General features: G+C 43.6%; 3 protein-coding genes across 3 annotated transcripts; 1 reads left to right on the top strand and 2 right to left on the bottom strand.

Annotated features, from left to right (window-relative positions):
* Positions 1-12172: 12172 nt before the first annotated feature.
* Positions 12173-27183, bottom strand: T265_14899 (hypothetical protein; the record flags this gene model as incomplete). Its single annotated transcript, XM_009175728.1, has 2 exons — positions 12173-12309; positions 27087-27183. Coding segments are annotated over 2 exons (234 nt in total), but the record flags the coding sequence as incomplete, so codon positions are not given.
* On the top strand, positions 19079-53944 carry T265_09607 (hypothetical protein; the record flags this gene model as incomplete). Its single annotated transcript, XM_009175722.1, has 10 exons — positions 19079-19231; positions 24536-24710; positions 36551-36683; positions 40792-40854; positions 43471-43573; positions 44478-44644; positions 48659-48748; positions 49412-49517; positions 53507-53575; positions 53810-53944. The coding sequence occupies 10 exons, from the start codon at positions 19154-19156 to the stop codon at positions 53942-53944; spliced, it is 1119 nt and encodes a 372-aa protein (XP_009173986.1).
* Positions 53945-57235: 3291 nt separating this feature from the next.
* Positions 57236-64257, bottom strand: T265_09606 (hypothetical protein; the record flags this gene model as incomplete). The annotated part of the gene is made up of 4 exons (XM_009175721.1): positions 57236-57904; positions 62718-62895; positions 63201-63277; positions 64118-64257. The coding sequence occupies 4 exons, from the start codon at positions 64255-64257 to the stop codon at positions 57727-57729; spliced, it is 573 nt and encodes a 190-aa protein (XP_009173985.1).
* Between the last annotated feature and the right edge of the window lie 7832 nt (positions 64258-72089).

Raw genomic sequence — 72089 nt, 5'->3', positions numbered from 1 at the left:
GGATTTTTCGGTGACTTACAACGTTACTTTTTGGTCTCGGACAGAGAAAAGCACGAAATTCCTGGTTGAAGAGTGGAAGAAGTTCTCCACCACGCAGGAAAAAGCGTCGCTGTAGTCGGTTCACGACAGATCGGTACAACATTGGTGTAACTAAAGATGGGTCTTTAGGTTTGTGTGCATTACTATTGGAAAACACCAGGATTTTTCGGTGACTTACAACGTTACTTTTTGGTCTCGGACAGAGAAAAGCACGAAATTCCTGGTTGAAGAGTGGAAGAAGTTACTCCACCACGTCCATGGACTATATAATCTTTGTACGGCGTCCCACCAAACATAGCGAACAGACATGTCTACGGCCTTGACGGGTGTAGCGATAGCTTTTGGAATATGGATAGCATCCGCACAAAAGCAACCGAAAAAATATCGTAAGCTCACGAATTTTGGTGTAGCTACTAAAATGTGTGAACTCTTAAGGGAATTCCCATTAATATCACTATTTGTAACTCGATATCATAAATTTTCGTCGTAGATTTTGTTGTTAGATTTGTTGAAACTGAATTTTCGTGTAGTCCAGTGTACAGCATGTAACAAGGTACAATGCACGACACGATTAATCCTCGTTTTATACACAAATTGTGCTAATAGCAGAATCAGAAACGACAAGAGAACGTTTGAGATAATGATACAAATCGTTACCCTCAAGGGAGCCCTCTCCAGATAGAGTCCACCCCTTTTGAAATCACATAACAACAGTTGCTGGGAGGCACGAGTAGGTGTGGGACCTCTCCGAAGAAGGATAATCTTCTCGAGAATTTCGTTACACTGTTACAAAATCATGACATCCGACCCACTTGTAATGATGCTGGCACACATTACTCCAATGATTCAGGAATATTGGTATTGGTATTTTGGACGTTTCCAAATGCAATGGCACACCTCAAAACATCTCCGTAGATCAGTATGAAATCACTATATTGCTCAGGAACTTACCAGTGTATGTGATTTGGACGGGGAAGTTTATTTCACAGCGCCATATCCAGCGAAGATTCACTTAATCTAATAGACAAAAACGAGAATTACGTGAAAGTTGTTCAGCAGCACACACAACGGACAAGATGGCTTCAACTCAACCCTCTTTCTGACTAGCTACCACCAACAATCAATAACAAAGACATTGCTCTCAGTGTCGTTGTGTGGCAAAATATCCTCTCAGTGAAGACAGATGCGTGCAGCTTACAAATACTTTTACACCACTCAGGTTCCCGAGAAATGCTGTCTCTAGTCCTAGGTCACTGGTCACCTCACATCATGATTTTCCTCTGCACGACAAGCAAGCGCTACAATTTTACTCTTCGGTGAAAACCAGAGAGAGTTGATCCTCTGTGAGTTCTTCAAATGGTTAAGGTCCCTCCTGGAGGAGTATAAGTAACGAAAACACACCTGGAGGCAATCTTAGGAGAAAAAACAAGCTTGCCCAGCTCCCTCCTCTGGAAAATCAATCTAAAAAGGATCCATCAGAAGTCACCTTTTTTAGAAGTGTACATTTAAAAATAAATAACTGAGATACCACTTCATAGGACTGAAAAAGGCAATTTATTTGGCGCCTTGGTCTCTTCTGAGGGGGGGGGTTTCTGCTACAACATGTTTCACAGGTCGATCAAAGTGTTCTTCTCTGAGAGCTTCGTCCCAGAATGGACAGCTCAAATCACAGATCTACACCTCGAGACTTTGGAGGTAGCCGTAACACGCAACCTTCAACTAGAGTATCGCCTGATGAACGGTGGGTCAGAGCAGTTTCAAGGCATTCAATTTCCTTGATTAGTGACAGGAATGGTATAAAGCAACCAAACTTTCATTAGTGGACTGCTCTACAACAACTTTGTGGCCCACAAATCCCTTTGAACTATACTACCGGATTCAACTGTTGTCTGGTGGCGATCCGGGTAAAGCCACTGCACTGGTCACACACAATCTAATTTGTGGCTGCGTCGTACTAAGAACAGAACATTGAAACCAGCGAAATGCACTCATCTGCGTACCAATTTGGCAATAACGGGAGACCTACCTGGAACCCAACTGAATCACTTGTTTATGTTGATGTTCTTGGGTTTTGTTCACTCGCACTCATCAGGTCTAAGCGGATGTTACGTGAACTAGCTGCCTTAAGTTTCAACTGTTATGATAGTTAAGAAGATTTTTCTCTAATTAAGCATGGAATTTAAGCACTTCCGATTGCTCCTTTGGTCAGTGAAATTGGTACCCTACCAGAAAGTTAAAGCAAGCGAGACGAAGCTCTGTACTTATCTGTGAGTACTGTTTATTCATGAGATTACTCTAATTTAGGGTGAAGACCTTTTCAGCGGCATTTTTGAGGTCTTTTTTCGGTCACCCCGCTGGCAAGTGTAGCGGAAAGTTTTGCCTCGTATTGCAAGTTTTCCGTCCGTAGAACCAACAGTTGCATAGACCCTTATTTTTGGACAAATATTTGCTTATTTTGAACAAGGGTTTCTCAAGATATCCAAGATACCATCTTGTATACATTCGGTTTGCTCGTGTTTACTTGCAGTTTAGATTTTCCAGAAGAATGATAATGCAACATTCATCCCCATAGTTCGTACGTTTTACTAAAAACCGCTTCATTTAGACAACATTTCGGAAACATACTCGCGCATGCTATAGTTTTATGGCAGCGACGTTTGCCTGATGGTATCCAAGCGTCTGTGCTTCAGAGGGACGGAATAAATGCAGAATTGTCTGTCATTCTTTTTGGATGAGATGAACTCAGGCTGATTCACGAAATGGTCCCTTTGATGACGCTTAGTATTCGCACAATGGCACTGAATTTTTGAAAGTTATGACGTGTCCCTGATGGACTGAAGCAATCGGGCAATTGAGTTCAGAATACCAGTCCAAAACTTTTGAGTCCCATTTAGGCATCCCAGGGATGCTGGGAAATTATCCCACCAGACTTTTTCGCCAGCGGTATGACTGCTTCATTGGGCACTGAAATTTGGTGAGCTGCAAAAATATGAACGTAGATTAGGGTGTTTTTTTGGTTTGAGCACATACACAACAAAATACAACATTTTGGTCCCAAAAGTTTCACTTCACTGGTGAAGGTTTTGCAGATTTTGCGTCTGATAGGATCCCTTCTTGACTGATCGAGAGTGGCAGCTCGGAAGCTAAAGGTAACACTGGAGCTAACTGGTTATTAACCATGGTACTCAAAACCTATTAGCTCATTTCAGTAGCGGGGTTCATTAGAGTTTAAAGCTAAAATGCCTTGTCCGCACAGTGATTTGGAGAGCAAATAATACCTTTTAGCTTTTGATAATTTCGTTGGATGCATCCTGTCATTTTACGTGAGACGGCCAATTAAAATCATGTCGAGGGTTAGGATAGCTCTTTGAAACATATGTTACGTCTTTAGCAAACAAATTTGGTTTTTGCGAGAGACTCACTTGAAACCCAACTGAATCCCTCGTTTATGATGATTCCTTGCAACTGAATGTGCTACACCAGGCCGCCTCATGTTTCAGTTGCCATGATATTGGAGATATCGCGATACATGTATATTCGCACTTCACAACTGATAAGGTTGCTGAAAATTCGTCGACAACCCACAACCGGTTTCGCCCTTTTTGGGGCTCATCAGGTAGGCACACTCCCCGAGTTTCCGCCAACCATATGTCTTAATTGAAACCAACTCGCGCGAAATACCCTCATTTGCAAACAAATTTGCTTTTTGCTGGAGACTCAGCTGGAACCCGGCTGAATCCCTCGTTTGTGCTGTCACGTATCAATGACATAATCTCTATGGTTTTATTTCGAGAAAGAGATCTTTTCTTGGGCGTTGAAAAGAGGGCTACTGTATAGTATTGTATGCCGTCGGAGAACCCCTGTTGATCTTGTTTCCTCCAATTATTTAAGGTTTAGCTCATTCTCCTCCGATCTGTAACTATTCCCTTGTCAACGGCCATACCTTCCCCCTACTGGAAGCCTGCTTGCCTCAGAGTTTCTCTGCCCTGTATGTCAGTCCGTGTTCACAGTTGTAACCCTGTTTGATACCGGAGGGGGTTTACAGGGTGATTTGTTGAAAAAAGGTTCAAAGGTTTGGTTTTTCACTTTGTAATCGATCACTGTTGAGGAGGTACAGGTGAAACGTTTTTCGCCAAAATTCTCACCATTATCTTGATTAATACAAGAGTTATGATCACATAGTTTTATGACAAATCACATTTGGACTTAGTAATCCGAAACTTCTATTCCAATCAGCGCTGCCTATTCCCCAAACGGCTCTGCGTTACATATTCGGTCCTCATGTGGTGCCGTTGAATGAGGCTGAGGAGTACTGTAAGAAATTCAAAGGTTTTGTCGTCCGGGAGTACAAATCGGTAAGATTTTCACAAATTTTCTGTGGTGCTCAAGTCTATAATCTTTGATAGTGCACGCCATCTAATCACTACCCTAATCCACCAGTGAAGTAATTAAGAAACAAACAAACATTGAGAAAGGCGTCTGAAATTAGTACACCTTATTGTGCAAACTGAAAGAACTGTCACAATTTGGCTACGGATGAAGTATGCCATCTGACCTGAAAAAGCAATGCCTTACTGATTCGGCAGGCGATATTGTGGAGCACGGAGATGAGGTAAATAAGATATTTTGACAAGAACTTTAATTTGCACAAGAATTTGCTGTTGACGCATTCAGTTGAAGCGGACCATCACAAGAGGTTCGGCATAGTTTTATGACAAATCACATTTGGACTTAGTAATCCGAAACTTCTATTCCAATCAGCGCTGCCTATTCCCCAAACGGCTCTGCGTTACATATTCGGTCCTCATGTGGTGCCGTTGAATGAGGCTGAGGAGTACTGTAAGAAATTCAAAGGTTTTGTCGTCCGGGAGTACAAATCGGTAAGATTTTCACAAATTTTCTGTGGTGCTCAAATCTATAATCTTTGATAGTGCACGCCATCTAATCACTACCCTAATCCACCAGTGAAGTAATTAAGAAACAAACAAACATTGAGAAAGGCGTCTGAAATTAGTACACCTTATTGTGCAAACTGAAAGAACTGTCACAATTTGGCTACGGATGAAGTATGCCATCTGACCTGAAAAAGCAATGCCTTACTGATTCGGCAGGCGATATTGTGGAGCACGGAGATGAGGTAAATAAGATATTTTGACAAGAACTTTAATTTGCACAAGAATTTGCTGTTGACGCATTCAGTTGAAGCGGACCATCACAAACGAGAGGTTCGGCTGGATTCGGCACAGTCACGTGCCAAAACCGAATTCGTGTCCAAATGAAAATCTCTGTCGAAATCTGTCCAATTTGGTCTCAAGTAGAACATAAGCTAAAGAGGAGCTTGGGAAGTGCGCCTACTGATGAGCCTCATGAAGGGCGAAACCGGCCGTGGGTTGTCGAAAATCAGCAACAAGTGGTGCTCAAATCTATAATCTTTGATAGTGCACGCCATCTAATCACTACCCTAATCCACCAGTGAAGTAATTAAGAAACAAACAAACATTGAGAAAGGCGTCTGAAATTAGTACACCTTATTGTGCAAACTGAAAGAACTGTCACAATTTGGCTACGGATGAAGTATGCCATCTGACCTGAAAAAGCAATGCCTTACTGATTCGGCAGGCGATATTGTGGAGCACGGAGATGAGGTAAATAAGATATTTTGACAAGAACTTTAATTTGCACAAGAATTTGCTGTTGACGCATTCAGTTGAAGCGGACCATCACAAACGAGAGGTTCGGCTGGATTCGGCACAGTCACGTGCCAAAACCGAATTCGTGTCCAAATGAAAATCTCTGTCGAAATCTGTCCAATTTGGTCTCAAGTAGAACATAAGCTAAAGAGGAGCTTGGGAAGTGCGCCTACTGATGAGCCTCATGAAGGGCGAAACCGGCCGTGGGTTGTCGAAAAGTTTTCAGCAACAAGGGCATTGTTGTATCGTGCTGCTTGCTCAAACCTTGCTGGCGGTCAAGTTTAAGGTTGCGTACAGTGCACAGCCCTTGTAGTGCAAGCGCCGTTTGTGTTGGACGACAACACAAGCACGCCTACAGGAGAGAAAGACATTGGTGCAGAAAGAAATTCACAAATAAGTAGAAAAACCAGCGATCTTGCCATAAGTGTTCAGAACGAAGCCAGATATTTGGATCCAACAGACGGTCCAAGAGAGGTGTACAACCTATAAGACGAGGCTGTTCGCAATGAGATCACGAGTTGTCGGTGCAATGCCTCGCAGCCCATGATAGGAAATTTTCGTGTTTACATGGTCTAGTCGGGAAAAGTTTACACAAGTATTTGGCTTTATCTGCCTTTGATTAATTGGATTCACAGTGCATTATAGCGAATGTACCGAAAATATCCTTGAGCCTACCCCACGTGATCAACAGCGAAATTCAGGTTTGAATGAAAATGCAAAAAGCCACACAGCTTACTATCCGATGAATGCGACGTCCGATTTTGTGGACCATATTGTCATCAGCAGGATTATAATATGGGTGTTTGTTCACTTCAAGTCTGCGGTTCAATGAGAACATTTCAACTGTTACATCTGTATGGACTATGAAGTGAACGCTATCGGGTTTAAGAGATAGGATCTCAGCACTGTACACCACCCTTGATATTCAAGCTGATGTCAAGTCGGCATCACAAACGTCAGAGTTTACCAGTAATTACCACCGACAAGCAAGTAATCTCAATCGCGTCGGAGGTTCTATCTTACTTTATGGACAAGAGACGTGACCGCTGCGTGTTCATTTGTCGGTGCCATCGAAGAATCGCTCGGGTCTGGTGGAAACATCAGGTCAATAACGCTGAAGCGTTTCAAATTGTTTTCGGAAAGATTCATTCTCCTTCCATGGTTTGACTAGTCACAATCCACTGGTTGAGTCATGCACTTCAAACGTCAGAGGACCGTTTTGCCTCGTACAGGCCTCTGTTATACCACGTCGAGTTACGCGCAAAACCCCAAAAGCCAAATCGTTCAAATGGAGGTTCATCTACAAATGCGGTACTATAAATACGATGGTAAAATGATAAAACTTGACAAACCTCAAATCGTGGGACTATGCCGGCTTCTATACACCGGTTTAGGAACTGCTAATTCCCAACGGATCTCAAAGCCCACACCAACTCAAAGCCATGTGTTTACAAGACAGCAAAACCACGTGTGAACTTAAAAAACAAGTCCAATGACAAGGTCAAAGAACGGTTTATGATCAGGTCCAAAACAAGGTGGTACAGGCGCAAAACCAAAATAACAAAAAAGGGGGAATCGCGTTGTGCAACATGAAAATAGAAGAAAGGAGTCAACACCCTGACCGATATGACTGTGCCATGCAGCTGATAGCCGTCTTACATCAGCGCTGTCCCCTTCAGAAAGTAGCTGTCACTACCACACCGGACAAACAAAATCATTCGATGTCAGTGACGTGATTAGGCCATCTTCTCCAACGCATGACTGTCACTCCCTCTCGTTTCTCTCGGTTAATGAAGCTATCGTGGCTAGAACCAATGCTTTTCGGTGCATGATTCGTGAGCTAAAGAAGAATTTATAAATACTAGTCAGAAAGCCTTTGCTCTTGCGACGATTCCCTTCACTTTCTGGTGATAATCATGAGAAGGTTTTACCGTTGATCACGAAGTTTAGAGTGCATTGTCCAGAAATTGCCCCCAAGCCAGAGATATATTCTTCATCCTGAGAGTGTAGTGCGCTCTTAAGTAGAGGTTCTTCATTGTCATTACAATAGAGATTTATGGTAAAATTCACAAAAAACCAAACAGCGCCGGAGGAGTATTTTATAAACGGACTTTCTAGTGTTGCAGTCACGGCTGTCTGATCCAACTGCTTCAATTTGTCTGCTGAGTATTCATCACTCTAATGACGTTTCCGCCGCCCCGTGATGGTTGCCTGAAGTTTCAGATGAAGCATTACAATCCCCAGCTGGTTTCAGTCAAATACTTCGGATGTCTCGGAAGACGAACAGGATGTACTTCACTCTGAGGATGGGGGTGGAGGAAGGAATCACTTTTGCTTATACATATGTTGCTGCATTCTGAGAGACTTACCTCAATAACCGTATGCAACAGTAGGCATTTTTCAGATCGAAAGAAGAGTAGTTTCCCAAAGGGGTCACTGAACGTTGTATGTGCTTACTGGATGCACTTCTATTGTTTGTAGGTTGTGCTTGCAAAGGCAGGATTGAAAACGACCAAAATACGTGGTGTGACTCGGAAGTATAATGTCTTGTTGACCCAAGAAGTATTTGGAAATAGGAGCAGATAAGACTGACTCAGATCAGTAGTAAAAGGAGCAAGATATACCAAACAGACGTCTCTCCAAAGGGAGGACCCAAAGCTGCCCCTTTTCAGTCATGATCCAGTGCTACATTTCTCCATGGAGAAGCTACTTTCATGGAAGGCTAATCGGTACTCCCCCTTGAGGTCTGCCCTAAGGGATGACTGTACGCTGAAACAACGACGTTTCACTTAGCCCACAGATGTATGGTCTTTCCAGAGCACGTTTATGAAGAAACCGGAATTTGGTTTCATAGTAGGTAAGCTTGTTCCTGGCAAGACTTGCGTTGTGGTAAGCCCAGAGAGGGGTACCTCCAAAGAGACCTAAGAGCCACCTTTCTCGTGGCGTCCTGTTATCCTACACTCCTCACAGGTGTTTCGGCTAGGTCACTTGGTTACGGTAGAATATCGCTTTCCGATAAAATCTCTCTCGATAAGAATTCTAGCAGGAGAGAGAAAAAATACCCGGTAATTATTCTTCATGCAGTTAAATACCCCTAGAATAATTCTTTCGAAGAAAAGAACATTCAACATATGATGTGTCACTGTTGCTTATTGTGGGTTTCTTTGCTCGTCCAGGTTGCTCAAGGCTAACACACGATTCGAATGACCACAAAAAGCTTGCTGTTCAGCCGGTAACAATAATTCAAGGGTTTGTGACTAGTTTAATCGAGCTTTGTACAGCAAATGAAAGCAGCATGCTTATCCTACCAAGTACAGATTCAGAACCGATCAGTAAAGTGCTTTATTGAAGACCTAACCACTCCTTAGATCACACTCCGTCTTGAAACGAAATCCTTAGAATCCTAATACGCTTCGGTTGCATGCCACTGGTAAGCCAGTTACGAGTTTGCTCTTGAGGATTCAAACTTGCTAAGTTTTGATGACTTTAGTTCACCTGCACAAGTAGGTTTAGCGGAGCAACTGGTAGTCAGCCCTGGTCAACAAACGAGAGCCTGGATTCCAAATAAATCTATCATTTGGGCGCCGGTATCACTTGCAATAGCATCAACAAAGAAATGTATCAAGAAGTTGACAGTGAAGATTCAATGACCCGACCTGACGGGCACTTATAGCAGCCGTCATTGTTATTTAATGAGTACACTCGCTCGCATTCACCTCATCCTGTACATAAGTCCTGTGCGAATCCATCGAAGAAATGATACACTTGGAAAATAAACAATTCTGGATAGACTGTCAAGTGTTCTAGAAAGAAATCGTTCACCTATACCACACTTACGGCACATAGCTGCCACATTAGCTGAAGGAAACGCGAGGATTGTGATAATGACAGATTGCCAAAGCCCAGACAGGAGCAGTCGAGGTGTCGAGGTTAGGTTCGAAACATGGACGCGTAGTGCTGATATTGATCACATCTCTTGGTTGTTTGTCTCATCTGACCTTTTTCATTCGCATCATTCGAACAGCTTGATTGTCGGTTTGATTACCAACGCTCTTCTTATTGAAAGGTTCTATTGGATATGATTGGGCTTCCCGGAAGACCATTTTGGTACAGAGGGTCGCGGGCTTTTACGTCCTCCAACGCATTGTAAGTTCACAAATTGGAAGATTATTCTTATACGCAATTTTACCCATAAATAAGACATTACAAGCATTCCGGAAGTTTTTGATTCTTCACAAGTTATCCTAGGGATGCAAACAAAAAAGAGAAGCATAAATTCTGGGGACATGGTGAACGAACTACCACTCACCTAACATACCACTAAGAAAGTTGGAACAGGTGGCGCTAATATGAATGTCAAACAATTGGAAATTTCTTGAAAGTTGGTAGAATAAACAAGGGTGGATGTCTTAGAATCGTGTGGTTCCGGAGAGGGCACATCTGCCTAAAAGGAATGGCCGGTACTCAAGAGTGGTCTGAATGCAAAGAGAAAAAAAGATGGATCGGAAAAGCACCTATTATGGTAGTATTATTAGTAAAAGTAGGATTAGTAGTAACTTGACTGAGTGAAGATTTACGGTCCCAACAAAAGTAGGAATCATTCTTTGACCTGGCTGACAGGCGATTATTGTCTTGTGCTAAGCAAACTGCGCTGTTCGCAGAACTAGAAAAATAGCTTTCTGGTCAGTCGAGTGTGATTACCGAAACTAGGTCGCGTGCATCTATACCTAGCCTGTAGATACAGTTCCACCTGTCTCCGACTACCTAGTTCCGCCAAACCTTGGATCCAGTACTAAAGGCTCAGTCACCGGTGTTGGCCTTTCTAACCCTTGCACAAGAGCCATAATCTGGCCCTTTGTCATAAAAGCATTTTCTGCCCCCCCCTGGATCACCACATATCCAGGATACTTCCACGCATTTTGAAACCCATCTCAGGACACATCATCAGTAGGCTCATCGTGTGCCGATCAACTAGAAGCAGATTCATCGGATCAACTAAGCCGCCATCCAGACCTTACCCACCAGAGGTGGAAAGGTGCCACATCTGCTTTGCTCGGTGAACCATACAAAAAGCTACCAAAGGACAACAGCGGCTTGCCTCAGGGCAGCGAGCAACAGTTGACATAAGTGTCCTCTGTTTCAGTATATTTCAACTCATTTTTACTGACTGAGAGTTGTCCAGTACAGTGCACCGTCGGAGTCAGTTTGGTTCCAAAGCTTCCAAATCCAACTTCATCGGACCAAGTGAGAACAATTTCCATGTTATCTAGACTTTCTTAAAGTGCCAGTCTACCTTCCAACACTGCACCGGCTTGGTATGGAGACCTTTAAAGTCAAAACACAGCGTGGTGGAGTAAGATGCTATCATCCGAAGTCTCGATTACCGTAGACAACGTTTTCCTACAATCAGTTGAATACGAGTCAAGTGCAGCGTCATTTGGACCCGCTGTCATGTCTGATTGGTGTGTTTCTGAGATCAGTTGGTAGTCAGATGATGTGTGTTAGCTCTGCGTGCGTGATTGTGTGTGCATTTGGATTAGGATGTGCTCCCGTTTGTTGTTGTGTTGGCTGCTATGCCTCTCATTGTTGAGATCTTCGCTTGACGTCTGGCTGCTGTGATACTACCAATAAGGTGTGCAGTAATTCCAAGCCAGATAGACAGGATGGTTGACACACTTCAGCATACGCTTGTTTCAAGTGTGACTTCAATCCTGACTGGACTATACGTGCAATTCCAAGCCAGATAGACAGGATGGTTGACACACTTCAGCATACGCTTGTTTCAAGTGTGACTTCAATCCTGACTGGACTATACGTGCACCATCAAAGTTGATTTGATGGCTTGACTCAAGCGAGTGGAGTGCAACGGCTGAGTAGCGTTCGAGTTTTTTGAACGATCACGACAGGGCGCTGGCAAAACGTGGGGACTTGGTTAGAAGGCCGTCAGTGTCTACTCACCTGCTTAGATTTTACCAGAGGAGCCAAGGACCGGTTATCACACCCGTAAAACGAGTCACTTGTAGGGCGGTGGCACCTAAAATGTTACACACATGAGTTGGTCGGCGAGGTTTGGCCCAGAAGTTTGTGCGACATGAGGCTAATAGAAATGCGGTGGTGTTTACGAAGGTCGAAAGCAATCCACGCTTGGGAATAGGGAGGAAGTATACATTTTTGCAGGCATAACGAAGGTCGCAGGGGCTACTGAGGAGCCTGGCGTCCGAGCAAAGAGGATGAACCAGTATTCGGACCAGGCAATTCCGGTGTGGTAAGGGAACGATGACTGCCCAACAGTTCTTGTCATGGGCTGATTGGAGTAATTTTGATGAGGGTTGGAATGTAACCGGGTGCAGAAGCTGAGAAGGAGATGGATGGATTGGGGACCCATACAATAGGTTCTGTTTACTCACCCAAAAGTGAAACCTTACTAGGAGGGAAGACTTACTTTGTCTCGATTTGTCCTCTGGAGTGAGGACTGTGGATGCAAATGGTTTGTCAAAACTCAGGATATTACCACCGGTATATGGTGGTGTGGGGGTGTGTTGAGAGGGGAGAGATTCTTCATCTACACAGTAGTGACCGCCTGAAATATTTGGTTATGGCTAGAGTAAGTGCTTACTAGTTGGGTGGTAGACAGAAATTGGCGTCTACCTACGTTGTCACCCAAAATCTTTTACTTTAAGAACACTAATCTGGAGTTAGTGTGTGTATGGTTGAAGCAAAACGCTGGTCTCGATGTAATTTGGCTGAGGGATGAACACTGTTAGTAATTAAACCACATCAAATTACAAACACATCAGTTTCCATTGAAATGATTGCTTTACAGCGAATTTTTCTTGATGGGCAGCTGGAGTGGACCAAAGGTGATGACGGTGTAGCAGAGACTTAGTTGGTGGATCAGTTAAACCGTACATTTCCAACAAGTGATTTTGCATAGCGTGGCTCTGAAGCTATGACAATGACGTGCAAATTGAGTCTGCACGCTCACGATTGTCCGGCTCCTGGTAGATTGGCATCCTAACACGGCAGTTTTCGGCTTTTCAGTATAGATTTATCATTTGTTTGACCACGGATAACTAAGGATAGTTCAGTCCGTAACCATATATTTTATATTTCATTTATATTTTATTTATATTGGTTCATTTGAAGAGTTCATGAGTGGACATAGATTGTGTACTCAAAACTTCCGGGTTCAAACAGCGTATAACAAGATACCTTACTTTCACCAGTAGTATGTTCATCCTCAAGGAAAAATATCATAGTGTTCTGTTTAACCCAATTCAGCTGATGCACTTGAAGTTGGGTTACTTTTCATTCGCATCATCTGTCCATACACAGTATTCACGGACCGTAGAGATGATATGGTTATCCAACCAGTTTAGGCATTCGCGGGGTGTCTGACGGCCAGATTCTGTTCCAAAACTTACAACAGACCATTGTGGATCAGGTTTTCCGGCAAGGATTGTCCCTGGATAATAGTGTCCTACGGAATCTGTGGAGGTCGCTTCGTAGCCTACCATCAATATGAAAGGGACTGTTGTGAAGGGACTTTGTGAATAGTGGTAGTCCTTACGGAGGAGCCACGAAACTTTGTGAAAACTCATAAGATTTATGAAAAACCAAAGAAGTGAGAGCTTCACAAGTGTAGAAGAGGTGGCGACGCAATCCACCTTGTAGGGTTAACTCTTCCGTGTACAGAGAAAATCTCTTCTAGTTGCACCGTGCCATGATGGGAGAAGGTGAGGTTTTTCACGGATTTCACAAAAATTCAAGCTGTGTCCTCAGTTAAACTGCTGGTGGTTCTGCTGGGTAAAGAGATAGACGGCACCATGATGAGTGACTTGTCTTGGGTTGTCCACTGGAAAGAGATCGAGAGAATATTCTTAACTCAGGTTGTACTGATGCCTGTTGGTTCGTTCGTTGAGCTGGACAGTTTAGTTGTAAACTTTTCATCACCAGTAGGGGGTATATCATCAGTGGGTTATAAATGGAAGTGCGTTGTGAGTAAAAGTACAAAGTTGCTGTGCTTGCGTAGGCTGATATAGGGACTTCTTGGTCGATCATTGGTCGCTGGAGTGAGTATTAATGTCACCTTGTTGGTTCACCTGTCACATAAATGACGAGTGCCAAGGTGGCGTTGAGAATTGACCTCTCCGGTCTATCGATCGTGAATTTTGTCCACTTGCCTCCTATCTCTTGATCCCTTGGTTTAATGGCCGGACCTGACCCAGTGTTACTATTGCGTTGACTTTCCCTGCTGGTAGCACTACTTAGACAAAATCGACTTCGACGCGACGATTGATTGAATCCTTTTGGAAGAACCATGCTTTCGGGAATTCCCTCCCGTGTCTTGTACTTCTACTTTCCATGATCTTCATTTTTCAGGATTAAACATATGCCATCCCAAGACTTCATGTATGCGAATAAGAGGAACTGGGTTGTCTTCGGAGAGTTGCGTTGTTCCTTTACCCATGTAGGAAGTTTTCTTCCAATCTGTCCAATGTAATATTTGTCGCAGTCCGCGAAGTTGATTCGGTGCGAGACCTTGTTTCTTGCGCCTTTGGTCATGAGATCAGTTTTCTTGATGTACCGGCTGAATTTAGGGCTATTATGATTCCTTCCAGTTGTAGTGATCATGCTGTGAATTAAGTTATGCCCTTGATATACGAAAGAAATATCCGTTTCCTCGGTTGGTCATGCTGTTGATTTTGCTGTCACGGATTCATGATAGCTATTGTTTTGAAACACGCGCTACAGGCATGTTTGAATTTTTATGTACTGCAGTGCTTCTCTGTTCTCCTGAACAAGATTTGAGTGGAACTGTTCTTGTGGTTCACCAGATGGTTGCTGTGGTGACCTGGTATTTGTATCTTCCACCGATGCACACATATTCGAAGATTTCCGTCCACTTTTCCGCCCACCAACAAATCCATAAATGGTATTCCGTTATTCGTTTCAGTATCAATTGTATATCTTCAAATACCGTGTTGAGCACTTCATGCGCACTTCCTACCACATCCCGTTGAATATTAACTACAGTATCATCCACAAAACCTATCTAGAGCTTCGGTCGAATGACCGGCAGCATAATATGTTCTGGTTTCCGTATTACTGTTCTGGCGATAGATCCATTGCAGTCTCTTGTTCACGGGATGTTTTTCTCGGTTAAAAAAGGGCTTTTAGGAAACGTCGGCCACATTCACATGATGCAGATAGTCAAAGAAACTATACTATTTACGTCACACTGCCGTCACACTTCAGGCGCTCTACGCCAAAATATATAGCTCTAGGAAACTAGTGTAAAACCGTCCCAGCTGTATCCTGTTCAGTGGTATTGATCACCAACCGGTGTGAGTTAGTGGTGAGAGCTCACTCAATTACCTTAAGTATTGAACCCAAAATATGCCCTGTGTCTGAGCTATCACACTAGCTTTTAATTAGCTAGTGTCCCGTCAAATCACACTGCTCGGGGTTGAGACCCGATATGCAGTGTCCAAACTACTATTGTAACAAAACCATCATGATTAGAACACGTGTTAATTTAGTACCAATTTAGTACGATACAGCTGAGATTACACTATCTCCACGAATACACTCGTTTGCATATCAGTTTGATTTTGGCGAACCTGGCTAAATCTCTCATTTGTGAGGTTCTCAAGAGATTACACTACATAAAGTCCTGACCCGTTGAATACACGTAAGTTTCCTCAAGTCAAAAGTGCTAAAATCATAGTGCATGGAATTGTCAACTGAAGGACAACTTACCCAGTACTAAATATTCCAGGACTACCAAACTATTTCGTTGTTGAATGAGACTCATCTTTTGCTTGAGAGGGCTCAGCAAATTCCGCCTGAAAACTATGTAGAGAATTAGGTGGAAACAGTGTATTCGCTGTGTGAGCCTAGACGTTTATCTGGACTTACCAATGATCAGCAGGGTTTATTTGACGGTAGCTGAGCCCTTAAATTTTCTATTCAGAGTGGCTATCAGAAACCGTTTGAAATGATATTTTTGTCAGGACCTAATTTCGCTATGTACATTTTTAGAGTTCCTACTCTCGGTGTGCCTTATACAAGTGCTCAGACTCGAACCTGCACAGTATTCACTGGCTACGACCTAATCGCTCCGGTGCCCTGCGATTACCGGGCACTTCCATGGTGCCAGATCAGCGTCTTTGGAGTGGGTGAGGCCCAGAGGAGGCACCCAAGTCAGTGGGTTCAGAAACCTATCATGGAATGGATGTACGACAAAGAAAACCAAACTGCAATCCAAGAACATGCAGAGAACCACTGAGGATGGTCACTGATTTATGACTGAAGATAGTGAAGACCAAATATTGACAGTGATATGGTACAGTTTTTCTGCTAGTTATCAATACACTTGAGCACTACATTGTTGGGCCTATCATTGGAAGGGATCTACAACTTGAGTCAGATCATAATGGAGACACAATTCTGGGGAAACTGTGTTTGTTGTTTTTATGTGATTCGTCTCAGTACCCATAATCATAGGAGTGTCCCAAGAGAGGGAACCTCACAGGTAACGGGACGTTTTCCTCATTCTTTACGTTATGGCTCATATTCTAGCGAACAACAGAAGCATTTTCGATCTCTCCAGGGAGTGATATTCGTCTGCGAGGTTTCTGTTTGTGACTTTCTGAATCGAGGTTTCATTGATTTATTTTTGACCCTTTATTGAGATCGAGGATAAGTGAGTTACCTTTATTAGTGAAACTAATTTCATAGAAAGGGTAAACGAGAAACTTCTACTATACTTCATACCATGCAGTAAGGAGAAAGGTACTTACGAAACCAGTGTGGATGTATGGGAAAAAGGACAAAACAATGTCAATAAATACAGCGAAAAGTGTTCTATACAATGATGCTTAAATTTTTAATGATATGGATATCGAGGTTGTATTATTTTTAGATCATGATAGTTCTGAGTTCCCCAACAGTACAAAACGTGTGGTTAATGACATACTCGGTTTTCTTGGGATGAATCTAAAGTGAGACTAAAATGTAACGTTCCCTGTAAGTATTCTTCAGCCGCTCCTGCTGCAAGAAAGCTACATTAAGAAAGGCGATTCAATCTGCTGAATGCCATTCCAAATGAAGCATAAGGTGGCTGTGTGCCACACACTCAGGACAGAAGGAGACTCAGGGGAATTTCAGAGTAATCTGTCGTCAACACCGACTTAGAGAACACTTACCGCACCGTATGCAAGAATTGATGTTCAAGTAAAAAAACATGCCCGGTAGAAGATCGGGGAGTAGACAAAGGCGTTAGTGAACTGCCCAGAGATTTCATCCAGCTTGTGAGTATTGTTGAGGCAGATAGTGATATCTTGGCTACCTTTCCAAATGAAAAGTGAGGCGGTTTTTGTAGAAAATGTGGTGAATAAAAAGTTTAGATGAAGTTTGGTTGAGCTTTCTGTTAACATCAACTTAATTTGCAAACTAATATTCCTCACTACGTATGCTCGGTTTGTTGTTCAGGGCTTGGTAGAAAAGCGGAGACTACGCGCACTTGATGAACCCCAAGAAGAACAAAACCGGTGATGGATTGTCTAAAGTCTTCATCGACATTATAATCAGTGTTACTTGTGGTATCCCGGATGCATTCGATGGGCTCCTTTAGGGTGCTCGAGCCTAGCCAATACAAAACTCGACTAGTCCTATAGTGAAACAACGATGTGTTCAGGTGGATGGTTGCATTCTCATTTTGCCATAATCTATTTAGAACGTCGATTCCGGGTGTGACTGTTACGATATGACAAGAATCATGCATAGATCGCTCCACATCTATACAGGGATTTGAGTTCAAATCTGGTCATGAACTCTAGCTGAATTAAAAACTGTTCTGTCTTGCTGCACCTATACGATCTGCCAACCTGCACGCATGATTTGTCGGTGCAGCACACGGGCTGGGCATGAAAGTTATAATTTCGCATTGATGGTTCATCTACCGGATGCCATTTATTATTTGCAAAGCAATATATACGTTGTATCCATACAGGGAGACCATACAAAGGGAATGACACGAAACGACGTCATATGAGGGCTGGATTCCTCTAATAGAGATACGTTTCAATACATCTCAATGAACCAGCTAAATAAGGTTTTTCCGCAGGAATCTTTAGTGGAAACAGGCTTTCCAAAAGGAAGTCTGCTGTAGCCGTCATCGTGAACGTCTGTATTCAAGGGCTAGCGAAGGAGCAATATTCAGCCAGCACGTGTTCGTCAATCCTTTTCGCACTACGTGAACAGATGCGCCTACACACTATCGAAAACAGCATTCTGCTGACAGGATAAGAAATTCTGCAGTTACCTAATTTCGAGTGACAAACGGCAGTTATTGAAGAATGATTCATCTTGATGTGTCCAATATGACGGTAGCTCACCGTTTTGTCTGGCTTGATAAGGTCACAGCAGTATTTCAGTGAAAAGATTTGGCAGACTGTCCGACCAGATATAGCCGATCTTCTTGTACATACATACATGTGTTTGAGTCAACTACATGAACTTTTGGTGACTAGTGCGGGATCTGACATCCGACCACCGTCGACGGCAATGCAGTGAAGCGGACTTCACATAATTCCGAAATTACCCAAGGGTTATTAAGCACGATGAAGCTATTTGAATGGAGACTGCTAAATGACGAAGCTAGGTTCGATGAATTAGGATCTAAGCATCATAGACATCAGCGACAGGTCCTGAACCTGAGCTTGGGTTTGGGTCACTGAACAGGCATGCATAACACAGAAGTCAAGTCAACTGCATTCGGCCTGTGAGTACATTAGCGCAAAGTTTACACAGAACTTTCAATATCACTTCCATTAATCATCCATACAAATTGACATTTTTATGGACTAACCGATGGCCTTTGGTGGTCATTGCAGATCACCCCTTCCATGTAGCCTTCGTTCTCACGTGAGAAGTAAAAAGCTGGATCGACCGTCTCTCTTGCATATAGATGGACCGCTGAAATATTAGATTTGTTTAGAAGCAAGGTTGTCATTCGGTTGCTTATCAGTTTCTCGCAATTCAAAACAACAGTTCTTAGAGGGTAGCCAACTGGATCTTCACTCTGACAAAATTTATTCCCCCAGTGGTTAAGAGGGCCATATTTAAGTATCTTTATTGTTTGGTGAGAGTGTTTGAAAGCGTCTGTCACCATAGCATCCGTGCAATTGTTTCCCTAACAATGACTGATGAAGATGAAAACATGTGTCCCTTCTTATGTTCGATACGCTAGACTGAACTGACCAATCACGTCGGATCTTCGATTAACATGGTCTGTAGAAGACATTGTTCGCAAGTTAGTACACATTAATTTATGCTCGCTTAAGCACAGGCCTGTTTCGTGCCGCCGTCACTGTCAGCACTGCTTCTTTCGTAACATATTCAACATTACCTAATCGCCCATGTCCACAAAAGCAGAGAAGCGCTACACAGACGCTCAGCTACAAGCACGGTTGTCAAAACTTGCACCTGATCAACAAGTGAGTTACTTCACTGGAAATATCATTGTAGCGTATTGACAAAAATGTGTGGTTTGCTCGTTCCCACCGAAGCACCAAGGCGACGTGAGAGAAATAAGTACACTATGTACTGAATCAGCTTCTTCTTAGGGCAGCAACAGAAGCTAGTTAGGTTAAGGCCTTGCGAAAGCCAGGAAATGGACAATTTTGATGAGCAGTGGCTTTCCGTTGGAGTAGATATCCACAGGACTGACCTAAATCACTCATTCGGCACATTTTCTACAAAATGAATGTAGTCTTTCTGACTAATAGATTACGAGTTATTATAATCGTTATTCAGTTATTTTCGGGGTTTTTCGACCCTGTTTTGATCCCTTTACACAGAGTTAACTCGCCAAACTGAACCGAGTGCAGTGCATATTGAGTGGAACTTGATGCCGATGCAGTGGGTTGGTTTAATAAGAGCGAAACTCGAGTCCAGTGGTTTCCTTTGGTGTGGACTCACCGGAATAATTACGCCAGAACAGGAACACGGCCGTTCAAACGAGAGTGGTGTGGCTATGAACAATTTCATTTGTATTGGTGGTTTCTTGGGACCCCTAACAATCATCTACATATTTCACTGGTAAATTTATACGGAATTACCGCACTTCAGAGATTTTCTAGTGGCTGTACTTTTTAAATCACTCTTGGAGCTACTATCATATTGTTTGGACGATTCGGCAACCACTGCAATGATTCTAACCTAGGAAGAGCTCCTCTAGGGATAAAATACCACACGATAGGAGAATTTCCTCTTGTTACAATTTTTGGAGAGAGCAGCCAGGATAAGAGTACGATTAGGGGAAAATCAATGGATAAAAGTGATGGATTTATGCAGTAAAATTGCCCGACTGTAGAAAATATGGCCTGAGTGACAACAGTAAACTTATTGGTAACATGAGAATAACTGGGATCTTTCAACTGAGAGTCCATGAGTAAATCCAATCAATGCCGAAGTCAATCTAGCCGAGAAACACTGTGCAGTTGTTGCTTTCCCAGTGGGAATCACTATCAGTAGTTCGAAAAGCTTCGAACCCACGACCAGCCGACTAGTGTTTGAACACTCAGCCGTTCGGCCGCGAGTGGCGGTTCGGTGGTTAGATTTCCATTTGGGATGAACGCGCTTCATGACTAGATTGACTTTGGTGTAGAGTGAGTTCAATTGTAGGGCGAACTTTTGATTGAAAATTTCGAAATTCCTCCATACTGCTAGAGGCCACATGTAGCTCAGAGGAAGACTAACTCAGACGACGAGCAAAACCCCATCTGAGAAATTGTCACTCTAGGAGCCAGCCAGCATGTGATCACGTGATGTGGTGTCACTGACTGAGTGGGGGTGCGCTATATCCTGTCTATGTTCGCGGTAGTCACATTACTGATCAGCAGCTAGAGAAAGAACAGTAAAATGTCCAACTACTAACCGAGGGGTGGTGGGTTCGAATCTCCCCGGAGTTTCACGAGATGCGCAATAGGGATGAAACAGCCATACAGTGCTAATAGGCTTTTCTGTATAGATTGCTGTCACTTAGAGAAAGGGCTTTTGATTGAAATGTACTTATTGTTCAGCTGGTTAGGTAAACCTGACAGAAACTCGAGGACCTGCGACCGGTTTCACGAATGAAGAGGGTAACCCTACCTGGTTTAGTTTTACTGGATCCTGATGGACGGAGGGTTTCACTCAAAAAGGAACAGCACTGTTGATTACGTCTCGTTTTGAAAAAAACTCTGTAGAGCTCCAATAAGTTTCGGCTTTATGTCATTTGGATGCCACGGAGCACCGGAAGTTCCACACTCGTTCCGTTTTGGTGACATGTGTTCTCTCGTGCAAGTGGAGTTGGTCGAATAACTTAGTGCTAGTTAACAGAGGAAAGCTGTAGTATCAACAACTGCATCTGTTCGGTGTTGTGTGCCAAATTTGATAACGACGAAAAGAAAATCTCCGTAGTAAAGGTTGGGTCTGAAAAAAGTTGGCCGTAAAGACAAGTGAACCGAAATTTTACCACCATATCAGCAGTCATGTCACCTTATTTTGGCGAAATCGGTCTGCGCGAAACGCTAGTAAATTTTGGAATGGCCCTATGTTGAAGTAGACAATCGTGAATCCAATGGTGAGCACTTTACTTATGCGTGTTCAGGAAGCTTTCAAGATGACGAGGGGACGATTTTAGTTAACCCCATGGAATTCGTTCCTCGGTGGCACTCACCACACTATTCGTATAAATCATGTACGAGATACTCTGTCTAAATAAAATTATTGTACAAAAACTTTAACGCACACTTTAACGCATGGAACAAAATTAAACTCATATTTATTGGGTACCATAACTAATTATCCTACCGTCTGTCCGCTTTGGCTACTGGGATAACAAACCTACCACCACTGCTATCGTAACCAGAACCTCGAACTTTGTCATGAATCATGAAAAATGATAAGAAACGGATAGCTATAGGTTTAGAAACGAGGTGATAGGTTGACAAATCGACCACTGGGCCCGGAAATCTCGAATAATCAGCCGGATTCTGAAGCTGATCCATCATTGAATTTGTATGCTACATGAACTGAACATGAAATATCCGTTTGTGTACTGACAACATTGCATGCTACTGTCCTATAGCAGGGGGTTTTAAGTAGACAAATTATACTACACAATATTATGCCTATTAAGGATACCACCCGAAGTGACAAAACAACATTCCCTGTTAGTTATGAATTAACGAGACACCCCCAAGGGAGGCCAAAAACTTCTCTGACTGATTCGTATAAATCATGTACGAGATACTCTGTCTAAATAAAATTATTGTACAAAAACTTTAACGCACACTTTAACGCATGGAACAAAATTAAACTCATATTTATTGGGTACCATAACTAATTATCCTACCGTCTGTCCGCTTTGGCTACTGGGATAACAAACCTACCACCACTGCTATCGTAACCAGAACCTCGAACTTTGTCATGAATCATGAAAAATGATAAGAAACGGATAGCTATAGGTTTAGAAACGAGGTGATAGGTTGACAAATCGACCACTGGGCCCGGAAATCTCGAATAATCAGCCGGATTCTGAAGCTGATCCATCATTGAATTTGTATGCTACATGAACTGAACATGAAATATCCGTTTGTGTACTGACAACATTGCATGCTACTGTCCTATAGCAGGGGGTTTTAAGTAGACAAATTATACTACACAATATTATGCCTATTAAGGATACCACCCGAAGTGACAAAACAACATTCCCTGTTAGTTATGAATTAACGAGACACCCCCAAGGGAGGCCAAAAACTTCTCTGACTGTTAGCGAATATACGTTCATTTGCAAACTAATTTGGTTCTTTCGAGAGACGCACCTGGAACCCAGCTGAATCTCTCGTTTATGATGTTCTCAGGCTGTCGATGGATTTTCAGCAACCTTATGAGTAGTACATTACAAAGATTCTCTGACTGTTATTTATCTCTTCAGAGGAGAACAGTGTCTAGAGAAAAAAAACCGGACAAGCATAAAACTCGCATTCATGCACACAACTTAGAGAAACTGTGTAGGGAGCATAAGTTGGACGCAGACATACAATGAAAAAAATAAAAATTAGGGTAAAAAATAAAATCATATAGACAAACTAAATCAATCCCGACTCACACAAATACATCGCTCACCTATTACATCAAAACTAAGGTGGGAAAACCCGACTATTAAATCTGATAATCATCCGATTTTTCTCGACTTGCATTCAAGCGTGAAAAATGTGCTTTGTTGTACGCAAAAGTCCGTACTATTCAATTTTTCAGACATTTTCATTTTTATCAAAATCCGCGAAATTTTGCGCTGCCAGAATGTTTTGATATTCGTTCATCAAACAAACATATTTTGGTGGACATACTGTGATCACAACCGTATTTTAGAAAATCCGGGCTCTGTTTACCAGACTTTTGGATCTATCCGGCAGCTCGGAATCAAACCCGTTGTGATTTTAGTCAAAAGTCCTAGGTGAGCTTTGACACACTATGGAATCGTACACATATTTTCAGTTCATCGAATATCCGAACTAGATAAGGCATTCACTTACACGTACTGGTTTGGTCATGCCTATCAGTGGCTAGGCTGCACCCTAGTACGGTCTTTTGACATTTTCGGGGTTGGAATGGGGAAAAGACCTGTACAAGTAAAGTGAACTCCGTGTTTCACCACTATCAATGCGACAGTTAATTGTTTGAGAAAGATAATGGTAACTGGGCGATGTAAATTTATCATGTGTCACAGCACGACCGATGAATCTGATGGACTGGTTCATAGAAACTCCGAATCAGTGAACCGCTGTTGAGTCTAACGTATTCTCATGGCAAAGTGGAAATCTGAAAATGATCTCAAATGTCATTGTAGTCTTTTAATTACTGCGACATACAGCAATTTTGACGATTATATTTATTGCTCCAGTGGGGTCCTGATCTCCACAATCTAGAAATCGCTTCGTATCAACAGTTTCATGGGTTACCCATGAACTGTGCGAAAAATCGCTCTTACTTCCTACACCTATATTCACCTCAGCCGGGACTTTGTTCTCGCCCTGAAGCTAATCTATGCTGGAAGGTCGAAGTGCACTTTGCAGCTGTTTTGTCTTTAAAGGAGATAGCCAGCAGTACAAATTGGCAATTTCGCGGCATACAGTTAGCTCAGATGCACTGCTTGTTTGTTGGTCTGTTCGCCGAGCTTGGCAGCTGGATTACAAACGCTTCATTACCAGTCGGGATGATGATCGTCAGTGCGGAGTCAAGTGATGAAGCGTTTGCAATCCAACTACCAAGCTTGGTGAAACAAAAGTACGAATGTCGGGATGATGATCGTCAGTGCGGAGTCAAGTGATGAAGCGTTTGCAATCCAACTACCAAGCTTGGTGAAACAAGAAGTACGAATCTTGCGGAGCTCCAGAGTGTCTTGAACCCGCGACCTACCTGTTAGTAGTGTGAATACTTTTGACCAGGAGCGCCTGTCATTAGGTGTCCTTAGTTTGTAGTTAGAAAACAGCAACACTCACCCTTCCTGATGATTTACAATAAGGGTCAAACAGCTGTACAATGCTTCTCGGCTTTTCGGCACACGTTGGCTTCACATACAGTACGAAATCATCATTAAAAATTCCCCATACTGATATTTAATACAGAAAAAACCAAGTGCTACATCACAGGCCAGTCCAACACTCACTTCTTAACGTTTCACCACATTCAGCGCAATCAGTTGTAGAGATAACCGAAGCAATTTTCACCTCTTCCATTGTTATTTTATCAAGCATTGTTTCTTCCGGTACGCGGATCCACTGCTCAACGAGGAGTCGGACATGTACTTGTCAGTTATTTCCAAATGTCGCATGTCGTTTGCTGACGCAATAGCCAAACTGAAACAAACTGAACCGACAGATGAGGACGAAGTGGACGAAGAAGAATCCACGGAAGTGGCGAATTCAGGTAAACATTAGACTACTAGGGTACTACTTAAACAGTTGTAGATGAATTCACTTGTTTTCTTTCATCAATCTGAAATGGTTGTCACGTTTGTGAGGCTACAATTTCAGATACTGGAGACCCATCTCAGTGGAGCTGAGAGTCCCACAAAATATTCCGGAATCCAAGAAGATGATCTCCCAACACGGGGAAGAGAACAGAGAAGTGACAGAAAGCTGGGTTGACTGATTTGAAGTTAATGCCATCTATCTACCTGTCAGTGATTAAGTAGGTTAGGACAAACGGTGTTATCAAATATCATGTGATCATGGGGGATAATGTGACATTGTGCATGGTGGAACTGTCTGTCGACATGCCTTATGTGTTCGCTTCTTGTTGGAATTCCAGATAACGTGAATATTTCCACCCCCTTATTGGGCTGAAAATTGGGATGATTTTGTTGCTCTAAACTGTTTCACAAAATGGGAAGTTTGAAGTAACAGCACATCGTATCGGGATAAGACGTCACCGCACTATGCTGTTGTGATTTGTGAAACTTCCGATATTATACGCTATAAAAATCCGAGCCGAGTTTAGCTCCAAACTTTTAAACAAAGTAGTGTATCTTGTTTACATTGGTGTTGGGTTTCAGTCAAGTTATTGTAAACTGCACGAAATAGCTCATGGTTAAGACGCGGCCTTACTAACCGAAGAGTCCATGGTTCGAACCCAGTCTCGGCATATCGACTGCTTCTGTCTAGATCTGGGCAACCTCGCAGTATCTCAGTCCTCTTGCTTCCTTTGGATGACGTGTAACTCTAGGTACAGAAAGTGCATCACAAATGAACGATAAATATATGATATTTTATTAACTGAAAATGTCTGCTTGTGTTTAGGCTGGTTGTTACATTCCATATTTCAGTCTGTGTGACCATTAGCAGCTAGATAGATCAGAATAGCATACAGGCAGTCAGAATGATTATCTTTGCTATTTCCTGTTTAGTCCCTTGGTAATGTCTGTATCCCTGTTGTATTTGCATAAAGGATAAGTTTTTAAATATCATACCTTAGAGTAAGTTTCTTAGCAGGTGAAGATACCTCGGTGTGTGCTATTTAATGGGACAGGGAAAGTAGTCGGGCCAATTTGTACCAAGCCATGCACAACAAAATCCCTAACGTCAATCTTATTGTTCAACAAGGTAAACTATTTCTCACTAGAAAAGTCGTTGTTACTAGAAGGTTAAACAGGTCGATAAAGCAAATCAATCCACTGCGAGCCAATCTGACCGGAAAAATATCACGAGCGGTTGCTTTCAGTAGAGATACCTACGAAGATTCAACCTTCTTTACTTTTCATTTTATGCATATTCCTACAAACTGTTAAGGACACCATGAATCTTTTCAAGTATATTTCACGCAAATGAAACCCTGGAAACGGATCCGAATAGCAAGTAAAGGCAAAAGCAAGCAAAAGACAAAGTATTCACGTTTCAACCCCATGAACGAACTTGCCACAAGAGGTTTTGCAAGATTATGGAGTCAGTGATTTCTGATGGGCACGAACAGTAGGCGACCGTTCGACTGCATGATCTTCATATCTGATGGATACACCGCTAGTTTTGCTATAATTTACACGCCATTTCAGCTCCAGTGGCGGACATACAAAATTCAAATACAGGAAGGTAGATCGCACTGCTTTTGCTCATTGGTTATTGAGTGATTCTCACGGTAATGAATAAACCAGAATAATGAGGTTTAAAAGTTATATATCCTTGCCTGTAAGGTAACGCTCCTATAGGACTATGAAAGCTAGCAGGACCAGAGTACGGGAAAGATAAGGCTTCCTCAACTGCCCTTCGTCATCTCTGTGTGGGAGTGAAGCATTGATTATGGAGTAAAAAATCCAACTGTGACAAAGAGACTAAGGCTCAGTGGTTACAGCGTGAATTTACTGACCGGGAGGTCCGTGGTTCGAACCCGACCACTGCCTTTCGACTTCCCTTGCCCAGGCTTGAGCAACATGACAATATCCCAGCCTTCGTGCCTCCTACTAGTAGCATGGCAGCTAAGCACCGAAAAAGTGTTACACCTGAACGATTATTTCTATTATCTAGCTAACTATCTATCTATCGTGGTGCTACAAGCTGCATACCGCAGTAGCCCATTGAGCTGTACTGGAGAATGTCCACAATCTATAAGGTCTGTCCTACCCGGTTGATCAATAAGTGGAGGTATGAAAAAACGGTTTCCCGACCCGGGATTGAACAGATCTAGCGGTTTTTTCAAAACCTGAGCTACTCGTGTAGTCCCAAGTCAACTACTCTACTCTTATTTCTGTTTAGGTTTGGGCCCCTTGGTAGTATCTCAAACTATACCGTTGTGAAATTCACATAAAATTACTTTCATTCCACGTCGGCTTTCGAGTGATAACATCAGTCGGGTCGCCGGGTACACCGGGGCCGATATGAGACGTCTGACGACCTCCTTCCTTCTTCATTGTTTTCCATTAAATGGCGGCCTGTCCCACTTGACAGTTGCTCCTAAGTAGATCCTATCTGTGTACACAGCAGTCAGGCACCTACGGAACTGATCATCGCACGCTGTTTCTCTAATCTACCACGTTTCAGGCTTCAACCTTCTGTTTTTATTCCAGCTCTTAACATGATAACCCTTGGGCACATCTACCAACAAACAGGGCATACTCTACATACGTCTCCTCTATCTCTCAAACTTGAATGCAGGAGGCTTGTATGGTTGCTGAGCTTCTGACACCATCTGTATACCAATGTTACTGACTACCGATTTTCGGTTGATCCTAAGGTTGTCGCATCGGGTTGCGCCGGTGTTGGTATAGCCCAGTCATGGCACGTGAATTCAGATCACCCCATATTGGATGGAATACTAATTTGCCTTTCTGCCTTGAACCGCCATCGGACTGCTGGACCAGATGAGCTTCCACTGTGTGTTCCGCCTTGGATGGGCTGTTCGTACGTTTTTCCAAATAACAGTGTGTTCCAGAGAATTAGAGACAATCGACCCGTGTTCTAGAAAGATACCTGACACCAGCTTTTTTAATCAAAGGGTTGTGAGCCTCACAACTGTTGTAACATAGATACTGGCTTCCCTTGTATTACCACGTTCAACTTCGGCATGTCAGACGTAAATTGGGGGTTGCTGTGTACAACTAACGTTTAAGAAACCTCTTGACATCTGGTGGATTTTGCTACATTTTTCCGTTCCCCATTTTGTTCAACTTTGTCGTGGATGTTACCACGACTTGAACACTTCAAGAAATCACGAATTTAGGTATCAAAACAATGTCTGGAGAGCTAATAATGGGATTAGACAACACGAAAGTCATCTTTCTGTTGTTTAACGATTATTTGCCCATGTCGGAGGTGATTTAATGTCTTGGTATACATTTTACACCTTTTAAGTTCAAAGTTTTACTTCAAAATTTCCGATTCCACTGTGCTTCACCAAAACTCCAGAAGTAGGAGCATCATTTCGTTGGTGGGTTCCACGTATCTGGAAAGCGGAATAAGCGTCCGGGAAGTTAGCATGTGAAGTTAGTGCGCAGATCATCGAGGCGCGAGCAGCGTTCGCTAAATCGCATCATTTATAGCATCAGAAACGACTATCGCTGAAGCTAAAAGACCGTGTAAGAACGAACCTATTGTTGGTTTCTCCGATCCTAATCGTATTGAAACGTTTGAACATTGGTATTTCCGCAGCACAGCAAGAATTAGTTGGCTGCGGTGGTTATGTAACGAGGTGGTGCGTAACCAGGCACTTGGTGACGAGTCCGGATCGTTACAATAGCAGATCAAATGTACCAGGTTGCGACTTTTGCACAAAGACTACTTTCTCTGATCAAAAGAATGAGGCAACCGAACCCATATTGCTTATTGGAGCACGAACGAACGTGATTTGGGAGGTTAGTTAAGACTGATTGTGGGCACCGTTGTCACTAAGCCAATTTCTGGGAAAACGCCTATTTCTTGTATGCAGTGTGAAGAGATTTTGAAATTTTCAATAGGGTTTTCGTCCTGTGCGTGAATTCAGTCCATGCTGAAAAAAGGAGAAGTACTGTAGAGCATCTTCCATATGAGAAGTCGTCACTCCACACTTGACGAATAATGTGGTTTCCGTGATTGAACTGCATTTTATCCTTTCGAAGTGCAAGTTAATCACATTGCTGATTGGGCGCTCGCGGTGGTACGGTCAAGTGTTCAAACTATTAGCAGGGAGGCCGCGGATTCCGAAATCCGAAGTTTCAAATTGTTGATTATTCCCAGTTAGGATGCAACAGCTGTACGGCGCTTTCCAGCATTTCGGCGTAGACTGGATTCACTTACAAAACGAAGTTTCCATCTCGAACACAGATTTTCTAGGTCTAGGTTTCTAAATGAGACAGATAGGTCGGATTGTAAAAATGTTGTTGAATACTGCTGCATTGTTGTTTCAAACCAAAAGCGAAAGGATTCATTTTGGTTTCCAGTTTGCTGTGCCACACAAAGGACTGTTCATCCTCTAAAAAGACTTTTGACACGTTTTATTCGTCATTTCATTTATTTGAATGCTTGAACTTTCGTGACCATACGAACGCGTTGTTGTGCAAATTTTGTCCGATAGTTTTAGCAGTTAAACTGGGGTAAATTCACCCACCATGGGCATATGAACTAAGCACAACAGTTGCGTCCGATGATGTTTACAACCATAAAAGCCTTGATTAACTCACGACACATCAAGCGCGGGCATTGGGAAGTGTCCAGGTTGCAACGTTTCGTCAGGATGGTCACAACAGGTAGCGTACACACCTCACCGCCCTTCTGTCGTTTGGTTTCGTAAAGCCCAGTCGTACACCCGATTAGCGGTACACCCGGTCTAGTATGTCAATCGGTGAACTCAAAAAGCCCGATTAAACAGGAAAACCGGTCATTCTAACTAAATTATACTCCTCCATCCTTCAGAGATGGGATGCACACCACTAAGACAGCCCGCAAGTATTGAGAAAGTCACTTACACAACAAAGGGAATGAAGAGAAAGTTTTCCACGGAATACGGTATGGAAGATACTATGCACGAAGAAGCGACAAGAGAATTGGAGGACAATTTGTCTCAACCATACAAAAACCATCGGATTGTGAAGAGATGGTGGCCTGATGATGATGCCGACGAGCTAGCAGTTTCCAGAGGAAGCTATTGCGAACGATGCACCGGCGGAAACTGGTATAGCTTGTTAGTCGACGGGTTCAGCAGTCTATGAGTTTTATCACTGTGTGATTTCCAAAGCCTCAGGTTCGTCACACATTAATCGAACAGGGAGTCTTCCTGGAGTTGTGAAGATAGGTGTGTTGAACATCAGTCTACAAGGAGAAAATCTACCACCAGAATGAGTCATGTGTGAGAGTTGTGGTATTAGTATCGGTCAATAGGGAGGACAACTGAACACATCTTGTACTCACTCTTCGCATCAGAATGACGAATCATGGACGAATTCCCTGCCGAACACTCAATCAATTAGTCTACTCTTTCGATGAGATTTTAGAATGCAACTCAAGCTGCGAAGGTCATTATCAAGAAATGTACTTCCATAACGCTTTACCCAGTAGGCGTTAGAAGTACTTCATAAACGTTGGATACACCAAATCCCAATGGTATTTGGTTGGCTAATGTACTTCAGCATTCTTAGAGGAAGGGAATATTTAGCTAGGAAAGTGGTCTGATCGCTGTCATGATCTACTCAATCTCGCCTCGGAATACCACAGCGTTGTTTGATTACTCATTAACGAAGTGTTATTAGGACCGTAAATTTTGGTCATCACGTCTGTTTGTAGCTAAAAACTGGGTAATACTGACTACGGGAGTTAAATCATAACCAAGCTTTCTAGTAAATTTGTCAACAAACTATTTTCGACTAGTTAAAATGCACAAACCATTCGAACTTCGTTAAAAGCCCAGAATGTTATTACGACATGTGATTTTAAGCCAATATGAAGTCAGCGGAATACCAGCCTCTCAACGAAGGGTAGGCTCCTCTTGGCTTTCTAACGGAGCGTTTTAGCTGCACTTTATGAAGTGGTCGTCTGTTTGGCCCACCTTCCATGAAACTCTATTAGGAAGGGTACATTTTCTCCATCCGTGGCACGGGAACCCCTCCTCAACCATCTAGGATCACCTCAGTTTTTGTTCACTTTCCGTCCACTGATTCGCTAACCCTGCAGTACAAAACGTCCCCTCATTATATATTCGACGAATACGTTCTGCTTTCATCAATCTCGTAAGGAGACACATATGCGCGCATACCATATACGCGTATGGTGAAATATCTTGACTTAACACATGGAAAGAATATTTGCTCTTTTTCCACTAGGAGATGTTTTGCCTGGTAGATAAAGTTATGTATGACTAATATCCCGGTTTACATTTCTTTGTGAATAACTGTGTTTTCGCAAATACAAGGATAAGCGTAATGAGCTATTCATTCTCCATTTGTAATTTAACAACCACACACACCACAGTGGTGAAAAATTACAAGAGGAAACCTAACGCAGATTGAATTCTGCACTGCTGACTGCAGTATTTATCAGTTTGTAACGTGCAAATCTACGTTGCCAGTCGCTCTAAACTTCACATGAAAAACCTGTCCAAAAAGGCCAATTTGTTAGGCTTAATCAATGATTGCTGTGCCACTGTCATGATCCCTAGACCTAATAGCTCAAAAGTGCCACTCTAACCAAGGCCCTGTGGTGTTCTGGCGCGTTTATGTGAGGAGGTAGCTGCAAGCAGAATGTGGATCATTGATGAGGTGCTGTCTGCTGTATCATTCGGATGGTCCCCGCTTGCACGATTGCAGCAGTCACTCTGACAGCGAATCTTGCTTCATGTCTGAGTGAAAAACCCTAAAGGACTGGTTTACAAGCCATTCCAGGTTAAGTACTCGGTGAGAATAATCGGTCAGAGGCTCTTAAAGTGACTATCTTTAAGCATAGTTCTAGCACAAACAAGATGTTCTGGGTGGTCGGGTTGAATCCACAAGAGGACATCCTCACTTGGTACGCCACCATCTCATCCCATCCTTTTCTTACGAGATGCGTATTATGGCCCCTGAAGCTGCACGATAGCCTTCTTCACTAGACTTAAAGGAATAAACAGACAATCAATCGCAATGTGTTAATTCTTTAACACAGACTGTAGCTGTCGTATCGCAGGTTACCGTAAGCATCTATGAAATTATCAGTGTGAAGCCTGCCTCCTCTAGCTACACTCACTTCTGATTCCATCTAATACAATCACTTCGATTCGCTCTCTTACGAAGCCACTCACACGAGTCTACGAAGACTCACAAAGCTTGTCACACTCGTTGTTGCTAACACCTTACTTGGCACTTCCCAGTGGCCCTGCTCGGCATCCCGCATAAGCCTGAGGTATGTGGGTTTGTGGCCCGTTGGTGTAATGCTTGCCCGTCGTTTGCCGAGTCTTTTTTTGCTCGACCCAGAAATAGGAGATTTTAACAATGGCACCAGTCATAATATCTTGACCTTTGAGCTGTCTGACTGACACCTTAAATCCCTCTGTGGCGACTACAGTAGTTTTTTGTAATTAACTCAATCTAATGGTTTTGATCGAGGGTTTATCTGTGCTTGCATGCTGTCTCAAGGTTGCATGTTCCACCTTTTCTTGCTTGGAATTGGAGACTTTGTTGACGAGTTCCTCAAGCAAATATGAGGTTTTTCCTTTGGTTGGCTTTGTGAATACAACCTCAGTCAATTTAAAGGTGTTCAGATGAAATCGGCAGCCCAACGGATAACTGATCACCACGCGATGCTAGCTTGGCTATCACCATGCTTACCTAACTGGCGGATAACACAATGAACTCTTGTGAGGTGGTGGTTGACATGGCAACACAGTTATATCGGGGACAATTCCGACCAGGTCTATTTAACAACCTCTGGGTTTGTTTAACCACACGAATGTCAGTAACGAATTACCCAGACAACTGAACTAACACGGCCAATCACTCTCATGATGTATCACATGTTAGCGGTGTAGACCTAATGAGGAAAATTATCAAGGAATGATGGCCTTGAATAAAATGTATGCTGGGAATATACATGTGAGCCACATCAGAGGTGAGGGAGTTAATTTCAGCTTTCAACCTTTTCTCCACTTGTTTTAGAAGTTTAGTGCAGTCGTTGTGCCTAAAGATGTGCGATAAGGAATGACGGATGAACGTGGGTGTGCACACACCACAGCAGTTGCATAGATGGGTACCATTGTTTCAATAAGTGTGAATTTCCTCGGTTCAGCAAAACCTCTCGATTCTCTGGAGCGTTCCAACTTTAGAAATCTCCCCTCTTCTTCGCATTCCATACAACAGACGACATTCTAGTCTATTTCTTCCCCAACTGTATGCAATGCAGTTATTAGTCTCTGGAGAGCCTACAAGCCGAAGAAACGACTTAGTTGGCCTCTCAAAACATATTCTAAAAGGAGGTTCGTCCCCAGAAGCGAGTTCCTATGATTAATCCTCTCAGATGGTCCCTTCAGAATGAGGGATTACTACTTCTACTGCCAATAATAATAATAATAATAATAATAATAATAATAATAATAATTCAGCTGTACCATCCATTTAATGCGTGGCTACCGTGCCACCCCAAGGTAGCACGAATGCTGAGATGATTTTAGGTTGCCCAAACCTAGACAGGGGCTGTCGAGATGACGGAGTTGGGAACCACGAAACTTCCGGTCAGTAAGTTTTCACCTTAACTACTGAGATATCTTGAGCTCAGGGGAGCAACTGATGCATAAATACTGACAAGATGCTACAACGAAATGAACTTCCAGATCGAAATCCCATCAATGTCAGTAATGTGCGAAAACGGTTCGTGATGTCATCCTACTCAGTCCAATATGTTGGCAACAGCAAACTAGACTAGGCACACAGCAACGACAATTTAAGGTGTGGTAAAAGATTAGGGATATCCAATCCCACCTGGAAATCGTTTAGCTGTAACATCCTTTTGGTGCCTAGCTGCCATGCCACCCGAGAGAAGCACGAGTGCTGAGGTACTACCAGGTTGCCCAAGCCTAGACAGGGCTATCGAGATGCCGGAGTTGGGTGAGTGAGTTCGTGCCTTGAACACTGGGCTGCGAAATAGCATAAATTACCACACAATAATCAGTGTAGTAATGGGATAAAAACAGAATGACTTCCATTATTCGGTAGATGATAACGATTACGATTTAATAAATTTAGTGGCGGTGTAAGAGACTACCAAAACAGCACGTTCAGTGGTCTCACTGTGCAGAACAAGCTAAATGAACACCGAATTTTTTTAAATTTCCGACATGGGTGCTGGGATGATAAGTGCGGAATAATGATAAAGCATTTTTAACACACTCCATCATGTGGCGGGAAGTGATTTTACTGGGAACATGTTCGTATCGGATAACCAGAGCTAGGAGCGATGTTAACTTCTTATAGAACAGGTTGATTGCAATAAGCTTGTCCTCGGAACACATTGGCTAGCGTTTCTCACTGGAGGTCTTTTAAACTACAAAATGGTTTGAAATTTTGTTGACCACACTATCCGCTTTTCCGTGGCGTTAATACTGGGAGGTATTCTATCTCTCAAAATGAACAAACCCTGGTCCGACTCTTCTCTTTGTCTTCTTTGAGGTGTTTGGTCTTAATGGGCCAATTCTTGAGAAGCACCCTAAACAGGGATTCTTACAAGAGAGGGCACGTTTCCTGGAATTTAGCAGAAGCGTTCCATGTCAATTTGTTGAAATATAGATAGCTCGGATGTGTTTATTGTTAGTTGATCGGATGGTGGTTGATCTGTTCGCCGAACTCGGCAATTGGTTTGCAAATGTTTCATCCCCAGTCGAAGAGACATCGTCGGTTGACTGAGTACTTCCTCCGTGCCTAGCTGCGTCTATATAGCTTTTGAAGAGTATCTAATATCCTGTCATTTGGTTGGCTAACAAACCAATGGAATACGAAGCATACAGACCACAACACAACGCAACTCACAATCCAGCCGATAATAGTACAAGAAAGGTATAGATCAACAGTGGCGTTCCTTGTTAGCCGCGATCTAATGACTGAGTAGAACATGTATCGATTTTCAGCTCACAAATATATCGACTAACACCGATACAAACTCCCATCCTTTGTCTACGAATGGTTCCTGTGATTAAAAATAGTGGTAAATGTACAGGGTAGAAATAGTTTTCTGTAGTAAAGTATGACAATGTGGAATATGTTGATGGATTAGCCTGTTCAATTGAAAAAAACACCAACACTTCTTGCGAAACACTGATGGTTAGAGAATGGTCATGCAATGATAAAAAACTTTTATTGCCTACTACTTGGAAATCCTGGACGAAGTCAACAAAATCGAAAGAGTCATGAATATTATGGTCGCACAGTTTTTTACGAGTGAGGTTTAGCAGCTCTCTCAGCTTGCAGTACTGCGTAGGCAACGTCAGTCAGACCTAAATTGCTTAACATCGAAGCAAGCGCCGTGCTCTCCGGATTACCCGAGGCGAACACTGGGGCAATCGCGGTTGCATTTATAGAGTCACGTTTTGTAACTTTGTTGTGCCTATTGTACTTTCTTTTGGCAGATTCATTCACAAACTTGTTTTTCTAATCAAATTGTTGACATTAATCAGGAAAACATTAGGAACGGTTAAGGTGGTCGCAGCTGATCTAGAACAGCTGGCTGTTTCTCACCAAAACTGTGGCTTGGAAGCGCTGATTTATCGGTGGCTTGCGAATCAACCGGATCAAAGGGGCTATGGTGTATCACCATTGGTAATTCACAATCTGTCAAGCGTTTTAGTAACTGGCTTTTAACGACGAATCGTGCTGGAGTTCTAACACTCACTCAAACTTTGCGTACTAGTGTGTACATGTGTCTAACGAGACCATATCAAATTGATACAGTTGCAGTCCGTCCCAAACTGCAATGGAGATTTGCATTGGAGTCGGCAGTAACCTTTTCTTGAAGGCATGTAATCTTTCTGAAATGATATCGTAGCACTCAAGGTCATCAGGGAAGAATGTATTGTGCGGTATGTTAGTCTAGAGTACAGAGCGGTCTGTGCTAACGAGAGATTATACAGGATGGCAGTCTTGCTGAGGAACTTCTGAGTCCGTGGTCAGGCTGGAACCAGGGCTAGAATAAAACAAGGCATTGAAAACATTACCTCCTAACCAGTATGAGGTTATGTGACAATTTTTGATACGGCCATGACTATCAAGTAAATGTACCCTTGCTATTCCGCAAAGGAATATGTTATGAAAGAGAACTCGTGTTTTTCTCCAATTTGGACTAATCACTGTTTAATCCCCCTCTTCTTCCCCGAGTGAATCATTACCTTTCTCTGAACAGAGATGGATTTATTCAACTGCTTCTTGATATCATCCTAGCTTTGAACTAAGTGCCATACTCGGAACTAGTTTACAAGTTGGGCGTACACTATCTTTCGATCGCCTGGAATCCCAATGTGTCACAGAGGACTGAAGATCCGAACAGAATACCTTCATGTTTTGTCACGCCATTGAAAAAGGCTTCAACTAGTCCCGGTCAAGAATTTGGCTCACCTCGCTTGAACCGAGAGTTAACTTTGATTGATTCTGCGGTGTGAAGTTACATACAGGTAAACCGAAAAAACAAGTATTTTGAAGAGGGAGGGTTTGCATACTTTTTTCCATTTCATCAAAGTTCGTAGTAAACATTATCGGACCCGTTGGCAGAGTAAGCCAGACATTCAAACCAGTTATTCTCAATAAGCTCTTTGAGTCGAATGCGAGTCGCACGAAAAGTCCTCTCTTTTTGTTTAAGCCACTCCTTTCGATACGTCTACGCAAATTGGAAAACACATGGCACTGATTGGATTGGCGTTTTCGGAAATTCTGGAGGCTCAAAAGGAACGAGCCCGAAGTGCTGACCTGATTCAGAGAAAGAAGCAGCTCAAGTAAGCTTTCGCCAATGTCGTTGGTCCATTTAGCATGTTTTTTGTTTTTGTTTTGCCCTTTCGATGGGAGTAAGCTTTCGCCAATGTCGTTGGTCCATTTAGCATGTTTTTTGTTTTTGTTTTGCCACTTTCGATGGGAGGAATATAGAAAGGTCATAGACAAGTCATTTGAAATTGATGTGCTCCGTTTATAAAGGATGCGTTGAACGTTTCTGTTATTCTTCTAATTTAGTTCAGTGGTTCTTCAAGCTGAGTTTGCCGAAACTTATAGTGAGGTAAGGATTGTATAATGGGTATGTTTGTACATTTCTCAGATTGCCAGTGGTTCGTTTAATCTATCTGTCGAAGTGAGGAAAACGTTCTTCGTGAGCCAGCCTTAGCTACTTGGGGCCCAGAGCTTTCTTTCGCACATCAATATCAGAACAGAAACTATAGTGCATAATTCTGCCTCTCTGGAGCGTTTCATTAGTTTCGGTGACTGTTGAGCGTGAACTGAGATCTCATGTATTCAAGACCAGTGAAACCGTTTCAGTGCCTTGAGAAAATGGAACGAAGTTTGTGACCGCGAAACAAACTGCATATCTATAAGGCGATTGACCCATCTGCATTCTTGAGTGATATTGAATCGCTGACCAGCGTAAAATGCATAAAATGCCTAAGACGCATAAAATGATTAAGGATGATGCTAGGTATCCTATGGTTTACTGAATACTGAGAAACGAAACCCGGCGGGCAGATGTGGAGGGATTTACACCTTGATTGAAATTCTGAATTCTGTCCTCATAAGATGACTAAAACGACCAAAGCTGGTTGGCAAAGGATGATACCAAACTCATATATTAAAATCTTTCAATCTTGGAGCTATAGGCTGCAATACGTTGGGATTGGTGAACTTCGCGACAGAGTTGGCTGGATTTACAGCGGCTAGAATCACATCTGCGCTGGTTTTATTGCAGTGCCTGGCTATCACTAGGCGCAAGGCGCTACATCGTTGGAACCGTCTCAACTCCCCGATGATGGCAGACTACCAAACCCAAGCCTGAGCTAAAGTTGAATCCCCATGACCACAGTTGTGTAAATCAAAACTTACTCAACGTTTTTTGGTCACAGTACACCATCCGGACTCGACTCTTCCGTGATATCAACCTGCCAGTATACCGAAGAAAACGCCGCACTTTTGAACTGTTCAGTTTAGTCAACTTCGGTAGGCAAAACTTTGGGCACTCCAGGATGTGAGATCTTATGCAGTTGACCTTTTTGATGCCGCCGTAAGCAACAGCCTGACTACTGGTTAGCAATAGCTTATTATGTGGGCGCGCCCGGAGTAGGATTTATGACCGGTATGATCAACCGGAGCGATCCAAGACATAAACCGCATCTCGAAATCTTTAGCTGTCCACACACAATTTGACGGTCACAGACCATCAGTTGGAAAGGCTGGTGTTTTTAAAAATGTCCTCTTGCCTAGACTATTGGACATGTAACACAGCTACAAATGTCAGAGCAACCAAGTGGACGAGAGACCATTTGATTTTGAGAGGACAAGGGTGGAGTTTCAATGAAACGAAGCCTCACATCGAATCAGTAAAAGCATTTTAGCCGAAGAGTAGATGTAAGCTGTTCACCTTTAAAATGAACACGAAATTAAGTCACAAGACAATTTAGACACACCTGGTAGTTCGTTTGACTACTTCACTGAGGGCCTTCTGCGAATTCCATGCCTTGGAACATGACAGCACATCTGTCATATGCTCCGACCGACCGTGACAGCCACAACTGTCTTGCCGCTTTTCGTGGTGCATTCTTAGTTCTCTTTGTCAGTGTATCGAAGCTGGATACCGAATTGATGGGATGCATATTGAAATGCAGCCAGTTGCAGTAGCAAGAACGTTGTATTGCTCCACCCTGTGTGCAGCTGTTCAAAATGTCACTGAAATGAGTCGATTCGGTGCACTTGCTACAAATCTGTGGTAGACATATAGTTGATGGTTACGCATTTCTTGGTGTGTTACTCACGGAAGACACTCTGGCAGCGTAATATTTTGGGAAGGCAATGCCCAAGTAGCCAACATTTGACAGGGTACTTAACGAACAAATTTAGCAGCAGAGGTAATCAAACTATCTGGATCCATGAATGTGGTTTTCGAGGGAGGGGAATACAGATAGATAAACCCCATTCTACACTATATCTATTAGATGTCTTGCAACGACATGAGCTCCAGTATAGAAAAGTTTCAGCCTAACAGCATATCGATAAATTGTACAGCGAACAGGAATTTGAACAATGGACTGAATTGTGTGATTGACACGTTTTGTTCTGCTTGAAACCCAGTAATTACGTGCTACAGAATGTGCGACATAAAATGCTTTAAAGGGAGCAGTAAGTCAAATGTGATATTATCAAATGTTATGATCTCGGTGGGAACATGCAACAACTTTCATATGCAACCCAATGGTGAATGACATATGAACCTATCTGGGCGAACAGTGCTCATTACTTAACGGAAACTAAGAGCAAACTATCCTCACGTTTTGTTACATACAAATCCAATGACAGTGTACACGAACTTGTCCGTGAACAAGGCCTTTCCATGTTGCCTCGATTGTGGTGATTATATTATTTTGTGGTATGCATTCGGCTCATTTTAGTCGGGCGATGAATAGCTTCCCGTTATCCATGCAGTCCCCTTTGCCTTCAAGCAAAATCAGGCCTCTTTCACAACATCATTCACAAATTTTGGATTATCTCAAGAACGCATAGACCACTTGGTTTGTTTGCACGTTATAATCTGGAAAAAACCGTTCTGATGTAAGTTGCCTAATCTACAAAGGTGTTAGTGCCCTTAAAAAACGGTGTGTTCACATCACTTTCGCGCTAAATTTTGGAGTCGGTCTTTTGCTTGCGTCGTCTTGTTTTATCATCCCTAGTTTTCGCCTCGGCTGCACTGATCGTACCCATTTAGCTATTACTTCAGGGACTCTGCTAAACAACAGTAGCTGGAGTTCCTAACTATCCTGGCACAGTGGTGCTTATGGTCGGTAGGTGAAGGGAGACAAAACTCGTTCATCACAATTCAACTCGCAAGAAGAACCAAGAAACACTGTAGAGCTATAGTCTTGTTGGAAGGGAGCATCACGAGCGCACAACCAATAAATTTCCTTAAGAGGATTTGAAACCACACGGCTTTCCTGATAGAATCTCGAGCAGTCTGCCCATAGGCTAGCTACCTAGGTGACTAACCAGCAACGTTGTGCTACACTTGCATTTGTTGTTGTTGTTGTTTTTGTTGCGCTAGCTATAGCACCCTAAAGTTTCCTTGCACTTACAGAATAGCAACGTAGGTTAGAGGCACAAGGGGCATTCGAGCGATCAGCTGCGTACATAAACTAAAGTCTATCTATCTTTCACCAATCGTGTTTCTACTGAAGTGGCCAGATTCTGATGACCACATGATGCCTACGTCCTGAAGACGGTAACCTCAAACTCGTATGAGACAGATTTGGTCTCCATCTTGAGAACAATGAGAACGAATTGTACCTTCATGGAGTTAGGAAGTCCTGATAGGTTCAACAGAAAATCTTGATGGGATTATTAATAGAAGAATTGCATTCTAAAGGTAACTCGATGTGGGGACGGGGATGCAGAGCTTCAGGCTGCACTCCAGATTTTGATCATCACTTTGGATACCCTCATTCAACATTCAGTCACTTTGCTTCCCTTGGTGACATGCGGCAAGATTCTAGTCTGGTTACTTTTGGATGCTCTTTAAAAGATGAAGTCCTTCACACACGTCCAAACATGGAAAAGATGCAGATAGAGCTACAAGCAATTCATCTTTCTTTTTGCCATTACTGAATTGTCGGGGCTGAGTCCCCCCCGGAAAAAAACATTTTTGGCTGGCTTTTTCGGCTACTTGTGCCAGTTAAGCCCCCTGAAGAAGTTAACTCCCAGAGAGAGTAACTTATGTTTGTTTCCTGAAGATGGCCTGTAGAATTTCAACATGGCTTCAGTGGAACTGAACCCAGAACATGGGATCAATAACCATCTGAAGTTTTTTAGCATCTATGACATTAGGAAAACTGTCATTTGTCAATTTTATTACTGTAGATTGCTCGCTGGTGAAGAGACCGAAGAGCCAGAGGATGGTAAGAGAGGAAAAAAGAAGAAGAGGTAAGCCAAGTAACTTTGTTGTTTACTTACGGTATCCGGAGAGTATGCTTGTGAAAACATTTTGCCTTGCAACAACCCTATCTGAATTAGCCACAATCCACGTCCTACCGGTGGCAAGACTGTGTACGTCAGTTAGTGCTTTTGATGGGCGTAAGGTCTTGTGATATTTGGATAATGTGGGAAAGTGTAAATCTTATTTTTTGACCGGGCTCTATTTGATCCCGTCCAGTCTGTATGATTACTGTGTGTAACACAAATGGACTTCATTTGCGCGCTGACACACAGTTGATTTCATTCCAAACTGCTCAGTATGTTCAAGCTTAGAAAAGTAAAAATGGTTGTGTTCACTGTTCCACAGCTCTAAACTTCATATGTTTTAGTGAGAAATTAAATCTACCTAGAAGGGAATCAAGATACGATGAAATCTCCATGGCCAGTTAAGGCGATGTGGAACAACAGGTCATGCCGAAAATTGCCCATATATTTACGAATCTACCTAGATCTGACAGACGTGGCACAGGTACGGTCTGGTATAAGAGTGTCTTACCAATGGGATTTGTGTTGGTCCGTTTCCTCAGAAACACGGGAGTGAATTCACATTCACTTTTTTGCGGAATAGCAGATGTGGTGTTCACTCATGGATATTAAGCTCTCCCTAATCTGTCTTGATAGGAATTTGAGGGTGCTATCGGGGGCGTGCAATTTGCTACATTTCATGATACAGTTTAAGCACGTCCTGGGATATAATGTCTTCACACGGAGGCTTCTTTAGACCTTATCAAAGGATTTTAATATTGTTTTTCCTTCTAACCGAACTGGGTGGTTGGATGAGCGGTGATGAGCAGCTCGGTGAACTTCTCACGGAGTGCTGCAGTCCTAGGCTAGTAGCTATGGGGTCTCTTCACACTGACGGTGGCCGGTGCACTCTTGCGTGCAGCTTTGATTACAAGCTGCTTCCCCGGGGACTAACCACCGATGCTCTTACCAGTCTGCTTGATGCGTGAGTGACATGGATCCGGTGGAACATTTGAAACAACATTGGTGAAGCCGAACCACCACACTGGTACATCTTGAGTAGAAGCTTGTCGTCTGTGAGTTAATTCCATTCATGGGACAAGCCAGCGTTAGTAGTCGGTGCATCTGTCATCTAGAAATCCTAGCTGAGCACATGTTACAGTGAAATTAACCATATTTTTAAACTAGCCAATGAGAAAGATCAGAGAGAATAGGACTGATGGAAACTCCATCTAAAATAATTTGATGTGATTGGCCTACCTATAGATTGGCTTGTATACATCCATGTATACTTGGGATTTATCAATAAATATAATTGTGTGGTGAGATGATTAATCATTTTGCTCATCAGACAACCTCTAGCTAGTCCTTTCAGCTATCGCCCAAGAATAGCGTATCTTTATCCAATTATTTTCTCTGCGAGTTGTCCAAATTTGAACTGGAAGTTCGTAAGGGAGACTACTTACAAGGTTGCTGGAAACTCCTCGGCAGCACACGACCGGTTTCGTCGTTCTTGGGGTTCAGATACAGTCCACGAATTTCCGTCAACCTTATGTTCTAAGTGAACCAAAACTGAACAGATTTCGAGAAATGCACTCAGCTGCGTATCAATTTGGTTCTCACTGAAGACTCAACTGAATCTTTATTGAACTTAATGGTCTGCAGAAGGGCTGCCTCATGTTTCGAAGTTAAAGAGATCTCAACAAACTTGTGAGTAGTTTCCTTAATGAAAATATACTGCAATATTTCAAATATCGTACCAACTGGAAAATGAGACGGCCTTTGTCAGATCATTCAGTTGAGGAATATCGAAGATCCTGCCTTATCTTTCGTGAAAAGCAAGTCGATATGCAGATGAAATTATTTGTTGAACCATGACTTCTTGTAACCGACCGAACTATGGCTACAAAAGTGTCTGTTGAAACTATTCTTCTATTCAAGCCTTAGTTAATATAATCATCACGCACTGCAACTTAAAAACACCCGTGGGGAATAGCGCTTCGTCTCTCACAAACGGCTTCAAAAAAATCTCAGATCCCCCAGTCAAATCTCTTAGACCAGAACGAGTACAATCTTAGCGGAATCGCCTTGTTAACTTTGTTCACAATACCAAAGACACGGACCAGATAGGTAAAGCCCATCTGAGAGTTCTTCTCGTTTTCGCTTCACTGCTTCCGCTGATTTTGGACTGAAGAGTTGTAGATGAGAAACAATAGCCTCCCAGTTAATTGTGAATCACAGATGTCATGCATAACAATGAAAAACGCATTTCGCAATCTGGGGTGATTGCCTTTAGGGAGGCATCTTTTTATTAAGTTTCGAGGGGTCTTTCGCTCATTGGAAAGTATCGTATGACGAAAATTTTTGGGCTCGGCAAAATGATTTCTTTCGAGTAAGGTTGAACTGCGGTATCATTTCAATTCGTTCTAACTTAAAAGTTTTACGGTTGAAGGTCTCATTATGATCACCCTCTGAAACACTTGGTTCGGAAGATTTCTTGTTATATTACCTAAACACCACTTTAAACCGGATTCATACTTTCACAACCGTGATCACTTTTACGACACAAAGGTAGACAGTTTCTGTTATTTATTACGAAAGACCCAAGAAGTCGAGGAAGAAACATGGCGATGAGGACGAGGAAAAGTATGTCTCAAAATCAACCCTGGCCGATGAACTCAAAGAAGCAGCGGAAGAAGAACAGGTTGGTAAAGTTTTCTGAAGACTGTTATCCTGCTACATGAAGTAAACGTTTTGAGCAGTGTGTAATAGTCTGGTGAATTGGGACTGAGGGCGTCAGGCGAAGCCTGTAAAACTGGCTGACGTAAGATTTGCAGGTGGATCACGAATGTTGTCACTATGGTAGAAGGTGTCGCGTGACATCCAAGTTGAGTTGGTTACAGAGCCGGAGGGATTAGAAGTTAACCCTTAGGAATAAATTCGGATGCATATTATTCCAAGATGATTAAAATGAGCTACAGTTTTCTGAATTTGACGATGGAACAGTTAGATCCCACAAATTCACTTGTCTACACACGTGACACTGCTTACTTCAGGCGGTTGTGATCGAAGGACCCAGTCATTCATGATAGTATCTGTGCTCGATTATACTTCTCCGCTGACAAGCCATAGCGAAATACCGCCTACCACGAGCCGGAATCCAGGAACAGGTCACGGACAGTTTCATTCTGAAAGCATGAACAGACACCCGTTGCCTAACTTTAGTTTACCCTTCATGTATAATACATTTTATCACCTTTGTGAACCGTTAGCATGGTGGCGGATTTGTATGCTTTAAGCTTACGAAACAGATCCTCCTCACTGAGTAATTCCTGCGGAAAACGAATAATTATGAAGGTGTTGTCTAGACTTAACAAACTACTCATAAGGACCAGCATAGACGAGAGACTCATCTGGTTTTTGTAGAGTCTGCCATCTAAACTAAATTCATATACAAATGGGAGTAGTTGTCCAAATAAATACGGAAATGTTCTGAAAAGATTCCCTGTTTTAGCACTTTTGAAAGGCCGCCATGCGGAATTGGGCGGGCTTTGCCGAGATCAAATCTCATTGCTCCTAACTAACATCCTTGTCTGTCTTGTCATCAGAAATTACTTATGGAAAAAATGATGACGCACGGGAGCAAGATGAAGGAGGAACAGGAACGACAGAAAGAGAAGACTGCAGAAAAACTGAACGAAGCGCGAAGCAAGAAACATGGACAGGCCGAGGCTGTGGATTATCTGTTCGATAAGAAACAGGAACTGGACGAGTTGTAAGTTACGTACCTTGTAAAGACATGGTCGATCTGCAGACCTATTGTCACAAATATTGTTGGGAAGTACATAGAGGGAAAAAGCAAAGATCCCAGAGTTCGTCAATAACGTCTTTAAAATTGAAGTGCGTCAATCACTTGACTTTTAGCTTGATTCCGGAATGCCGGAGACCTTTGTATGGTGTGCGAGTTAATGGAACAATTCATGACTCCATCCACAATAATTATGACTATCATGGATTAATCATCACATCACCTTTAATCTCAGTGACTTGGCATCGGTTGCCAGGTAACCATGCAGATAAGGAAATAGGCTGCTCATTGTGGAAGGATAATCCTCTACGTGTTTCGTCCTCATTGAATTCCATCAAGTGGGTGCAGGAGGTGCGAGCGTGCGGCCGTTTTCTTTGCAGTTTTCACCATGTTCCTTAACCACGCGTTTACGCATGTTGATTATGAGTCGGTCAAAACGATGAAATTCGCCATTTTGGATATAGGTACTCAAGTTCATTCACGTTACTGTTGTTCCGTAGTTCCGGTGGAATCCATGCAAACCTTTCGAACCGTCTGAGAACACTATTGTCCAGCGAAATCAGACAGTGGATTCCCTAGATCACTTGCAGTTTAAAATTTCACAGGCAGTAATTGGGAGTCCCTTTTTTAGTTGGCAATACGTAAAGAACAGGTGGAGATTTGTGAGTTACCCTAATGAGTGATTCTCGGAGATATTGCTCGAGATATTTCTAAAGATTGAATTCCACATGAGGAGAATAATGGAAGAGGTTGAAATGAACTGCCACAGCAAAAAATAGTAAAGCAAGGCATCAGAAGAATGCACTAATTAGTAATACTGGTTTTGTGATCATCGGGCGAGAAGAAATGACTCAAAAGGTGCGTAATTTGTGACACTTGCAGAGTAACCACGTTTGTTTAAACCCGTCGTCCACGAGCGATTGAAATTATCATTCGGTATCATTTACAATTTAGCATAATGGTCACGCAGACGTGGAGTTTCACCAGATGAAGGTACAGAGTTACAGTTCTACATGGAGCCACTTTCTAACATATCCTATCCTTAGCAAAATGCACTCATTTGCAACCAAATTTGTTTTTTGCGAGACACTTTGAACCCAGCTGATTTCGTGCAATTCTGTTTGAAGTAGAACATAACAGTGACGGAAATTCGATAACTGTGTCTGATGAGCCCCAAGAAGAGCGAAACCAATCGTGGGCTGTCGAGGAATTTTCAGTAGCCCTATGAGTAGTGCATTACGTATATCTTATCTCTATTATTGTTATGGGGATCAAACTTTTACTTCACTGAATTGTTTGTCGACGGTGCGTTCATTTCATGATAACCAATGTGGTCGCGATACATAAGCGAATCGTACATTGTACACAACACCTGCATTTCACGGTCACCGCATAGTCTGTCCAAGACTCGGTCGTGCTGCAGAAGCTAGGCAGGAAAATCTACCCACTTCCAGTAGATTGTTCTAGCATGTCCCCGCATGTCTCGGGGACTCAATTTGCCTCCAGTTTACCACTAAGTCGTCCTGATTTTGTGAGCAGCAACCTCAAGCGAAAATAATGTCGTTCTTTAATGATCTGTCGGATTCATTTACATCATCTGGGGCCATTTGGAATGCGAAAGATAAGGCCCACTTTAGTGCGACCACTGGTAACTCTGGAAGTTTTAATCCGGCCTCTCTGCTTCTTCACCTTATCAACTAAAAATGGCAGGTCAAGGTGTTACAACTTATCTGGACACGTTAGCGACCTAATTTCTTCCACTCTGTCAGCTGTAAACACTTACCAGTGAGAGGAAGAAGGCCTTAATTGCAGAGTTATTTATTAGAAAATTGGGAGCAAAACTCTCATATGCATCTTGTTTACAAAAACTGAATATCCACCTTCTCTTTGAATGCGTCATTCTGAACTTTCCTGGACATCCATTGACTTTTTCTCAAATCCAAGCAAATGCTACAAAGCGACTCCACAAATTATGCAATAGATCTATCTTTTCAAGAGTCGCAAAGCGAATTTACAAGAATAAAACATACTATTCGCATGGTTCCCCCATCAGTAGTATCACCGTCACACCAGGGCATGTCTGGCCGGACCAAACAAAATTGCTGACGCTCTAAAGTTGCAACTAATTTCCGCAAGATAGAGCAAGATTGGCTTCAGCTGATCAGTCGAAACTTAATGTTCCTTTCAAAATACGGGAGGCACAACTGAATTAATGGTGGTCTTTTTTCAACTGGATGTGTTTTAATTGGTAAGATATTCGGGATATCTCGGTTTAGTTTTATGGGGTAATACCAGTCAAAAGGTTGCTGAAAACTCTTTGAGAACCTACAAGCGATCTCTTCCTTCTTGAGGCTCACCAGGTAGACGCAGTCCCCGAGTTTTCATCAACCTCATGTTTTACTCGCAGATATTCAATCGGCCTTATGTACAGCCCGTCCCGTCAGGAAACTACACTGTGATACCCTGGATATCACACTAAGTGGAACGCGAGACAGTTTTTATGCAGCACATTCATTTTTGGGATAGAAAACAAGAGATCTAGCTGGAATTCACTTGCGTTTCCCCTTCAAACGAAACTGGTGTACAAATGAGTGTATTTCGAGAATTTCGTACAATTTGGGTTCAAATAGAACATAAGGTTGACTGAAATTCTTCCGATCGATCTGATGATTCTCAAGTAGGACAAAACCAGTCGTTAGATATGCAAGAGTTCTCAGCAACCTTATGGGTAGTGTATCACGTCTATACAATGTATTGCGATATCTCGAATATCGTACCAACTAGTCTGGCTCACCACATTCAGTTAAAAAAAACACTATAAACAAGAGATTGGACTGGTTTTCAGATGAGTCTCCCGTGAAAACTAAATTGGTATGCAGGTGAATGCGTTCGTCGAATCTTACAGTCCAGTTAAGAAAATTAATATTCGGTCGGATTTTCGTCGATAATTTTGAGTGCTGGGTACTTCCAACTACAGGCGTTGATTATTCTTCGGAGTTAGAAAATCGCATTTGAAGTTGTCTGAGGAACGGAAAATGATACGTCCAAGTTAATCACTGAAGTGTGCTGCGGTTGAACCAAGTAGCCCCTAGAGGTCGCAATCGATAAGTGTGTTTGTATGCTGTTTGTAAGTGCTTGTAGTCTTAAGGCGAACTTTGCACCGATGCTACAAAGCAAGTTGCTAGCTCAACGCGACGCCACGGCTGTACGAGACGACCACTGACAGCCCTCAATCATTCGGTTGTAGGATTGAATCGGGGCTTGGTGATTGTCTAGCTGTACGCGCCCACTGTTACATCAGCAGTTCAGCACGACAGCTCAGCCACTTTTCTGATTTCCTCACTAAGTTGCCTCATAATACTGTTGTAACTGTAGGATAAGTGAGGTGAATACATGAATTTTACTTACCTACCAAACCCAGAAACCCGAGGTGAGGTCGACATCCAGTGCTTCTCATGTGATCATGCTTCTGTCAAACACAGGTGCGTACGTCTGCGAAAATTTGGTGCGCGAATAGGATGATCTTAAAACAGGGCGAAATCTTCGGATACTGAAGATGGGCCAGAACCACGTACAATTAACAATACAGTACGATAAGTTGAGCCCCAAATGAGTAATTTTTTCACACAAAAAAACAACCCAATGAGCCCTAATGAAGAGGGAACACGCGGCACCAAATTTGGATGGCGGCGAAAAAAATAAGATCACTAGAAAGTCGGTTGTGAGGGAGTAATGAGGCGCATAGTTCACATAAAAAACCAAGCTTTCTCAGGTTAGGATGGACCATAGGAATGAGCAATGAAGCCTTTTGTTACGGAATGCATTTGAGGGATACTCCCGAGAATGATAATCATTCAACTATTCAAGTTTCTTCCAGCAATCCTCAAGTCATTGACTGCGAAGCTTTGGCAGTGCAAATATTCAGACGTTTTCAATGTGCATTTTATAACCAATGTTATTCTGTGCTCACTACTTGTGCAGGCAACAACAGGACAAGTCAAGACAGGAACAAGCGGTCAAAGAAAGGCTGGAGAAACGAAAGCAGAACAGACATCGGGAAAGAAATCCCAGGTAAGCTAGTGAAAGGCTTTGTGAAAGTGTCCCTTGCGGTCAGCAACAAGGCTATTTCGCTGCGCCACGCTCCTACATTCAGTGTAGACTAAAGTCTTGCGCCCAACGAAATCAACATGCCATAGGACTTACCATTCAACTTAAAACTAAAAATAATCGATAAAACCAGATTGTAACCTCCATGTATGAATTAAAAAACCAGTATGTAAAAACAGTTGAAGATGGTTATATTCATTTTCACTTGAGAAGACTCCGTGTAATTCGGAACACTGATGGTGTCCCCAAGATTGGTGTCTGCAAGCAGATTGCCACGCTCGCCGAGCGCATCAGCAGCCACTTGATCAATACTGATTGGTCCTGCGGGTAGCATTTTTGGAGGGAGCAACTCTTTCTCTTGCTTTTTATTCTGAATGGAGATGAACGTCTGCCCAAAGCGCTGAACTGTCTGGAGTCTTCCGTACAACGAAAGAGTTCTGATCGAATTCGGGTTCATGTTGCCGAAGGATTTTCGTTGTACTACTCAGACTAAGGTAATTGGCTGCAATGAATCACAGATAGACACTCTTAAGATGGTCAACATGTATTTGTATGTGGCTGAATCGGGTCGCACGCAATTCCGCTAACTGGAGTGAATTCAAAATAATTCTTATTATTTTATTCCAGCTCAACTGACCTGGGCGATGTGGAAGAGGCGATAGAAGGCAGTCAGTCGGCTGATCCAATTCAAACGCAGGAGAAAATCGATGAAACTAATGGCTCGGAAGCGAAGGTTGGTAACTAGGGTTCACTCTAAAACAACGATTGGCGGGATCAGTCGAGGGCGGTTGCTTCAGAGGGTGGATTTTGGAAATGTTGTTGCAACCCCAAAGTGTCTGTTACTTTATTTTCGCACAGCTTTGGAAGGAATAATGTGGGCGGTGGCAGAGGAGCAGTTTGGCCCTAGTTGTTGAGGACCAAGTGTGGTCACTATAAAGGGGCGGTCGCTGAAGAAGTGCTTACTGTACAGGGTTTTCACTGTAAGTTTTTTTTAAATTTTATGTTTAAGCAGGACAAACAATAAAAGTTGTCCCTTCCACAGCGTGACCACTCCAGTAAGATGATAACTGAATTCGCCCTCAGATACGATTGGTGCTGATGAACCTTGGCTGTCAACCACCTGGTATATAAATGAGGTTGGACCAGACATTCATGTGGTCGTGAACTCTACATGTCTGGTTCGCCAAACGCCTTTTGCGATTTTGTTACTTCAGACAATGTACACAGCCCAGCGTGCGCTTCAACCCACTGTTCCAGCGCGGGCCACAATACGATGCGTCCGTCCACCTGTATACAGTTTGTCACATGGTAGCCAGAAATCAAGCCGTAACGGCGTAGAGTGAAACGTTGTCACCAAAAACACCGAACCTAACAGCCATATCGCTTGATCTTGGCTAATTCCGCTGCTGAATCAAGCTGATAGGTGTAATTAAATAGCTGTCATGCTGAACGCTGCATTTCTAGACCTCTATTTCTTACATTGTCTTGCATGATCATCCGTTCACGACACTCTGTGTGACCGTTACCTTGCTTTTCATTTTGACGGTTCGAAACATGCAAAGCCATTTGTTCTTTAGGTGCCCAACGTCAATAGCCTGACTCATTAGTTTAGCTTCGCCGTCTTTGCGACACCGATTGCAGCCCAAGACTGTTTGTCGATCTGTTGGAGTGAGTGGTCTAAGTGAGAAAGTGTTGTTGGGTGGAACTTATTTTGAAATGGAGTGGGTTCACACACTGCCTGGCTTATACCAGCAGCAGAGCTAACGACGACTTCTATATATTCTGGCTTTTCGATCTCGTTACTCAGACAACCAAACAATGAGAACGTCTAATAATTGTATTGGGTGATATCTTGCTCACACGTTAAGTGAATGGGCATTGTAAACTGGTTTGGTTAGATCGATTGAAGCCTAGTTTGGGCCTGCCAAGGTTGCCAATGTAAAAGTAAATGTTAGCTGGATGACAAGGTCACAGTAAACCTTCAATAAACTGGTCGCATGGAGTGCACAGTAATACAGTGACTCCAGCCTGTTCACGAATGCTCAAACCTCCTCCTTGTGCATCCCAGTGGCCGACGGCCTGTGTGATTTTTTGGTAAATAGTGTAGTTCGTGACCCATACAAAAAGCTCCTCTGGCAGGCTTCATTGGGTGAGTTACTTCACTCACCCTGGTCCTGAGATTGGGCATTTACCGGTGAAACAAGCTCGAATATTATTGACTAATTTACTTCGTGATGGACGGACGGACAGCATAGTCAAAAACAAAACTGGGAAGTAAATTTTGTGAAAAGAGTTTGGAACAGCTGAGGTGTACCCTAAGCGTTTGGCAAGCCTCAGTCTCCACCCCATGGAAAGTGAAGTAACGAGGATCCCCTAGAAACGCGCGGGGTTCTGCGTTACTTCTGAGATATTTAAAGTATATATTCAGCGGTAGTTAGACGATTGCCCGAATTAGTGGAAAGTTGCTTGAACTAGGAATAATACCTCAGATCGAATTCGCAGCTGCACAAACTGGTCAGCATGAAATGTTGTCCAAAGGTTACAGCCTGAAACTGGTAATTAAAAGACCACGTGTCCTCGCCTGATGACTTTCAGCCGAATATAAGACGCTACTGTGGTCGAAGGTTCTGGAATCTGACTACGCTTTTACGTGAAACATCGGGTAATGATCAGCGCCAGTGGAATCAATGGCCATTTGGACGAAATTTTACCTACTCTAATGAGAGCGAAACTCGAGTCCAGTGCTTCCCGTTTGGGGTACGCTACGAGAGGGATGTGAATTTAAGTAGCCTTTCCTAATGAATACAACAAACGTATCGGCAACATGACGAGAAAAGATGTCAGCTTTCTGAAGTAATTTTGTATTCTCCCCATGACCCACAGAAATATCCGCCGAAACCGGTTCGCGCAGGCTCCCGTTCACCACGCTGTCAGTTTGCAAGCAAAAATTCCTGTTAAAACAGAACTACACATAAAAGAAGTGAGGATTGGAATGAGCAGGGATATTCAGTTCAGTGGCATGCGTGCGTAGTATATAGATTGTTCATTCAAGTGGACCACTTCTGAAGAGGGAGGACGTCACATGATACCTTGTGCCTTCGAGCGACATTCAAATGTCCGATCATATCAACGAACACAAACTTTAAACTGTGTGACGGGTTCTCTTCTGGTTGGTTCACTGAGTTTGGGCTGGTTTTTGATTGGGCGTCGTAACAATAGGAAATATTGGTCGCAGTGGGCGAGATGGCCCAAGTGGTTAGGGCGCGAATTTACTGATCGAAAGGTGCGTGGTTCGAACCCGACCTCTGCCTCTCGACTTCCCCTGTCTAGGCTTGGGCAACCTGGCAGTGTCCCAGCCCTCGTGCTTCCTTTGGGTGGCATGACAGTTAGGCACCGAAAGGGTGCTACAGCTGAACGATTGGTCGCAGTCGAGTGTCGTGGTGAATTTCGGGTGACCTATACGGTCCAGGAAGTTGCGACTCACGGATGATTTGATTAACCGTAGCAAACCGTCTGTAAACATTCATGCAGTTCACGTGAAATTACTTGCTAGACTCTTGGTTTTATCACGCCCGTTGCCATCGGTAATGAGCTGGTTTCGGTCCCAAATAACCTCATTCATGTTTTGGATACAATCCTGAAAATTCATTTACACAGCTCCATAGCATTAATCTGTTCTTAGGATTACAGAGTCTTCATTTTTTCGAAATTTTGTATGAATTTTCCAGTAACGCACTGATGGGAAGTTTGATGGTCGCCAATAGGTGACACAAATCCGAATTACTAGATCAACAGTTTTAGCCTTGGGTCAACCAACAGTGTCAGACGATGTTGGAGTTAACTCACAGCGCTGCTCGTACAAATACCCGAACTCAGCATCAATATGGTAACATGGTACAGGAGAATGAAAGTCTTGGTGACCGAGTGCTGCAAAAGACTAGGGGACTTCCCACTAAATATTTCCAACCTTTACGAAGCAGCACTGATGATTTGCGCCTCCCGGAGAAAAGTTTCGTCAAATCAAGTGCAAAATAGAGTTAAAAACGCTTTCAGTTTAATGTAATGATACAGCCCTACTGGTTAAAAAATGGGTTCTAGCAGGCGTCGCTTAGGAGTCGATTGGGAAAGCATAAATTGATAGGTAGACATGCGAATGATGACTTAATAGTCCGAGTAACTTGCGAGAAGCTTTGGGTAATTTTGGTGGTGATTCGAATGTCACTTCGAGTCACATCGAACTCACGTTCCGAACACACCTTCCAAACAACAGCATAAGCCAAGCTGTGAAACTGCACGTTGGAAAGTGTCCCTCTAAAGTTCACTCGGATCTGTAAATGACATTGAGTAGGTAAGGCTGACGAGTTTGTCTAACCGGGTTTGAATGTTGGTACTAGACCCATAAATTTAGCCCAAGGAAGCATCCTGGGCGACCAATAAGCCTTGTTTCGGAAGTTGAACCTTGGAATAATTTATAATGTCGTAAGCATCAAAGCTGGTTATGACCGATAGAATTCACTGGACCAGGTAAGTCCATTGTCGTAAAAAAAGCCTCCCAAGGATTGGCTCAGCATTTACCGTGATTGTGTGAACACGTGTCCTTTTCTTGAGTGACTAATCTCCAGAATAGACCGCCTCTGATTGGTCTCTTCAGACGGTACATCCACAGGGAGTCAGCTGTTTTTTTTTATTGTGAATTAAGTAATACATTCTGTCCCTTTACAGGAACAAAAGACGCGCAGGAAGAAACGACAAAAGCAAGCAGAAGAAACGGGAGAAATCATGGATACAAATGTATGAGGCCATAATTTGTAGTCATGTGACCATTCGCTCATTCCTTTTGCCTACTCACGTCACTGACCCAACTGACTAACGAAACTGCTAAACTGTTAACCCTGAGTGCTTCAATATCACACCACCCATTTATTTTTGATCAAATGTGAGGTCGTAAATAAATCCTAAGGAATGCTGGTTAATTTTTCTACATTCATGATCGAACCCCCACTCTCGAAATGTATCTTTTTGTAGATAGACTGGTCCGCCTGTGCATTTGTGGCGAAAAACACTCGAAAAAATGCAGTTAATCGTCTTGTACGATACAAAGTTTCGACCGCTGGGGAATTTTTTTTCAGCGAACAAACGACCAACAACTTCCAAACTTAGCCTAAGAAACTTTGCTGTTTTCTCATACAATGGCCATCCTCATTGGTTTGCCCATCTCTTGTTGAGTTTCGTGATCAGAAGTGGTTTTCACAATGTCAGTGTACTATAAATAACCAACAGTAATGACCTTCAAAATCACATGCACTCATGCTGTTGTGCTAGGCAGAATCTGTCGTATGCTGCCCCACCTCCCACACAGACTGGCCATCGTGGTGGAAAAGTATTTTTGCGCTTTAGGGATGGGGGATATTGACTTATGGTTTGTAGTGCTCTAGTTGTAACCAAATGAAATTAATTATCAGGTGACAAGTACTAACAAAGTACTTTTTTAGAATGTTGATGATTGCAATATCTAGGTGCATCTTAATGAAATAAATGTATTGCGAATAGTGGAATAAGTCAAAAGGTTCGGTCACAGGGCGTGTCTTCATTGCAGCTGCTACACTTGTTCTGTAGTCGCCCATGGACTCGTGGAGTTTCCCTGTCCTCTGGGCGCGTATCCTTGGCTGAGTTGCGGGCCTAGTTATTGTTTGCAATGTGAGGACAGGTGTCCAATTACACAAACTAGAAAGCAACTTGACCTGATGGGGCTGAGGTTCGTAGGCTGTAACGGATAAATGTATTGCGAATAGTGGAATAAGTCAAAAGGTTCGGTCACAGGGCGTGTCTTCATTGCAGCTGCTACACTTGTTCTGTAGTCGCCCATGGACTCGTGGAGTTTCCCTGTCCTCTGGGCGCGTATCCTTGGCTGAGTTGCGGGCCTAGTTATTGTTTGCAATGTGAAGACAGGTGTCCACTTACACAAACTAGAAAGCAACTTGACCTGATGTGGCTGAAGTTCGTAGGCCTGTCACGTGATGCAGGTGGTAGTCGTGTAGACAAAATAGATGGGAAATGGCAGTGTACATGCTGTCGGTCAACGTTGCAAGTGGGACAGGATTTTGTTACGTGATTCGGGTGTTTGTGACGCGTGGTCCAGTGAGTACAGTTGTACTACTAGAAGTTGGTTGAAGGAACAAGGAACTGACCACAACAGGCTTAGCAGTAAGTGGTGGATGGGCACAGACACGCTCGACTGCTTTACGATATCGATGGTAGTAAACACCAAAACTAAGAATTGTAAGTGCTTTGGCGACCTTCCCACATCGCCCATGCTTCTGACCGTATTTAACCTCCATTTTTGAAGGATCTTTTTAGAAAAAACTGAAATGCTTCCAGATGGGTTACGACCGAGCACTGAAATGAATTAAATCTAATGCGAATAGGGGGAGTGAGTTACATGCTAAACAACCCGTAAAAGCTCAGATGAAGCTTCGCTGAATACATCCCAACGGGACATATATTATACTTTGTTGTAGCTTTTTGGATGTACCCTATGGTGTCACATAGTGATGATGAACTATCATTTCATTCGTTTACTTCTCAAGCGCGCACGATACTACAAGGGCTGCTGCTTACCCCATCTCAACATTCTAAGATTTGACAAGAGCCTGCCAGAGTTCACTCAGTGGCTAACCACACACGAACTTTTATGGGTAACGGTTCTCTCGGTGACTTATTGTTGCCGCTTCCTCTTATTTCGTATCACTTGACAGGCCTGTTTACAGTGTTGAGAAAATTGGCATCATTGTGTTCGAAAACAACCAGTGGTCAACTAGGCCACTGGGAATTATCGGCAACCCAAGAGAGCATCACTAGTTCGTTAACCACAAAGCACGGTGCACCACTGGGTTCCTGTGCTATGTAAATACTACATTTAGTCCAGAAAGTTGGTCTTTTTTCTGAAGAATGCCCCTGCAAGCAACCGAAAAGCCGCACTGTGCACGCTTCTGGATAGCCCGAATGACAATAGGTTATTCAGTGGCAAACACTTCACTGTGTGCGTTGGAATGTGACGCTGCACCCACATCTCTACAAGCCCATGAATGAAGTCAGCCAGCTGCATCAAGCCCAGCGTAGCAAGACCTGCTAAAATTCAGCCGAACGTTCCCTGGATTGCAGGACAGCTGCGTGGAGTCTTGGGAAAACCGAACAATGCTCTACTCATCTGCTGCTGGTTGAGTAGATGACACGCACAAGCAACACCACCGATGCGTCTGGAAGTGCTGCAAAACAGAGTTAATGCCTCCATAGCCATGTCCGGGGCTGATGAGAATGAAGGGACCGATGTACGGTTGATTTAGAATACGGGATCACCAGAAACTGGTGCAGTGGATCTCATACGGTGGTTTGACTGGTTACAGACCAAGCAGAAATAATCTCGCGATTCAACAGAACTGTGCAAACAAAGCTCCTGAGTTGCTTTCCATCATTTGCGAACGTTGCATGAACTAGCAAATCAATGAAGCATTGTGCAATGTAGGTCTGTTTCAATAAAACCGAGGCTGTGCCCCCTATGCAACCCACCATTGTGTAGCTCCAATCACTGGTGTGTACATATTTACATCGACATCTCAAAAGCCTTAAGTTACTTTCTTATGCGTGGTTTTTGCATACTTCTATAGTGACACTTGATGCCATTGTGTTAAGTTCTGGTATGTCGTCTGCAAACACGGCTGTACTGAAACGCGGCGGAAAAAAGCGTATCGTGCTGTGCAAACTCCGCGTATTCCATGTATACAGCTCTCATAAGCTTTCGACGACAAGTGTGGAAAAGGCCTGCTCAGCGAAAATACGTGTACAGTGGTTGGTAGTGTGAGATTTGGAATTTTTGTGGAGATTTCTTCCTGAAAGTGAAGCCAATTTATGCTGAAAAGCCGAGAAGCACTGTACAGCTGTTTCATCTTTATTGGGAATCAGTAGCAGTGCGCATCTCACGAAACTCCGAAGAGTCTCGAACCCGCGACCTCCCGACTAGTAGTTTGAACACAACCGCTCGACCACGAGTGGCTGATTAACTCGCACTTAGGCAGCCGTATTGAGTATGCAACACCTTCAGAAAGAATGTTTTGATCTAACACTTCTTGAGAGTGTGCTCTTTGTTATTTACATGTCGGCTTTCAGCTGTTACATTTATTTCTCCAGTAATCTGCGTTTCAGTCCAAGCGGATATTTCGACATATTAGGAGGGGAATTGTGTTACTGTTATCAGTTCATGTGTTTACTATCTAGGATAATACAGACTCACTGTAAGTTTGATGACCGTAATGGCAGCCAGAGACCTGTCAGACCACCTGGGCTCTGGTCAATGAATGATTGGTTAGGAATCGAACAAGTAATCCTAAACTATTAAAAGACTTGATTATTCAGTAGGTCGAAAATCAACCGACCCGAAAAAAAAACAGTTTACGTCTACCGTATATTTTACCCAAACAGTGCGTCATTGGTGCTGATTGGATCACGGAGTAAAATGCTCACACTAGAGCACAAACCATGTAATCAAACCAGGAAGTCAAAAACCAGTTGTGCGATTTAATTGGCACCTTTCCACATATTGTTGAAGAAAAGTTTTCTGAGACAAAATCTGCCATGAAAGCTGTGAGATTCGCAAACATAAAGTGACTCTATTGATCACACGCGAACAGATCGATATCGGTCGGATTCCTTCCTGGTCCAGCAATATAGATGTGAGGAATGTTTATGGGTACTAAAACAAAGCGAGTAAGCAGGCATTGACGATTAACAGGAATGGTGCAGTAATGAAAAATGTGACGAGAATACGAAAGCATAACATTTGGAAAGTTTTGAATCAATGTTCGAAGGAATTAGGAACACAGCCCAGTAGATTTTCGAAGATGGAATTCAGACCATCGTATGATGTCAAGGCACTCATTTCGGTGCAGTTATGGCTCTTCTACTAAGAACCAAACTTGAAGGTTCCCAGCCGGTTCGTTTGGTGGGTCGGGAATAACCCAAAAGTAGGGCTCCGTTTGGTAACGCAGTCCTATGGTTCTGAGAGAATCAGCAAAATTGAGAGATTCCTGCCGAAAAGTTTCCTGATTGTTTGGGCCTAGAAAGGGTCTGAAGTGGGAGAATGGAAGTAATAGAGGCAATGCACTACTTGTAACCCGAAAGCAGAGAGAAATATTTTAAAATCTTCAGAGGGCCACCTCACAACACATTTCCTATTCATCCACGGATTCATTCAGTAACGAGACAGGCTACTCGTCCAGCCGAAGTACTAGTACACCGCAAGTGAGATTGAATTGGCTTGTTGTGGGGAAGAAGCGCCCAAGTTGAGTTTTCATGTATTAAATGTATCCTCGTACTCACTTGAGCTCGCATTACTCTTCAGCCTATTAAGCTGAACCACTGAAATCGGGTGAATTTGCCCAACTACATCATTAGAAAAGCTGCAAAAATTATGAAAATGTCAAACCCTAAAAGTCATGTGTTACCGAACTTCATCCCAGCGTTTTTTGAGCATGAGCTGAGCGTTTGATTGACAAATCCAGGTAATGCAGTGGATTTCAGTGTTTCGAAGTTAGATAACCTCGTCTTACGCGATTCCTAACGGAAAACCTAATGTGACCCGACACAACCTATCACACAAGAATAGAGACCTTCACACATAATAGTTATTATGAACATACAATTGGATTACCTTTACATACTACAGAGGATGTACGTTCAAACCACGAGCTATCAACTAAAACTGCTAGAGTGGACGGGGAATTACAACCTTCTTTCATGAATAAAGGGAATCGGGGCAAGTGAAGAAGTACTATGGGGGCTACTAATAAAACGGCCTTCAACGATCCAAGGTATCCTCAGATTGTTTGGATGCAAAGTAACCGGATGAAATCACATGAAAAGCGGACAAATTATTCCCATAAGGCACGTTCCTATAGTTCAAGAATCAGGCTGCCGTACTGGGTGCCTGTATGACATTGTGACCAGTTGAAAAGTTAAAAAAAAACGCAGTGACCCGTGCCAAATCACAAAGAACAATGAGCGGTTAACCCGAAGGACAAGGAGGCAAACAGGATTTTTTAAAACAGAAAGTTAAAACATTTTGTGAGGTCACAGCCTTCCATATGGGGTAGTTATGACACTCGACGATGTTCAGGTAGCTACCGACCTCCTATCAAGAACCACGCTTCTCCGTCGGCGCATTTAATGAGTCACAATGAACCCAATAATATGGCCCCCGTACGTAACGCAATTCTCTGTTGTAAGCAAATCAGACAAGCTGTAGGTATCCTGCGGAAAAGTTTCTTCTGTGTTTTTGTCCAAATAGAGTCCAAAAGCGCAAAATAACGACAGCGGTTCACATAGCATAACTTTCAGGTCGCAAACAATCTTCGTAAATATTTGGGTGGGGGTGGGTGGGGAGATCGAACCCACACCACAAGACAGTACCCCCTCCAGCTGACAAGTTACATAATGCAACTGAATCGCTGTGCACGTCGACTGCAATGAATTTACACATCCGTAAAACGACTAATCTTCTAATACGACCAAAGTTGCCTACTTTGTCCAAGTTGAAGTGGAATAGTAATAATCCCTTTCTATCACTATTTTGATGAGCGAACAAACTTACTTAGTTTCGAAGGAAAGAACTCCGGCTCCCACGATTGTTACGTGCAACTTTACAGCGGTATTGGAGAGTGAATTATTAGGTGGGCGGCATGTCGCTCCTTATCGGGTGTAGATTTGATCTTCTCGAAATATTTACGGAAGTGGAGCGAGCAATGTGCTCTTTTGACTTCAGTCTTAAAAAAACAATTATCACAAGCTTCGTGAGTGACGTATTTCGCGTGACGCACCACGCATCAGAATCAGTTCAGTTCTGAACATGTTGAAAAAATCGTTCAGCTGTAAACCCTTCCGGTGCCTAGCTGCCATGCCACCCGAAGGGAGCACGAGGACTGGGATACTGCCAGGTTGCCCAAGCCTAGACAGAGGAATTCGAGAGGCAGATATTGGGTTCGATTCACAGACCTTCCGGTCTGTAAATTTGCACCCTAACGAATTGGGTCATGGAAAATAAGTTTTTTTTCGGAGAATCGGGTTCCGTACATAAGCATCAACATCAGTTAAGGTCAGGTGTTATTAACTTATGCAGATTCCACACAATCTAATTGCTCCGATCTCACGGGATAGAAGCAGTCGTGGTTGAGCCATGTGAAGAGCATCGGTTTTAACAACTGATAAACACGTTACACGGGGTGCGAAAGGAATGCACCTTTCATCCATTGAAGCGATCTGACAACGTCGTGCGTAGCTGACACATCCAGTCAGCAGAGCTATATCAGGCAAGCACTCGTCTCCTGAACAGCAGCATCACAAGCACTTGGCAAGGAACGCGTTTTTCATTAAAACGAAGCGGAGTAAGCGGTTGCATGCAGGTCGCATGTTGAGCCTACTGTTTTATGGTGTCTCAAAGGGGTCACGCGGGTTATTCTACTGATTTGTCGTAGGGTCATTTTTCACCGGACCAGCTTAGCAAAAGTCAATCCGCCACGGGATTGGTAAGTGCCGTCATCAGACTAATTTATCGCCAGGTCAATTGCTCACGATACGAACTATTGTTTAAATGTTCGGATCAGCGCATGACTGAGATAGCAATGAAAGCCCGATTCCCAACAGAAACAAAACTGTCAACTATAGCACTAACAATAACAACGGCGAAAAGTAAACGGAAAATACAGCACAAGTAATGAGCAAAAAACATGAAAGGCATTGAAATGCGGTAATCAAACACTTTCTACTTCCGCTTCACCGTTGATGTAACTTCGCTGTTCTATGACAACTGCTCTTCAGAGCAGAACTCAAGGGATCGATTCCCTGCGAAAAAGTACTGTCCTAAAGGAACTTAAACATTGGAAAATGATTAACAGACTGGTTTCTCCAGAGGAGTGGCTTTGTAGTAGCTTAAATGTCTTGGTTAAGAGTGCGACTCCAATCTTTTATGTAGTGATTTGACCAACTACTAGGCCGTGAAGTGAAGCGATGTTCTCCTAGGGATAAATCCCTGGTGGACAGCACTAGAACTACAGGAGCACATGAGGGACCTTCATCACTTGGTGCTGACCGTGAAGGCCAGACCGTAACACCAGAAGCGGGAAACGAAAATTTGCCTCATGTGAATTCACCCAGAAAAGAATCGAACCATAATTTTCTCGAACTTTGACGATTAGTTGGGCTTCCCACCCGAACATCAAGCTGAAAAAGGCCGCTGACTTTTGCTAAGATGAATTTCAGAAGTGATGTGTGATTCGGAAGCAAGGGGAGCACTCACTGGAAGATTGATCACTCTTTTTGAGAAAATTGATATGTGTTACCTACCCTAGAATAGCACAAACAGCCATTGCTGCGTCATTTTATTTTGCGCCGAAGTGTCTACTCGAGTCCGACCTCCTAAGTCTGCTACGGCGCATAAACAAAATAAACCAAGGGTTGGAAATTATGTGCTTTATATTTTCTGAGGTAGTCCACACTGTGGATCGGAATAGTCGAAAATAAAAAGATAGGCGTTCCTGTTGCCAAGTTCTGGTAAAATACAGTCATTATTTTCATGCTGTCATTTAGAGGATCTATAAGAATTCGACAATGACAGTTATGATATTTTCCCTTGATAAGAGACGGCATAAACGATGGACTCGTTCGAGTTCTAAGTAAAAAAATACCTCACTTTGAGAACTACATGAAAAACGTTTATTGCGTCCTCGTTTAGAAATTCTTTGACTGAAAGTTTCGGGTACTGGAAAATGCCTGTGATTTACAGATAACATGAAACATACGAAGGTTGCACGAACTCCAGGCATTGATGTGTTTGGCAGGTGTGCACAGTGGTCAGCATATTCATTACTAACAGTGGGCCGTTTGGACTAGCCGGGCTCGTTTACACACTCACTTTATACTCCGTTTCAGACAGTTTTGCTACTGCACAACCCAAATATTGGCCGAAGATCTCTCAGCCGGTACTGGTTTTATGACGCTCTAGCGGCCGTAACAACCTTATGGGTTCACTGAGGTAGGTGCGCATTCACGTTCTCGCTACCATAGTGAAAAGAAGTCCGGGTGGGGTTTGGGGGATGGTGTGATTAAGTTTGGTGCGTTTAGACACGTTCCTCACGGTCGCAGATCACATTCGTGGTCGGGGCCGCGGTGACAATGGTTAGTCGCTGACTGGGTTTGCTCCGACGACTCTGGTGCCGAATGTCAACGGCAGTCGAAATTCACCAGTGTGACTGGGTTGAGTCACATGCAGATAGGTAGATCGCTTCAGTTCGCAGTCGCTCTCCATAACGAAAGAATAGCCGGCGCTCCAATCGATTGAGCAGCGGTGGTCATACTGGAAGAATCGCCAGACCAATCTGTGGTGACGAGTTCCGGCACAAACAAGGTCACATGTATCCAGGTCTATCGTAATAGACAAAGTTAAAATTGTTCACTTTACTCCACGCAAATTGGCGTTTTCTCTACCTCGCGAACTTGTCGGTAAAATAGTATTTGTGAACACCACAACTACGACATAAATGTTCTGGGATGCCGAATATTTAAGTAGGTGAGTTGAGTGGAAGTTGTTTTGAGATCTAGCCCAAGGTTTGGTCTCTCTGGGAACCTAAAATTCAGTGAAAACTAAAGAGAAGCAGCCAGAATTAGACACACTTGAGTAGCACCTCCTGAGTGGGGTCCCACAGGAAGGCAGTATAATTTATCATATAACCGCCAATACCAGACGCTATGCATTTCCTAAAATTTCGGGTTCCTTTGGACAGTACTTACAAAATCGATCGGGAAAATGCTGTTCTGATGCAAATTTCTCAAAAGTGCATGAAACCAATAACCAACAACCGCATGAGCGAGTGGGAATGTGAGGACTAACCTGGCGTAGACATGGAGCTTCGGCCATTGGGAAAGTGTCAATTCATCGGTTCTTGGCTGTGGGACTTGCGTCCATTTGTTCGGTAACGCGGCAGCGAACGTGAGTTGAGACTCGCAGGCTGGCCCCTCACTAGGATCGATTTTGGTAACAATCGGACAGCCAAAAGGGAGTTTTCTATCTGTGAACAATGAATGAAGCGAATAATCTGTGTTTCAGGACAAGAAGGCCACAAAAATACACCGGCTTGTCTTCAGATAGACCGTTTCACTGCCATAAAAGATGCGCCCAGTGAAGTAAAAACCATGGTTTCACCAAAATTCAGTGGCCTATTTATAAAATGTTCGCAAGTTAAGCAGTCTCTGTAATTTTCAACCTCACGCCCGTCATCTGGAAAGAGATCATGGCTATTTCACAACTACAGTGGGAAAAGACAAAATTGTCATTTCAACTGCCGAGAGCAGATACTGACCGGGAACAACTCACTCTCAGAATTGTCTCCATCGAAATAGCGCATCATCAGATTTTCCGCTCCTACCCATCCATCTTGATAGCGCATTCCACTGAATGAGTAGGTTAACCAAATGCTCGAGTTGACATAACATTCTATGATATTCTGACAGATGCGGTGCAAATAACTCAATTACCTCACAGCCGAAGCAATTTACGATGTGTATGGCATCCTCTGGCATGGAGCGTGACAAAAACATTGTCCAATTCGCACGAGTTGCCGCAGATACAGTAAATAGGGAGTTTCACAAGTCCAGGATCGAAATTAGATGGCTGTGACAGCCATATTGTGACTGCAAAACATGAATGAAGCAAATGAACACAAATGAAGTATAAAGATGGCACTTCACCTGGAAATGGAAGGTGGTGTCAGTATAAAGAACCATGTGATACAAACGCGATTCAACAGATTAACAAGTGGAGCTCCATACGTTCCGACTGGTACGTTATTGAGTCATAAGTCGCTAGATGTAAACACTGCATTTGTTGTCAGACGTAAAACATACATGCCACATGTATGTTTTAGGTGGCAATTTAAAAAAGGGTGCCTGCTTAAAGGACGAATAACACGGCTGGAGACACTATGAAATATGGCCGCTAATCGATGGCAATTGCTGACAAGGTCAATTATCGTCATCTATCCAAATTGCCTGAATGAGTTTCCGGCAATACTCGAGATAATTGTGGTAGGCTAGACTTGGTCCATTTTCTATCTACTTTGCTCTTTTTATCATGATGAAACTTTCAAATAAATCGCAGTTATACGCCAGCGAAGCATCAATGTTAGACACGTGCTGTTGAAATTATCGTCATCTATCCAAATTGCCTGAATGAGTTTCCGGCAATACTCGAGATAATTGTGGTAGGCTAGACTTGGTCCATTTTCTATCTACTTTGCTCTTTTTATCATGATGAAACTTTCAAATAAATCGCAGTTATACGCCAGCGAAGCATCAATGTTAGACACTGATGTGCTGTTGAAGGCGATGGTGATGACACAGATGCCCAAAATCTGACACAGGTCACGCAGCATCACGCATTCTAATTTCGAACCGATCCATGTAATCAATTTGTGTCACTCTACCGTGAGATCCAGCAATGGAATACCGTCTTCATCTATGCGCGGAATTGCCAGTGTTTAACACCTATTGGAAAAGTATCCAGTAATAATGATAACGTAGTGGGGACCAAGGTCGATTTCGGACATCATACCAGCCATACCCGACGTTTAAACTTAATGGCCCGACACCGCGCTGACTAAACCCCAGTTTTCCCCAAATCACGCAATTGCACCCTAGCTTTGGATTGGTGGTTGACCAGCGATTGGTGGAAAAATATGAAGTGACTGTTTCACGGCAACTGCCGGCCTCTTAATGTATTCCATATTCGCTTGGCAGAACCCCGCTTGTACTGATTCGTTCTGCCTGTTCTTGGTACACTAGCGTCACACCGGTACTCTGAGCGACACCCTGATCCTTAATTTAGTCAACACAGCCTCACCCCATTTAGGATGATCTAACGAGTTGCTATCATCCCCAATGTTCATATTGAACTACGTTTTTTCTATCCATAAACTCCGTGCTACCGAAAACCTTTCTGTCTCACTTGGGCTCTAGTGATCTATTTCCATTCTTTCCGCATCCAAAGACCCTATCTGTAGCAGTAGCTGCTCCGGAAGCCCGGTTTGTCGCAACCCATCCGCAAGGACCTCCAACTGGACAGGAAATGTCTGTGATTATTTATCGGCCTGATTACTCCTGTGTTGATCTAATTAACCAGTCCAAAGAAACCTGGCTACAGAAATGTATATCATGTCTAAACAAGTCAGCAATGAGGTCCGTTACGAAGCTAGCCGGGAACCGGAGTATTACAGTGCAATGATGGTACGGCACCGCCACTGCCGTGAAGAGACTGGACCTTACCGGGGTGTGGCGGTTTGCGTACTTCGGCGATCCGTTGAGCTATATTAGGGGGTGTCCACGTGACACTCGTTCGTTCAACTGTAGCACCCTTTGGGTGCCTAACTGCCAAGCCACCAGAAGGTTGAACGAGGGCTGGGATACTGGCAGGTTGCTCAAGCCCATACGGGGAAATTCGACAGGCAGAGGTCGGGTTCGGACCACAGACTTTCCGGCCAGTAAATTCGCGCTCTAACCGACTGGGCCATCTTGCTCATATGTGGCGAGGTGTTCCGTAAAAATAGTAATGTAATTGCGTTTACAGCCCAATACCGCTGCCTTGCGGTTAGGCTTTTGAGCCAATGGCTTTGATTGAGGACCCTAATCGCCCTCCCGTCTGAGTATGGGTGCACTGGAAGCATCCCAGTCCACTTACAACCACGACGTTTACAAATAATAATACTCTTGTCTCACATCGAATGTTGCGCGACGCCATCAGCCGGGTCTCCTTACACACAGCATACAACAGGTTGCGTAAGCGGAAACATACTACTGTTGACGCCTCCCCTATTACACTTTCACATTCCCCATCTCGCAAACCCACCAAGATTTGAATAATTCCTCCGCAGGTTCGAAGACTAGGACCAACTGTTTTGCTCGCCCTGCATCGCACTCAGCCGCAGCTCTTGTACGTCCGAATTCAGTATCGACCCTAAACACTTCGAAGTCTGTTTCCAAACCCCGAAATACCGTCTACTTAGCCACCTTCAATGTTCGCAAGCAGGTCAACAGTGGCCATTGCTCGCAAGCTGGACTCCGTCTGCATTGATGTATATTGCCTGTCAATGATGCAAGGAACAAGTAATGTGATCGAACTGATTGCTCCCTCGTTCTCTCCCAGGTTCCGGCTGCGCACTTCTGGTGATATAGAGGCCGCTGAAGCTGAATATGCTGGGGTGGGTATTGTATTGGGCGACCGAGTGGAAGCGTCTGTGCATGACTGGATACCCGTTGATGGTCGCCCCTTTGCGGGTCGTTTGGCAACATCTGTGAAAGAAGTTAGAGAAAGTGGGATTCATTGCACCTTGTCTATTGCCTGCTTACGCCCCAACTGATTGTAGCTCTGAATCTGCCAAAGGGCTTCTATGACGCTCTAGGTGCCCTTTTACAACAGGCTATAAAAAAGACAATCGTTCAGCTGTAACACCTTTTCGGTGCCTAACTGCCGTGCCACCCGAGGGAAGCACGAGGGCTGGGATACTGCCAAGTTGCTCAAGCCTAGACGGGAAGCCGAGAGGCAGAGGTCGGGTTCGAACCACGGACCTTCCGGTTAGGAAGTTCGAGCTATAACCACTGAGCCAGCGGGCTAAAGGCTCAGATATCGTTGTGGTTGTTGGTGACATGAACGCCGAGGTAGGTAGTCTAAGCGGCCTAAACGGGTGGTCGTCTTGGATGGGACACGAGACGCACGGACAACAGGGAACGTTTACTTCAGATGTACGCCGATCGCAAACTGTTGGTTTGCAGTACTAACTTCCGGAACAGCGGAAATCACTTGAAAATGCGGTGCCCACCAAAGAAGGTAGTCTTGAAACTAAACAGACCACATCGCCGTCAGTTAGCGTGGCGAGGATCAAGCACCGCATGCTGCTTCTTCTGGAACACCAGCATGGAATCCGACCATGCACTTGTACTCTGCTACTTTTCATTGCGCACATTAGGTCTTCGCAAAACGCGCACACCTCGCCTAGTCATTGAGAAGCTAGTGGACACAGAAATCAAACGAAACTATCAGGACCAGCTCCTCAAACACTCACCGGACGGTCCGCTGTCGGATACAAACGGCCACTGGAAAAAGGTATTCAAAGCGCTACTCAAAGCCGAAGCTTTTGTTTGCGGTACAACCAAAACAACTTCATCAAACCATTGGATCTCTGACAGAACCGTATATTTGCTGGAGAACACGAGACGGATTCCTGCTGGCCGCAACCGCACCACCTGACGCATTACCCGATACCAGGTGAAAATGAGTATCCGGGCAGACCAACAAACTTGGTGGACCCGAAAAGCCGAAGAAGGAGGAAACGGTAAATAAGGCTGGCAAACTCCGTGAGCTGTCCCACTTGATTCGTTCGACTGACCCTCGGAAACCCCTTGTCAGCGAGATAATCCGGAGCTCAAATAGCTCCCTGATGTTCAGCAAGGTAGAATGTTTGGACTGCTGGGCACAGTACTTCGAACGGCAATTCAGCTAGCCACCTGTCACCTTCAATCTAGAATCCTGGCCTTCAACAGAAAGGTGACTATGGAGCCGCCTTAGGTCTCAGAAGTGTCCACTCAAGCGTCATCATGCTACTGGTACTGGCGACCTTCCACTTCCTCTTCTCAAGGATAGCGATGGGCTCCTCAGCCAGTGCTTGTCTAGTCTATTTGAATCTATTCGTAAGAAAGAGACCATCCCAAACAACTATGGTGAATCAATAGTAGTAGTAGTCCTCAAATGTAGTGAATACAGAGTTGTCAGTTTGACTCTAGTAGTGACAAGGCTTCCGGCGTCACTGATTCTTTGTCGTTAAACGGCGGCACGCAAAACCTTGACTCGTGGGAATCAAGCGGGATTTTGGACTAGGTGGAGGCTGCGTTGACACCTTCACACTCCGTCAGGTGTTAGAGCAACATCGACTGTACAGACGATCTACAATTTTAGTATTCCTTGACTTCAAAGAGCGTTCGATTTTGCCGATTGGCATTGTCCAAGTTAGCACCGGTGCAGAAATTTCTGCAGAATGTCTGCACCCGGATGCGGACATTTCCGCAAGACGTCTTGCTGATGCGGTTGTGCAACTCTGTATCTGTCCTTTGGCTTCCTGCTCTGCCCACTATAGTATATCAGAAGGTACGGTAGCTTCAGACGGTCTTTTATGGAGACAAAAGGTGAATTATTACAACCGTATTCATACGGTAATGACTGTCCCACAAGGTCGTGCTAGAATCTCCGTAGGGAGGCGAGAAGCGTCGAGTCAAAGATGCTCGATCCCGATTAGCTGACATTCCGACCAATCAGGGCATGCCTTCGTCCGAAACCTGCGCACGGCAAATCCGTCAAAATGATGTAGTGTTCGGTTATTAGGGGTCTGGGCTCTGAAGAATCGGTTAGTGCTATTAACTCCACTTGGTCAACAGGGTTTGTCCCAGACGTTTGTGAACATAAGCGGATGCCTAAATTCACACGCTTCTGGACGGATGAGAGTGTATGGTAAGCTCTCCAAAAACTTCCCTACAAGCTCACGAATCAGTGTGGCGCAACAGGAATCGAACAAATGACAGCGAATTTGACAAATGCGTTGAACAGAATTTCTTGGAAATATACCAATGGTGCTCACCACAATTAACGAACGTTGGACATTCAACGCTGGTGGTCGCACGCCTTACTGTTCCTAGTTAGTCCAAGTCCGCTGTGAACTTGTCAACAAGGTTTCTAAAATTACAGACTATGGGTCGGAAAAGCTTCCTCTTATTTCGTTTGACTAATCATCCCAGACGAATTCACTATGACCATTCCTGTCATTCAAGCTATCCACATATTTCATCAGCGTATACGCGAAATTGACGGTGCAGCGCGATCCTACAAAAAGTGGTATCTGACAAGGATGTCCACGCTCTCGATTCTTGTTCAACTTTATTGGCGATAAAATAATGAAGCGAACACTAAGGTGTTCTCAAAACACCGGTGTTCAAATGGTTGCTGGTGACAGCCTTATCGATCTGGAGTACGCAGACGACATCCGTCACATCTGTGAGGAACAAAGCGAAGCACAAGCCCTGCTAGAAAGACTGAACAACATCATACCACCCTCTGACATGCGGCTTGCACCTTCAAAGTGCAAAGTTATGCTTCAGAACATGCAGTCCCTGAACATACAGCTTACGTTTCAAGATGAACCACCGTGAATCGGGGGAAGTTTCACATACCTCGGTAGTTGTATTTGATCTGACGGAAAAGTCAGTACAAGAATCTCAAGGGCTCGAATCACGCTTGTTTATTTGCATCACCAATGCCGTCAGAAGGCAAATCATTAGATCTTAAGGGTTGCGAGTACAAGGTTGCCGTGAGGGCTGTGTGATGGATGGGTGCAAGACGTGGTCTCTGCGGACAGATGTGAGATTTCTGCAGGTTTATGACCACTGATGCCTCAAAAGCGTTACTGGTTTTGGACAGCATCAGCGTGTTGGTAGCAAGGTGATTGAAAAACGGGTATTTGGTTGTGTGCCAGGTCCTCCAATCGGAGAGAACATCCAGCACCATCGACTCCAGTGGCTCGGCCATGTTCTACGCATATCGAAACACCGTCCACCAAGATGAGTGCTGTCCTCCGCACCTCCTTCAGAATGGCGCAGAGTGCGAGGCGAACCACGTATGACTTGACAAAAGGGAGTGAAAGCGGTTACGCAGAGTTTTGGGGTTGTTGGTGCAACACCCCTCCCAGGACGGAGTCCCGTAGTTTCACCTGTGCTTGGTTGGAGACATTGCAAATAGTGGCGACTAATCGAAGTCAGCGGCGTTCGTGCTACCGGTTTCTCTCCAGATTGTTTGAGTGCTTACAGGACGGAGTCCCGTAGTTTCACCTGTGCTTGGTTGGAGACATTGCAAATAGTGGCGACTAATCGAAGTCAGCGGCGTTCGTGCTACCGGTTTCTCTCCAGATTGTCTGGTTGAGTGCTTACAGGTGAACGCACCCCAGAATACTTAACATATGCGGGCACTAGGTTCTTTTCATCACCCTTTTTCTTCTCCGTTCTTTTTCTTCTTTTCATTCTAGGGCTTTAAATATAAAAAGACGAACGATATGACTGCATAGCAGTGAATCGACAGAGTCGACACCGATGTTTCTGTCCTTGATGATTTTGATTATGTCGGCACTGCCAAACACCGTCTGATGGCGCACCCGAAACAATTTTTTGTCGTCGACTATCCCCTCTCATCCTCTCAGGCACTTACCCGCAAACGCGGCAAGCTGCTTAACTGGGCGTCATCCTTACTTCGCCTAGGTCGTTCTGATCGACCGAACCTTTCTTGGGTTTAATCGTCACTCACATATAGCCTGTCCTGTCTAGAAATTCAATGAATTTTTTCAGGGTCCACGTCCGGTCATGATCACTGGCACTACTTCACACAAAGGCCTTTGCGCCTAAGGCTTTCACAAACATTCACGAATTTACGGATTGAGACACGGGTTCGAGGATTTTTCCCAAGCTCCGTGGGTAGGGTTTCTTTCTATCTTTATGCGTCTGAAAGGTGCGATCAAAAAAGGGGTGTAGCACTGCTCTAAGTTTCCAGCGCAGGTATTAATCTTGCCAGCGCGGGGACTCATATAAAATTGTCTAACGGTGCTTTGAATTGGGCTCTAGATACAGCGTGAACAACAGTCGGCGGAAGGTTGTTCCATGCACCAATTACCAGAAATGAAAAATGCTACCTCATAAAACTGTGCGCTCACAGCTTGAAGACCATTCTTCCCTGTCCTCGCCCAGTGTTAGTTGGGGGCAACAGTGAGAAACCTGCTGGCCAAAAATTCTCCAAACCGGCCATTTGTATTAAACCTCCAGGAGGTCGCAATATTCCGGAAGTCAGGCATGGCGAAACGAGTTTCATAATCCACGGATTTGGGGTCAGTAAATATCTTCGTAGCATTTTGTTGGACACGCGCAATGAGGGCTACGTCTTTATTAAGTAGACAACTCGGTTGGTTTGTTCAAGGAACGATCTGACATAGGTCACACAGAGTGTCGGGAAGTCTATATGAGTAGTACGGTAGAAGGTGCACCGAATCACTAGTAGAACGTCGACCAATTTTTGAACAGATTTCCCATGGTTCATCGGAAACGCCATGATTGCTGAAGACCGGACACCGAAATCCTTTTCGGTATTTATCCTTGTATTTTCTTCTGAATCACCACCCCCGTGCACAACAAAGTCATTTCCCGAGTCTCCTTCGAATGACGAATGGACGCACTTTCCGTCATTCAGGAGGCGCCAGACCAACTGGACAGTGTCTATGTCTTACGGTCTGGGCTGGGCAACAGGTATTTCAAGGCCATAGGGGCCGTATTTATAAAAGCTAGAAACAGCCATTCCTCGCTTGTTCCGCGCTCAGTTCGGGGCTCTGCGAATTCGTGCTCAACGCGACATGATTGAATCTTATTGTGCTGAACTAGATCTTGCTCTGAAATGTTGTCAAGCACGCGGTTAATGTAGTTGAATGTCTTGTATTCTCCCAGGACGTATCGTTAGATCAACACAATGTAACAGGGCAGATGCTGGAGTACTTTCTTATCGTGATTATAGTTCCTTCGAAAAATTCGAGTCCAAATTGCGAGATTTTCGGCGGAGGGCTGTCATCTGTTGTGCTGGCATTTTGATAATTGTCTGCATAATCATCCAATTCACTTGTGTTTGGTTAGGACGACTTTGACTGCCCGTCCTTTATGCGTGTGGTTCCTTATAATCTTTTGTTTCAGCATGGCGCTAAGGATGCGTGATTACCTAACTGTCAGGTTGTCGAGTGATGCACAGGCCAAACTAAAGCAAACGTTCGACTGGTCCTAGTCACGTGAGTTACGTAGCCCAGCCGATGTGTGCAGAAGTTTGCACAAGTTGTTGCTCATGGCCTCATAACGTAGTGGGATAAACTGGGACGTAACGAACGGCGTGTATGCGGTTCGAATCCGGAGACACTCGCCCGGACTCTTGATTTCTCCGTCAACTCGTTTCTACACAGGACGTCACTGCGTTTGCTGACATTCAACTATTCACGGAGTGATACACAAGATCAAGACTTGCGCCCAAATTCCACTGGTTGGGTTTGTTCTTGTTCAGCGGCTGCCGCTCACCTGAGTTACGCAAGCGAAAAAAGTCAAATACGGCATCAAAATATGATTGACTAAGACGGACGTAGCTTAAAGTACC

The sequence above is a fragment of the Opisthorchis viverrini genome (assembly GCF_000715545.1).
Source record: "Opisthorchis viverrini unplaced genomic scaffold opera_v5_288, whole genome shotgun sequence".
In the NCBI taxonomy this organism is placed as follows: domain Eukaryota; kingdom Metazoa; phylum Platyhelminthes; class Trematoda; order Opisthorchiida; family Opisthorchiidae; genus Opisthorchis; species Opisthorchis viverrini.
Note: the sequence above shows the minus strand (reverse complement) of the source record. Positions and strands in the feature narration are given on the sequence as shown.